At 32.9% G+C, this 72,089-nt stretch overlaps 2 protein-coding genes and 2 long non-coding RNA genes across 8 annotated transcripts; 3 read left to right on the top strand and 1 right to left on the bottom strand.

The window, feature by feature from the left end:
* Positions 1-17,643: 17,643 nt before the first annotated feature.
* LOC127709908 (uncharacterized) lies at positions 17,644-27,958 on the top strand. Its single transcript, XM_052215606.1, has 11 exons — positions 17,644-17,892; positions 20,986-21,203; positions 21,949-22,012; positions 22,496-22,578; positions 22,955-23,096; positions 23,464-23,580; positions 23,953-23,987; positions 24,747-25,272; positions 25,987-26,122; positions 26,413-26,697; positions 27,194-27,958. Exons 1-11 carry the CDS (start codon positions 17,748-17,750, stop codon positions 27,870-27,872), a joined length of 2,430 nt encoding a protein of 809 aa, XP_052071566.1. The 5' UTR covers positions 17,644-17,747; the 3' UTR covers positions 27,873-27,958.
* Positions 27,959-29,205: 1,247 nt separating this feature from the next.
* Positions 29,206-42,730, bottom strand: LOC127709909 (serine-rich adhesin for platelets-like). Of its 3 annotated transcripts, XM_052215608.1 has the most exons (13): positions 42,524-42,730; positions 38,959-39,025; positions 38,547-38,625; positions 38,058-38,153; positions 37,523-37,666; positions 36,718-36,813; positions 35,991-36,108; positions 34,387-35,200; positions 33,162-33,328; positions 32,151-32,331; positions 31,408-31,564; positions 30,637-30,805; positions 29,206-29,645 (listed from the first exon to the last, which is right to left on the bottom strand). In XM_052215608.1, the coding sequence occupies exons 2-12, from the start codon at positions 39,001-39,003 to the stop codon at positions 30,744-30,746; spliced, it is 1,959 nt and encodes a 652-aa protein (XP_052071568.1). In that variant the 5' UTR covers positions 39,004-39,025; positions 42,524-42,730; the 3' UTR covers positions 29,206-29,645; positions 30,637-30,743. The 3 variants fall into 3 exon arrangements, with proteins under 3 accessions (XP_052071568.1, XP_052071569.1, XP_052071567.1); XM_052215609.1 differs by lacking the exon at positions 42,524-42,730 and having other exon boundaries at positions 38,959-40,083; XM_052215607.1 differs by lacking the exon at positions 42,524-42,730 and having other exon boundaries at positions 38,547-40,083.
* A 608-nt stretch (positions 42,731-43,338) lies between these two features.
* On the top strand, positions 43,339-49,109 carry LOC127709941 (uncharacterized). Its single transcript, XR_007985860.1, has 3 exons — positions 43,339-43,463; positions 45,073-45,178; positions 48,583-49,109. It is a non-coding gene; the product is annotated as an uncharacterized LOC127709941 (long non-coding RNA).
* A 3,652-nt stretch (positions 49,110-52,761) lies between these two features.
* On the top strand, positions 52,762-63,710 carry LOC127709943 (uncharacterized). Of its 3 annotated transcripts, none has more exons than XR_007985863.1 (3): positions 52,762-53,503; positions 62,725-62,898; positions 63,335-63,710. It is a non-coding gene; the product is annotated as an uncharacterized LOC127709943 (long non-coding RNA). The 3 variants fall into 3 exon arrangements; XR_007985864.1 differs by lacking the exon at positions 52,762-53,503 and adding an exon at positions 62,363-62,536; XR_007985862.1 differs by lacking the exon at positions 52,762-53,503 and having other exon boundaries at positions 62,345-62,898.
* The last annotated feature ends 8,379 nt before the right edge of the window (positions 63,711-72,089 follow it).

Here is a 72,089-nt window from a genome sequence, read left to right as displayed (position 1 = left end):
ATTCTGACAGATTTGATGAGAGGTTAGAAGTGATCTTCTTTGTAGTTGAAGATTTCTTGCAATTAATTGCGCAGTACTGTGCTGTTGCACAATACTATGTTAATCTGTTATATATAATAATTTACACGTCCGGTTTGGTGTGTATTCCCTGCCATATCAGTATTTTTTGCTTTTATATATAAATCAGAAATAATCAATGTAAAAATGGAAAATATTATTAATAAGGTAAAAAAAAAAATTTGAAAAAACTTCTCCCCTCCACAATTTTTTTTAACACCCTTGGAGTAATTAACCTCAAACTCAATCCCAGCCATCCCTTTGTGGTATGATACCTTGCAGTACAATTTTAGATAGATCCATACACTTAAACACAAGTTATTGTCTGGAAACTAAAAAAGTGCTTGTTTTTTGCCCCTTTTTCCTGAACGTTTGGGGCAATTACCTCCAAACTCAATCCCAGCCTTCCCTTTGTGATATGGAACCTTGTGGTACCATTTCAGAGGGATCCATACACTTAAACACAAGTTATTGTCCGGAAACTAGAAAAATGCTTGTTTTTGGCCCCTTATTTATAAACCGAGTCTGTTGGTACCATAACCCCAAAATCCTAACCTTGCTTTTGTGGTATTGAACCTTCTGGTAAAACTTCATAGAGATCCATTCACTTAAACTTAAGTTATTGTCCGGAAACCAAATGTGTCTTTGGAAGACGTCTAAGCCGACGACGACGACATCATAGTATTATACGACACAAACAAAAATTTTGCCGTCGTATTAAAATGTTATTGGCAATGATCAAAATTAATTGTAATTGCAAACAATATGACTTTCGATCCTGCATAGAAGGTGCAACAATTTAAACCTCAAACAAGCGGGAAACCTCGGCAGAATTCGCTACCCTGCTACCTCGCTAGATTGTTAAGCCTGTGATCCTGAACCACTGCTCGACGATAGATCGACGGAGTATTAGCTAACGCTGACGAAATGTAAGACAAGGTTAGGGTGCCAGATGTGACGAAAGAAACCTCAATACAACATATTGTAATTGTTTAATGATTTTCACCTAAATGCAAGGATTTGTATGGTCGTGCTATACCTAAATTATTCTTGCTTAAAGATGACGTCAATTAATTTTTTTTTTAAACTGGATATTAAAATTGATGTTATTAAAAACATCAGAAGAGCATTAGTTCTGAAACAAAAGGAGATAAAAAAAAGTTCATAGGTTATTGAATTCTTTTTCGAAATATTTTATTGAAAAAGGGCGGGAAAAGGCTAACTCGGTATTTTGCCTTATATTTAGCATTGACATTATTTGGGTCTCAAAAGAAATTGAGACTCCTTTTATGAATAATCGTCTTGTATGAAAAGAAAAGGGGGTGATATGGGGCAAAACATTTCACTATGTATCGAAGGGAAAAAAACACGGAGATCGAGCATTGACAAAAATTCCTTAACCTGAAATTCTTACTAAAATTGTTAATTGATGTTTTGAATCTTTGTGTCCTGGAAAAAAGTGTTTTGAAAAATAAAATCTAAAAATAGCTTTTTCTTGGAAATTACAGGGGAGAAAAAAATCATGTTACTAAAGTCTAAACAAAATAGTATTTCTTATTCTAAAGCAAAAAAATACCCCCAAAACAGAACATAACATATAGGTAAGTAAGTAAACAAAACTTCCACAAACAAACAGTTGTCATTTTCTACACTTAATTCATTTCTTATGCATGAAACATTACGTAGTGGAATGAAATTACACGTAAACGTTTAGAATGTCTGAAGCTGTCTATCACTTTTAGATTTTTCTCATAACATGTAACAGTAAATTTAAAATACTGATAACCACAAGCAGCAATTTAATCGATCTTAAACAAGAAAACAGAAAACAATGAATCCAAAATGACTGAAAAGACAGTGAACAGGGGTATTTGTTTTTAAAGATAACAGTTTACAAGAATGTCAATGGAAAAAATCAAGATGACAGCTAATTAGTCAATAACAGTTTACAGCACATATTTATTCAAAATAACAGTTAACAAAAGTTTGAAAATACCTAATACAACTTAGCATAAAAGACACCCCTTTTTTTAATATAGAATTGTCCATATTTTTAGATATAGCTGGGCTAGATTTTTCTGTAATTTTGATATAATTTGTCCCCAGGGCCGAGGGGGGATCTAACCATTTTCAAAAGGGGTGTCCAACCTTATGTACCCATTCAGAGGTATTGACCGTCAAAAAAGGGGGTTCATCCCTCCCCTTACCCCTTGGATACGCCACTTGTTCCAACTGAATTAGTGTTTTACGCTGTAAAAACTTTATTTTGTGATAGAGCAGCACTGGTGTGATTTTTTTTTAATCTATTGTATGTTCTCGTGCCAATAGAGAGGAAAATTACCCAAAGTTCATAATATATTTATAAGTTTACTGACTTGGATTTTCCCGTACTATTTATAGGATATCTGATAAGGAGTTGTTTTTATTATACGACCGCAAAAATTAAAAATTTTTTGGTCGTATATTGGTATGACGTTGGCGTCGTCGTCGTCGTCTGGCGTCGTCCGGCGTCGTCCGAAGACACATTGGTTTTCGCACTCTAACTTTAGTTTAAGTGAATGGATCTCCATGAAATTTTACCATAAGGTTCAATACCACGACAGGAAGGTTGGGATTGATTTTGGGGGTTATGGTACCAACAGTTAAGGAATTAGGGGCCAAAAAGGGGCCAAAAATAAGCATTTTTGTAACTTCCAGACAATAACTTGTGTGTAAGTGTATGGATCTCTCTGACATTGTACCACAAGGTTCCATATCACAAAGGAAAGGCTGTAATTGATTTTGGGGGTAATTGCCTCAAAATTTTAGGAATTAGGGGCCAAAAAAGGGGCAAAAAAACAAGCATTTTTCTAGTTTCATGACAATAACTTGTGTGTAAGTGTTTGGATATTTCTGAAATTGTACTACAAGGTTCCATATCACAAAGGGAAAGCTGGAATTGAGTTTGGGGGTAATTGCCCGAAACGTTTAGGAATTGGGGGCCAAAAAGGGGCCAAAAATAAGCATTTTTCTAGTTTCCAGACAATAACTTGTGTTCAAGCGTATGGGACACTGATCCCTGTGTTGTTTGTTGAGATACATGTCTACCTCGCTTGCGATGATTTTTTGTTTTGTGCCGTTGGGTTTCTGACTAATTTTCTTTCACTCTCATATCATTTGATTCACACCTACCACTCTTCTGAAGATCTGCTTTAATTTCCTCAGGATTTTCGTTGAACCCATGTTCATGTTGCTCTTTTTTGTCATTTTCTGAAACAATTTCATTCAACGATTGTACTATATTTTGTCCATAGGACGTAAACATTTATCTTCAACATCTAGAAAACCTGTTTAAATTTCTATGTAAATTGTTATAAATTAACACATGAAGATTCAAAAAAAAAGAAATTTTTTGGTAAAGGTATAGTCTACATACCTGGTGTCTTTTTATTTTCTAGGTTGTACCACTGTCTCACTTTGTCGTCTGTATCCCAAAAATTCTTCTTGAAATCGATTGCAAATCTTTCAGTTTTCGCACGATCACCCGTGAATCCAAAAAAAATACGATTAGCAATCTATTTCTTTTTTTTTAATATTTTTTTTATATTGAGTATGTATGTAAAGATCAAGAATAGAAACTTGATGTTGAATAAACTGTTTGTCTCCATTGTTTAATTGCTAAAGGGGCTATTGAAAGAAAATAGTGCGTATACTAGCTTTAACGGGATGACTAAAGTTGCAATCGAAGGTAGGTTAAAGCTTAACACGGTACAATAACCGGCTACATTCTCGTTAGAATTGTTTTACATATGTGATTCCGGGGCTATTTATGGCTGACTATGCTCATTGTTGAAGTCCGCACAGTGGCCTATAGTTGTGAATTTCTGTGTCATTGGGTCTCTTTTGAAGAGTTGTCTCATTGTCAATCACACCACATCTTGACTTCTCTTTTATATACACATTCATAAAACGGTCACCAAACAAAAGTCATCCCAGCGACCTCTACAAAGATGTTATGGCCTGACGAGACAATTCATGGTGACCATATTTCTATACGCAAATCGGGTTCGATCACTATCGGAGTAATTTTACATAGGATGAAAAAACCATGATATTCATAATTATGATAGATTACATTTTTGCAGTCGTATAAAATGGTTAAGTGACAAAAATGAAGATTTCAGTCATTTATATAAATTGCAACTATTGATCTATTGATGTTAGAATAAAATTTTCTATTGTTTTCCCTCTCTTTCCTTCCTTCTATATTTATTTCTTTTCTCATTACATGTGTGTAAAGGTAATTATCAATAATAATGGAATTAAATCCGTACATTTAATTTCAGGTCCGTAGCCAGGAATTTCTATGGGGTTACATCGACTCTTTGATAGTCACAGTTCAAACAAAATCTCAACTTTAATAGTCAAAGTTCAATCAGAACGTCGACTTTAAATGAGCTTATTTGTTTTCAAAGAGGGGTTTGTACGAATCCCTGAACCCCCTTTTTGGCTACTGCATGGCTTGTTAAAATATGTATCTGTTGGTTCAAGTCTTAGATTTTGGAGTTAAGACAGGTCGTTATCGATATAGAAAAATAAATGATTAAATCATGATCACTTGAACAAGTAATTTTATTAGGATTATGTGATATCCAAGTTACAAATTTGCTATATATATAAGTTTTCATTGCTTTATGAGTTTGGGGAGGAGAGGGGTATTTTTTTACGGTATCTGGGTATATCATAAGAATACAAGGATATGGGAGATCGACGTCGTGAGAAAACAACCGAACGAAAAAAACAGCAATTACACGTAGAGGATATCCGAGATGTCCGACATGAATTAAGAAGAAAAAGAGCACAGTAAATAAAATACAGACAGCAATACCTGTCCTTATCTAGATTTTAATACTTCACGGAAAATCTTAGACTAAACTTAACGACAAAAGAGACGATTTTTCGTACCCAATTGTTAATTTTCCGTTTGATTTTCCTTTAGCCCCCTTCTACCTGTACATATTTCACAATGTGTTAACCATGCTCGTTACTGTAGTCCTGTTTTAGGTTCCAATGAACGTAATTTATGTCTTACTGTCCGATAAAGTTTTAAGTCAGGAATTTCATTACCACAAATGTTTTGTAACCTTTCCAAAATCTTTCAAAAATGCACTGATTTGGTTGGGAAGGTCGGCTGTATCTGTAGAGTTCTTAATTATTATAAACGGTATATCATACCTAATCTAAAACAGCAATATGGTTTATAAAGCCCGCACATTTAGATATATATATATACGATCCACGTAAACTAATTGGTCCTTTAAATAATGTTATCTTAAAACGTTATCAATTTAAATTGTTTTTATTGGCATTCACATTGTTGTTTTTTTTAAATCAAAACATAACTAAATATATAACTATATTTGATTCTACATCCTGTCGATACAGTTTACTTATATTTTGGCATTGCACAAGGTCGTGTATGCGTTTCTCAGAATGTTTTAACACTAAATCCGTTGGAAGTGTAATGAGTGATACTTCAGTTTTGGAGAACAAGATTTATTTATTAGTTGAAATTGTCTCAGTTGAACTACCTTTCAGTAACCTCGATTACTCTTATTTCGATGCTTTTGTCTATTGTTTTATATTAGTTGTTTTGTGTCTTGAAGCGATCTTTTGAGTTAGGTCGATTGCAACTGCTTTTACAGTTTGTTCTTATGTTGTGCTGTAACACAACTGTCCCAGGTCAAGAGCGGGTTGAGTATTCACAGACTTGTTTAATCCCGCACATTCTTTATGTGCCTTTCCTAAGTCAGGTTTTAATATGTCTGTTATGTTTGTTGTTCGTAAATAGTTTTGTTGCAAACTAGGCCGTTGATTTTCTCAATTGAATTGTTTTACATTTTTCATGTTGGGGCCTTTTATAACCGACCACACGGAATAAATGTTTCTCATTAGTGAAGGCCGTACGGTTACCTATAATTGCTTACTTTCACTTCATTTGAACTTCAGTCGATAGTTGTCTCATTGGCAATTATACCACATCTCCTTATTTTCTTGTACAATAATTTCCCATATAAATGCGTACTTCGTTGAAAAATGTCGATCAAACGTATACAAACAAAAAATGTCATTTCCGTTTTACAGTTGCAAACTCTTGTTTGAAGTAGAGTTTTTAACAAAGAATAATTTGTATCTGTATCATTCATTATAATGAAGCAAAAGAAAGTTATTATTTCATTTTGTCTAAGTTCTTAAATATATTTGAACATGTAGTTAAAGTTAATTGATATAGGAAGATGTGGTATGAGTGCCAATGAGACAACTCTCCATCCAAGTTACAATATATAAAAGTAAACCATTATAGGTCAAGGTACGGCCTTCAACACGTAGCATTGGCTCACACCGAACAGCAAGCTATGAAGGGCCCCAAAAAATTACTAGTGTAAAACCATGCAAACGGAAAAGCCAACGGTCCAATCTATATAAAAACGAGAAACGAGAAACGCATATGAACTACATAAACAGACGACAACTACTGTAATCAGATTCCTGACTTAGGACAGGTGCAAACATTTGCAGCGGGATTAAACGTTTTAATGGTACCAAACCTTCTCCCTTTTCTGAAACAATAGTATGACATCACAACATAGAAAAACACACTATAAAATATCAATTGGAAGGCTTAACTCAATCAAAAAAACGTAAATTAACACACAATGAACGAATAAATTTGACCTGTGACACTTGAATGCAAATACACAGTTAATAAAAAATTACAAGGGATAAATAATTAAAGTCAAAAGTAAATAAACAGGTTTAAACAAAGTTAAAGTATGATTGATTTTTGATTTTTGGTGTTTTAACGCCACTTTTAAGCACCGCTTTTGGGCTATTTCGTGGCGGCCAGTTTTTATTGGTGGAGGAAGCCGGAGTCCCCGGAGAAAACCACCGACCTTCGATAGGAAAACTGACAATCCTAGTCAATTAAGACTGGAGTCGAGTGCACCCGCACGAGCGGGGTTCGAACTCACAACCTCAGTGTTGACTGGCTAGTGATTACAGTAGTAATTACTTAGACCACTTAGCCACCGAGGCCCCAGTTAAAGTATGATATCACTGTGAAATGTCAAACAATTTTTAGAAAATCATCACTTTTGAAGAAACTTGCGTCATATATACACAGGTAAATGAAAATAATTTTGTTGTTAAGTATACGTCTTCTTCTGTGTGTAGAAAATCTTCCGTTTAGGAATACCAAGAAATTTCTTTAATATCAATAAAACTAATCTAACACTTGGTACATATGGGGTGAATATCAACAATAAAACTATACAATTAGTTAAGCATTAGTTAAGCATATTTAAGGTAGTCAATGTTTTGGACTATTGTCACTGTTACTTTAGAATACATGTGACTGTCCTTTTTCTTGCTTCAAAAAATAATCAGGCAGTGATATACGCCACTGTTTCACTTGAATTTATTATGTATATTTCGAGAATCCTTATGTCGGGATTAAAACGTTTTAATGCGACATTTGTGGAAAAAGGGGGTCATTTTTTCAAGTAATACATACAGTAAATTAATGATGGACTTTTGTTCAAACATACAAACGATTATTTAAAATTTATCCTACAATTAGCTCGACATTATACAAATGACTTGTTTTATCTAATAAAGTCTAATGGGGTTCTTCTTACATGTTAAGCAAACATTTATGCAATAATATGATTATTTAATCATCCAACAGTTACGTTTTGCAGTTCATTCACGATCCGCGCTTAAGCCATGTAGATTTCTTAAAGGACAAAAAAGAGTCGACGGATACCATAGGGATATTCAATTTCATAAGTCGAAAATAAACTGACAACGTCATGGCTAAAAAAGAAAACTAAAACAGCAGGACACAAAACACAACATAGAAACCCAAAGACTGAACAACACGAAGCCCACCAAATACTCAGTTGGGTTGATCTCAAGTGCTCCGGAAAGTTAAGCTGATCCTGCTCCACATGTGGGATCCCGTCGTGTTGCTCATGCTAGTACAAATATTCGGTAGGTCACATTCGGAGGAAAGGGGGCGGGATTGTTAAAACAGTTTGAACATATCCATTGACATCTGTGAAACGGATATTCCATAACGGCAAACAAACTTTTGATGGCGTCCATGAAATTTACGAAGGGACAATTTCAACGTCACCACTTGGAACTCTTGGTTTTAATAGCTGCCTTGTGAGCGACAACCCTCTATCAAGGAAATCATGATAGGAAATACACGCCCTGGAGATTTACAGATCTAACATTGTTGGGCTGATGTTTAGACGAGTTGTATATACAGAATGTACACAGCCATGTATCATCATCACTACTGGTGATCCGATGGATAAATCTGGTGTAGAGTTGTCACTGGTTCAGACGTACTTATAAATATAATTATTTCTGTGACTGTATCTTGCATTAATTTGTAGGATCCTTTACAATAGATATTTCAGCTGATCTGTAACAATTCCATCTTCATGCCTTATATATCATGTACTGTATTACGACACTAGATTAAAACTGACGAGGAAAGGTAACACCCGGCCACCGAAAGCTTTATTATGAAGCCTAGGTGGTCGAGTGGTCTAGCGCGTCGGATACAGTGCAGGCGATTTGGTGTCACGATATCTCAGTATCATGAGTTCGAATCTCGGCGAGGGAAGAACTAAAAATTTGCGAATGCAAATTTACAGATCTAACATTGTTGGGCTGATTTCTTGTTAAAATATACTTTTTCACTCATTTGGTCTTTTGGAAAATGTTGTTTGTGCTGTATGTAGACCCCTCTACCAAGAAATTTGTTTTGCATGCACACGTACAAAATTCAAGAGTCTATCCTAAATTGAGGTAAATTATATGGCCTTCCAAACACCATTTCGATTCCTAACATCACTGAAGAGACATTAATTGTCGAAATCCGGATATGGTGTACAAATCTTTGCACCTCATGTTTGCGGTATACCATCTTTTCCGCAAGTTTATTGTTTTCTGTTTGGTAATAAATTAATAATAAGATCTATTTTGATACATCTTGTGATCCGTTTATTTGGCAATCGCCAATGGCAGTCAGCAGGGTTTAAGAACATTAGTTGTTTGACCTGCTAGTCAAATGCGTTTTGTTAAAATATACTTTTTCACTCATTTGTTCTTTTGGAAAATGTTGTTTGTGCTATATATATATACAAGTCTAAATTGAAAACAACGTTCAAACCTATGATTACGTTGGACAAAAACGTACTCTCTATGCATAGTCACCTAACTTTTACTTTCTTATACAAGCGCATCATAAATGGAAAGCAACATGCTTGGCTTTAATTTTAACTGTCAGTCAGTAAGTTTGCTTTTTAACGGTGTGCCCATTTTCCTTTACGAAGATAGTCAGTTTCCTCAAATTATCTTCCCTTGCGTCCTTTGGATCTGCGGGATGTATAGATAAGCAGCCACGTCCATTCATGGTTTGGATGTTATATTGGATGCCTCGTGTAATCGTATAGAGAGACTCTGAGTACCACGCTATCTGCATGCACGTTAAGAACTCTTGCAACAAAAGTATGTGAGTGGTCTGTATACGCCTTGTGCAAGGCTTCCATTATAGTAGCAGTCCAAATTTCTCGCTCGCGCCCTTCATATACTGGTCAATACTGAGTTATTTTTATGCTGTTGGGTTGCTGCCTGAATGATATCTTTACTTCAATTAATATTGTTAAATGAGGAAAACCAGTATTATTAAAATAGGAGAATTATAAAATCAATGCGATCCGCAATATTTGCGTAGTACATTGAATTGTCATTTATATATTTCATCTGTATTAATTCTCCGCACCGAATTAGTTAAAATTGAAAAACATTGACAATATACTACTTTGCTGAGATAAATTGTAACAACAACAACAAAAATGGAATGACGAACAGAAATAAAAAAAGCACGTTTTTGAATAGGTTCACTTTTATTTACTTTATTTGTGGTTGTTCGTTATCCATTTTTATCTTTGGTATACCGAGGAGGTTTCAATTAAAAAGAAGCATCCTTGAACTCGAAGCTTTCAATTAAATAAGATTTTTTTGGTGAAATGATTGTATTTATTGAAAAAAATACACTGAAAAGATTAGCTGATAATCGTTTGGTCTTAATCAGATGAATGACACTCAAAACCCCTAGCCTCCCAATAAAAAAATAATAGATAGAAAAAAAAACAATTTTCTCACACTTATTAAATGCGGATTTATGTTTCGATTCAATAAGTATTGACCAAAATTTAAGTAATATAAAGTATTTATTATTACAAAAACTTTGAGTTTTAAGATTGAGTATACATAAAGTCGTGTAAAATTAAACCTGCAGGTTTTTGTGCATAGTAGCCGATAACGTTTCTTCTATTGGATTTTTCCCTAATATGTTTTACCATGTATATATATATGTCTTTCCTGGCCTTATCCCATCAATCAGTAAACCCCATACTCAGATGCTGATCGAGGATTTTGGGAAAAAAAAGGGGGGGGGGCAATGTTTGAAGTGATACTTGTAAAAAGTCTATGCATTTATTATATTCAAAGCTCCATAAGGGAGGACCCCGGCCCCCTGCTTCCTAAATCCGACTCTAATGCTTAAAAAGAAAGACTTGTGTGTACATTGAAGTTAAAATTCTAACGCTTCAAAATCAAATTAATAAAAAAGTAAATCAATTAACGCTGGGACTATTATACTAACTGATATATTATGTCCCAGATTAACGTTAATATTTTTTAATTGCATTTGCTCTTACGTTATAATATATATGTATAGATTATCGGGTTATCTACACATTGATATCGTAAAATATCAGCCGCGAGTCACAATGTGAACTTTTCTGGCGAGTGAGCGCAGCGAACGAGCTTAAAAGCATCACATTGTGTCGAGCGGCTGATATTTTACGATATCTATACGAAAAAAAAACCCCGATTATCTGTTTATCGTTCTATTACTGGTCTTTTTTCTCTCCCTTAGACAGTTTTGCGCTTGACGAAAGCAAGCTTGAGAACGTCTCCTCACACATTGTGACGTCACTGATAAATTCTCCTCAGACATTGTGACGACGCTGATAATGCCTGCTCTCGTCTCAAAGCCGTAATACAAGAATTACGGAGCGACTGAGCAGGGTGATATAGGCGTAGGGAAGGACGATAAGCAATTTTATTAAGAGCTGAGCAGAGTGATATAGACAGTGGGACGGCCGATAAATTATATATATGTGTGTGTGTGCAGTCTATGTGGCTCGATATCCCAATAGCATGAGTTCGAATCCCGGCGAGGGAAGAGAACAAAAATTTGCTTTTGCAAATTTGCAGATTGTTGTGCTGATATTGAGAGTTGTTGAGTAGTTGACATTTTTATACCTTACTACATGATTTGGGTTTTCTTCATTGTTGAAGGTTCTGCGTAATGAACTTCAATTGCTGACTTTCTCATTGGCAATCACACCACATCTTCTTCTTTTTATATTAATCACAGGAAAGGGAAAAAAAATCACACACACTTTAAATATAATTTTAAAATCTACAAATCATGACAAATACATATGGTATGGTACACTGTACAAAAATTGTTCATAATACAGATTTATAGGAAATGTTTAATCTATATTTCTTTCTAGAAAACGAGGAACCCCGGTAATATTTGGTTAGCGTAACATCTGATATTTGTTATGGATCATAAACTAGTTCAGATTAAAGTTGTACTTGTTTCATCGAAATTTGAGCCTTTGTTAATTAAACACAGCCTGTTTCACTTGATTAAAATCATAAATAATGAAAACAAAACGGGGTTGATTTTAAGCGGTGCTTTGCTTTTGCGCCAATTCGCATTTTATTTGCCCCAAAATAATCTCTGATTTGCGCCCCAACCCATATTTCATTTGCGCCAAAATAAAACATTTCATTTGCGCCAATAATATAGAGGCCATGTCAATGAAAGTATCCTAGGATATGTCTTAGGACATTATTTAGGATGTTTTTAGAGGACGAATTTGAGGCATGTCTTATAATTAAAACAAAGCTATCATAGGACAGTCCTAACATTTGATAACTAACTACAATTGTCTTAGGACCGTCCTAAAACATTTATTTAATAAATAAGAATATTTAGTGAAATAAATGGCATATAATGCATGTAATTTAATGTATAATTAAAAGTTTACAAAACCTTGTGACAGACTTTATTTCTGATGCGCATGCAATTTTAGCTATATAACATTGCATTGTCCATAGGTCCACTTCATTTCATTTATACATGCATTGAATCGGCCTGTTTTCCACAATTCAATTATTATTGTTCAAACAAATTGGTCAGGTGCAAACATTTTGCTAATAATGATAGAATTTTTGGCTTCAAAAAGGGCAGCACGAATTATTTTAGAAGAGCGTAATACTATGAAATTATTAAATATACTTCAGCTTATTTTTTTCTAAAACTCAAACAGAATACTTAGTACTATAAACCTCAATGTTGATTTATGGACCAAATTAGTCTACAAATTTAAAATAATGTCACACAATTGAATCTTATATGCTTTAAAATTCAAAAGTTCACAAATGTTTAATTAGCGATAAAATTTATCCCCTACTTTGAATATATAAATATAATTGACCCCCCCCCCCTTTTCCAGTTACAGAAGAAGAAAAAAACTCGAACTTACCTTCATCTTGACCAGCCCTCCCTTTTTTTCTCAGGTAAAAAATGATAGGTCCCTTAAAAAACTTGTTGAAGAATATTTTGTTTAATTAGTTTAAATAAATTATTATAACAGTATAATAGTTTTATATTGTATTAGTATTTTTATTATGGAGTTTATGTCATATATATTGTTTTCTGTTTGGTATTAGATTATTATTAAGATCCATTTTGTTACATCTGGTGATCAATTTATTTGGTAATCGCCAATGGCAGTCAGCAGAGTTTAAGAACATTCGTTGTTCGACCTGTTAGTCAAATACGTTTTCTTAAAATATACTTTTTCACTTTTTTGGTCTTTTCGAAAATTTTGTTTGTGATTTATTTAGACCCCTCTACCAAGAAATTTGTTTTTCATGCACACTTATAAAAATTGCGGTTTTTATCCAACGCAATCATAGGCTTGAACGTTGTTTTCAATTTAGACTTGTTTATATAATATATATAATATATATCTTTAATGTTTCTATTTCGACTTAGTACATCGTAACTGTTAAGACTATTATCGTACCATCCTAAGACACCCCTGGGGCCGTGTCATCGAAAGTGTCATAAGATTTGTCTTAAGATATATCTTAGGACAAATTATAGGACTGTCTTATGATATTCTCAGACTGTATATCGAAAGTATCATAAGATAATCTTAACGAAGATGTCATATCGTAGTCCTAAGTGCTGTTTAGATTTTTTAGTTCAAAGGGGAATCTCGTGTAATCTTGGTATAAAAACTCAGGACATAAATTATCTATTTTGTATTGCTGTACTGTAACCCTACAGAATGAGTAAGAAAAGAAGTCCGAATTTAACAGACACAGACACATCACAGTGCATGATGGCGACAGCCATGTTTGTTTATATGCTAGGACATCATAAAATTATCCTAAAAGTTAAAATTGTCATGGATCTACAATCTGTCGATACCTGTATCTTGGCATTGCTCATGGTCATGTTTTTCTCTGACTGTTTATGACGTCTTTACACTAAATCCATTGGATGTGTACTGATTGATAATTTAGTCTTAGATGCATGATTTTTTTATTAGTTGTTAGTAGCTGCGAGTACTCTCAGATCAGTCTTTACTGTCTTTTTGTTGTTGGGATATACAAGTACCCTGCCACGTCCACTCTGTGTTTTTAAAAGAAGTTGTGGTATGATTGCCAATGAGACAACTCTCCACAAGAGACCAAATGACACAGAAATTAACAACTATAGGTCACCGTACTGCCTTCAACAATGAGCAAAGCCCATACCACATAGTCAGCTATAAAAGGCCCCGAAATGACAAATGTAAAACATTTCAAACGAGAAAACTAACGGCCTAATTTATGTACAAAAAAATGAACGAAAAACACGTTATGTAACACATCAACAAACAACAACCACTGATCACAGGCTCCTGACTTTGGTCAGGCACATACATACAGAATGTGGCGGGGTAAAACATGTTAGCGGGATCCAAACCCTCCCCCTAACCTGGGACAGTGATGTAACAGTACAACATAAGAACGCACTATAAAAATAAGTTGAAAAAGGCTTAACTTATCAGATGGATACAAACAGAAATACTATCCTAAGACAGCTTGTTAATGTAGTAGTCCTTAAGTTGGGATCAAAATTAGAACATATCCTAAGATAAGATCTTTTCGAAACACGGCTAAGAGCAAAATTCTCCTAAGATTATCTTAGGACATACCTTAGTCCTAAGACACCTTCGATGACACGGTCCCTGTCTATATATCCTAACTTTAGGACCAAGTTTATGATCTTATTTACGGAGACTTCTGTTAATCTGACTTAGGACTAAGACGTGTCCTAAGACCATCCTAAGACACGGTCTACTCCACGGACAAATTCATTGACACGGTCCCAGGTAAATATATAGTATCAAAATAGTTTTATCTAAAAGAGACTTTAGATAGTAACTTTAACAGTTTTTTGATTGCATAATAAAACATATTCCTCCTAAATCAGTCATCGTAACATCAGTCAAAGCACTATACACAGATACTTTCTTAATAATAAGAGACTTTTCACTCTAACTTTAAAACTCAGTGATAGAGATCATAAAACCCAAAAGAAAGCACTGTAGTATATATACTAGAGTAAAACCAAAACTACCGTTGTTCTGAATTAAGGCTTGTAAGCAATGGATGACTTTGTACTCATGTACACTGGATGACTTATATGTGTGGTCATTAAAAATTACGGACTTATCTCATTTATATAAAAATAAGAGGATGTGGTATGATTGCAAATGAGACAACTATATATCCACCCGCAAAGTTCAAATGAAGTGGATATACATGTGAGCACTATGTAGTTTCAAACCTACGTACGTGACCTACAGTTTTATATGAGTATGAAATTAATTAGTTACCTAGGGAAATACTCTTACAACAAAAATCTTATTCACGATGAAGCAATGAAATATCTAAATTTTTTCATATATGTTACCTGTAAAATGGTGCAAATGTGGTTTTTATTTTTTGGCGCAAATGAAATATAAACTAGTGGCGCGAAAGAAAGTTTGAATTTTGTAAAAATTGGCGCAAAATGCAGTGCGCCCGATTCAATACGACTTTAATCTTGCTCGTGATAATATATTGAAATAAACTGCTTCGCTGAGCACAGCTGGATACGCCCGCAGAGGTCCAACCCTGAACAGTTTGGGCAAAAATGGACACAATATTCAAGCTTGATACAGGTCTGAATTTGGGTTGTAATTAAATATTTGATATATTATAGGTTTCTGAATAAATGTAGTCAGAGAACTTGAAATTGGTTACATGAAAGATTTCTTGCTGTTGTGCAATACACATTGCTGTAGCGTAATACGTAGTAAATCTGTTGTCAGACTATAAACAAATAAAATCTTATAACTCGGAAGCATAAAATAGAAAATTTATAAAAATCAAAAGGAAGCTTACAAAAATAGATATAAACAATTTACCAAAGTTTCAATATGCTGAAAGCATTTTTGAGTTATTGTCCGAAAACTGGAAAATCCCCCTTTTTGTAATGAATAAAACCCCATAAATTGGAAACGTATAGTCTGAAATTTATAAAAATCAAAAGGGAGCTCATGTCGATAGAAATAAACAATTCACAAAAGTTTCTTGCAAATTGGTGAAATTTTTTAGAGTTATTGTCCAAAAACTGGAAAATCCCCCCTTTTTAATGAATAAAACCCCAAAACTCGGAAACGATAAATTCGAAATTTATAAAAAAAACGAAAGGGAGCTCACGTCAATAGGTATGAACAATTCACAAAAGTTTCATGCAAATTAGTGAAATTGTTTTTGAGTTATTGTCCGAAAACTGGAAAATCCTCCCTTTTTTAATGAATAAACCCCAAAACTCGGAAACGATAAATGTGAAATTTATAGAAAACGAAAGGGAGCTCACGTCGATAGAAATAAACAATTTACCAAAGCTTCATGTATATTGGTTAAAGCGTTTTTGAATTAATGTCCGACATGTTAACGACGGACGGACGGACAGACGGACAGACGGTCAACGGTACACCATAATACGTCCCGTAAACGGGCGTATAAAAAGTGAACTATAAATTGTTTTACTGCCTGTTTATTATTTTACAGATTTGAGTAGTTTGACGTTAGGATATTCGCTATTCATTTTTAAAGTAACAGTCTTTTTCGAAGACTGTTATATATTGATAGTATAAAAATAAAGAAATTAAAAAAGCAGAAAATAATGAAGGGTCCGTGTGCTTGTTTTTGAGATATAAACCATTGAAAATTTGGCGGGAAATAATTTTCTGTAGATTTTTCTTAAATTTAACCTTTTTTCTTTCAAAAACAATGAAATATAGAAAGGAGTTTAAAAGATTTTCAAATATGACAATCTAAATTATATGTAATCAAAATTGTGGAAGGAAAGGTAGGGGTGAGTAGGTAATTTTATTAATAGCACTGCATGAATAAAACCTAAGGATTCCGAATGCTTGGCGCGACGTCAAGCGTTCGAATTTCATCAAAACGTCACTTTCTGCGGGACGTCATGCGTATTATTTTCCGTAATAAGAACGATATTTTCTATAATTCACAATTTGATTTTATGAATTAATGTGGCTTAAATTACGCAAAAGGAATGTATAATAGCACTATGAGAAAAATAACAATATAAGAACCTCTCGATTTCCACATAAAAGTAATATAAAAAAATATCCCACTTTGAGCAACTTATCCGTAATTTTAAGCATGGCTTGAAATATTAACTAGTCATTCTCGTGGGGATTTATTTTCCCCTTATTTGAACTAATCACAGCATCAGATTGAATCCAATCAATTAATGACGAAGAATATATCTACATACATGTCAAAAAATTGAAATTAATTAAAGTTGTATATGAGACAATATATTTTCGCTGGAAGATTTATTTCAACAGAATATTCGTTTTATGCGGTTTTGTCACGATTTCAGTTCTTACTATGTTCGATTGCTAATTTCAACCGAACACCCACGATAACAAGCAAGTCCGACTTGATTTATTTTCAATAGACTTTCTGCCAAGTAAAGTTTTAAAACTGCATTTCAGTCTGAAGATGAAATTAAATCTCTCCAAAAAAAAGTTGAGAATATTACGCTGCATAAAACTTTGCAGTTTAACAGTGAAAAGAAGTTATTTGATAATATGAATTTACGGTAACATTTGATTTAAATATAATATACTTTCAACAAATATGATATTTCGAGAATAATGACCACCATATGACAATAATGATAGAACCAAGAGGGTTATATCCAGTGGGCAATAAACATGTTTCTTATCATCTGATTATAAGTACTATCATGGGGATGCTAATCTTAATGAAACAGTGTGTGTTATATCCTTCTGACTGACGAGGTATTTATAAGTCGCTGTTTGGTCTTTAAGACCATGGTCTTACGTCATCAACATTCGGAAGCACTCGGAATTCGAGAATCCGATGCACCCTGAAAGGACAAAATGGCTGAAAATGTTGAGGAAATCTTGTCCAAAAGAATAAAACCACCCAAGAAGCAATCTTTAGCTCATCTAAGAAAAAAAATCATCAGTCCAGGAGAGTTCCCTTACGACCTAAGTGAAAGAACCAGATCTAAATGTGCTTACTGTACGTAACATCATGTAAAAGTATGATTTATAACTACGGTAATATGAATATTGCAGAGAATAATTATGTAATTATTATTATTTATATTGTCTATTGTCTACTGTAGAATTTAACACTGTTGAATAATCTAAGGTAATTCCATGCAAAGGTATAAAGCATTAAAATTCTTTTGAGTTATTTACATGACCATATATCATTCTAGCCTCTTTACACAATGTGAATATCTCTATAATCTATTTTTTTTTTAAACTTAATAATTAATCCTGTTTGTCTTCTATAATACACCATGGTCTTATATCAATAGTTTTGTATGAGAGCAATTGGACAATTAATATCATTCTACACCATGGAATATAAATTATAATATTTAAAAGACTGTGAATCATTCCTACCCCTATAATACACCATGGTCTTGTATCAATAATTATCTATAAGACCATGAGTCACTATTGCCTTCTATAATACACCATGAATCATTCTAGCCCTATATAATACACCATGGTCTTATCTTTCAATAGTTATCTTTAAGACCATGAATCATTCTAGCCCTCTATAATACACCATGGTCTTATCCCTATATAGTTATCTATAAGACCATGAAACATTCTATCCCTCTATGATACACCATTGTCTTATTTCTCTATAGTTATCTTTAAGATCATGAATCATTCTAGCCCTCTACATGTATGATACACCATGGTCTTATCTCTCAATAGTTATCTATAAGACCATGAATCATTCCAGCCCTCTATAATACACCATGGTCTTATCTCTCAATAGTTATCTATAAGACCATGAATCATTCTAGCCCTCTATAATACACCATGGTCTTATCCCTCTATAGTTATCTATAAGACAATGAATCATTCTATCCCTCTATGGAGGCCTCCTCTATGATACACCATTTTCTTATCTCTCTTTAGTTATCTTTAAGATCATGAATCATTCTAGCCCTCTACATGTATGATACACCATGGTCTTATCTCTCAATAGTTATCTATAAGACCATGAATCATTTTAGCCCTCTATAATACACCATGGTCTTATCTCTCAATAGGTATCTTTTAAGACCATGAATCATTCTAGCCCTATATAATACACCATGGTCTTATCTTTCAATAGTTATCTATAAGACCATGAATCATTCTAGCCCTCTATAATACACCATGGTCTTATCCCTCTATAGTTATCTATAAGACCATGAATCATTCTATCCCTCTATGATACACCATTGTCTTATCTCTCTATAGTTATCTTTAAGATCATGAATCATTCTAGCCCTCTACATGTATGATACACCATGGTCTTATCTCTCAATAGGTATCTTTAAGATGATGAATCATTCTAGCCCTCTATGATATGCCATGGTCTTATCTTTCAAAAGTTATCTTTAAGACCATGAATCATTCTATCCCTCTATGATATGCCATGGTCTTGTCCCTCTATAGTTATCTATAAGACCATGAATCATTCTATCCCTCTAAGGTACACCATGGTCTTAGCTTTCAATAGTTATCTATAAGACCATGAATCATTTTAGCCCTCTATGATACACCATGGCCTTACTGTATCTCTCAATATCTATTTTTAAGACCATGAACCATTCTAGCCCTCTATGATACACCATGGTCTTATCTCTCAATAGTTATTTTTAAGACCATGAATCATTCTAGCCCTATATTATACATTTGTACACCATGGTCTTATATCTCAATAGTTATCTTTAAGACAATGCATCATTCTAATTTCTAGCCCTATATAATAAACCATTGTTTTTATCTCTCAATAGTTATTTTTAAGACCATGAATCATTCTAGCCCTCTATGATACACCATGGTCTTATCCCTCTATAGTTATCTATAAGACCATGAATCATTCTATCCCTCTATGATACACCATGGTCTTATCTCTCAATAGTTATCTTTAAGACCATGAATCATTCTAGCCCTCTATGATACACCATGGTCTTATCTCTCAATAGTTATCTTTAAGACCATGAATCATTCTAGCCCTATATAATACACCATGGTCTTATCTTTGAATAGTTATCTTTAAGACCATGAATCATTCTAGCCCTACATAATACACCATGCCGACCATGGTCTTTCTCTCAATAGTTATCTTTAAGACCATGAATCATTCTAGCCCTACATAATACACCATGGTCTTATCTCTCAATAGTTATCTTTAAGACCATGAATCTTTCTAGCCCTACATAATACACCATGGTCTTATCTCTCAATAGTTATCTTTAAGACCATGAATCATTCTAGCCGTATATAATACACCATGGTTTTATCTCTCAATAGTTATCTATAAGACCATGAACCATTCTAGCCCTAAATAATACACCATGGTCTTATCTTTCTATTATATGTATAAGACCATGCATTCATTCTAGCCCTATACAATACACCATGGTCTTATCTTTCTATTATATGTATAAGACCATGCATTCATTCTAGCCCTATACAATACACCATGGTCTTATCTCTCAATAATTATCTATAAGACCATGAATCATTCTAGCCTTGTATAAACACCATTGTCTTATCTCTCTATAGTTATCTTTAAGACCATGAATCATTCTAGCCCTCTATGATATACCATTGTCTTATATCTCAAGTTATTTTTAAGACCATGAATCATTCTAGCCCTCTATGATACACCATGGTCTTATCCCTCAATAGTTATCTATAAGACCATGAATCATTCTAGCCCTCTATGATACACCATTGTTTTATCTCTCAATAGTTATTTTTAAGACCATGAATCATTCTAGTCTCTATAATACACCATGGTCTTATCCCTCAATAGTTATCTATAAGACCATGAATCATTCTAGCCCTCAATAATACACCATTGTCTTATCTCTCAATAGGTATCTATAAGACCATGAATCATTCTAGCCCTCTATAATACACCATGGTTTTATCACTCAATAGTTATCCATAAGACCATGAATCATTCTAGCCTTCAATAATACACCATGGTCTTATCACTGAATTAATTTCCATGAATACTGAATTCATTTCAGCCTCTCATATCATATTATTTTTAATCCATTATTTCCAATCAAATGTTTTATTACAGCTGTCAACAAGGCAACAGAGGAAACTGCATCTCCACCTGGAACGACAGTATTATCAGAACCATCAATATCACAGTCAATCATCATGCCTCCACTGATGCCTGAAAACTTGACAAACAATACCAATCCAGTCAATTTACATGTTCCTGATGAAGATTCCACCAGCACTTCCTGTCAACTTTCTGAAAGTATACCTAATGAAATAGTTGCACCTGAAAGGGTAATTATATTTGATAATTGAGGAACACACTTGAGTTTAAATGACCATTAATTCCTGCCAACATGAAGTATTTGGTTTTTGATACATTTAAAGCATGGAAAACAAAGTCCCATTACAGAATACAAAATTGTTGATGATGTTACAAAGAATTAGAACAAACTTGTGAAACTGCCTGTCGTATAGATATATCACTGTTTTACCAATGGACATTTAAGTGTTGTGTACACCCCATATTAGGATATATGAAGAAATGCAGGTGTAAGGGTATTTGTACATTTCAATTTGAATACAGGATATGTATATTTTCTTAATGAAGAATGAACACATTGGGTAAAAAATAGTTTATTATTTTTTTTTAATTCTTGTTGTTGAGGAAGTGCATTTTCAAGGCCTCTTTCTGGGAATTATTTAGCCAGTTATTATTAATGGCATGTAAAAAATATATTATACTTGTTAGACGATTTCCTTTTCCATTCTTGTCAAAATCATTAAATTGCAAAATATTTATATAAAAAAATCTGATAGTGTCTAAAATTGAAATACAAATATCAATATAAATATTTGCATCAATATAAGAAATTCTTTTTGGACAATAACATAAAATTTTACAAAAAAAAGTATGGTAAATAAGAATATCAGACTAGCTATGAATATGGCTCGATCACAACATTGATGATGCTTTGATTTTAAGTGATGTTTTTTTTCTACCTTTTGTGTATTTCATGTATGTGATTTTTTATTTCAGGATATCCAGAGTGAATTTTTTCTGAATGAAGACCAACTTTATCTAAATATGCTTTGCAAAGGAGGTAATGATACATTTTTCTTAATTTATCAAATTAATAATACTTGTATTATTTGTCTGCTCAACTGAGTGACATCTACCTTTTTGTAAGATCCAGAATATTGAAAAGGATACAAATACAGTTGTATACATACTTTAGCTGACAGTTGCCAAAAAAATTAAAGGAACTGCTACTAGTAGTTCTTAAGTGAGTGGTCAATATAATTTTGCATGATCAGATTTAATGATAATTAGTTATGAGAAGATTTTGAAGGAAATGGAAGGAACAATAGTCAGCATTTCATGTCATATTTTCTTGTATGTTCAATCATCATCCAATCGCTATCAGAGTGTCAGCAAAGTTGGTTATGATGGAGGTAAATCAAGCAAATCAGATAAGGCCTGAATCATCAGGATTAATGAATCCTTTAAAAAAAATTGCATTTTTATTTGGCAGCAGAAGTTAATGTTCTGAGAATTTTTCTTTAATTTATCTTTTTAATTTTAGGTACACAGACAGTGTCCATTTCTGATGGTTTAGGTTTGTTCATGGTCCTACCTGATTTGGATTTTACTAAAGCACAGTTGAAGGTTTGTATTAATGTATTTGGACCAAAATCTTGTCATAGGTATCCAAAATTTTTAGAAAATTATGGCAAACATCTGAAATACTGATCACTATTCTTATAGACCCCATTGACAATTATTTTAGATTTTTTTTTAAATTTTAATTTTCCTATACACGATTCCTTACGTTGTGCACTTGTGCATGTCAATTGGGAACTGACCCAATTATTTTTTATCATGACCAGTCCACTGATACTGACATTATCAGCAAGTATATGTGAAAGGAAAAATGCACAAGTTACCAATAAACATAATCTAAATGTCCTCGATACAAGAATGATTTTATTTTGGCATTTGTCAATGTTAGCTTCATCAAATTGATTGTTTGCATTTTTTTCAGAGAGATTGTTATGTTTTATTACAACGCAAGGCTGTGTATTTTCAAGAGGCAGGTGCAAAGTGGCTGTGTACCTGCAGTTGTCAACCAATTTGGTCAAAGGAAATAATGTCATCATCAAGCTGGATGTGTTCCTCTTTTGAAGGTATAATTGATATATTCACTTAAAACTTTACCAAAAACTTGTTAAGTTTGCACTTGAAAGCCATTATTTATTGAAGAAAAAAAGACTAAATTAAGCATTTTTTTGTTTGTTTTGACATCACATTGTTTACTTGCTGAAGACAATGCTACAGTTATGCTGACTTTTTCATTTATGTCATTTTACGTCAAAATATTTGTTAAAAGGTATTTATTTAAATATGCTGGGTGGGTCTTTGTCTTTTCTGTATCTCAAGCTTTCAAACCAGGAAATGTCTGTCAATACTTTTTATGATGTGAATACTAGCTTTTCAAAGAATAAATGTCCAAATTTTGGCTATTATTGAGATTGTATTCTCACTTTTTTTCAGACTTTATGACTCTGTACCCACCATGCTTACACAGACGTGTTTGTTCATTTATCTATGAACAGTATGATAATTTGCACCAGTGCAGCCCTGCAGATTACTTTGCTGACCAATTTGAAGGTGATTTAGACATTGTCAGAGCACCTCTTTACTTTTCTACAATATGAACAAATTATTATAAGTCGACACATATCCACATTTTCTTTATTTTACTGCTAAAGATCATGTCTTTATCACATACCTTTAATATGGTTATACCATTTGTGAAATACATTAATATATGACTAATAGAAGTAGATTTCTATTTGATTAATAAACCTGATGGAAGATCATTGAAGATTATGTTATGTAAGCATATTGTCTTTGAACTTTTTTGGTCAAGTATTTTGTCCCTATGTACTAATTTGTTTTCTTATTAAATTAAATAAATTTCAAATTGCAGTTAATGAAATACAGCACAGATAATGTGTATTATTTTTTATGTGCTTTTAGAAACAGAACATGGTTACACAGCTAGCAGTGTAGATGTGAGTATGGATTATTTCTTGTATTGATTACATTACACCCAAGAAAAAAACTTTTTTTTTATCAATTGGCAGGAAGACTTTCTGGAAACTAGACATTTTATTATTAGAATCAATTTGACAACTATGTATATGGGCTAGTGACTAACCAACAACTGTTTGAAAACATTCCAATGGACATACATAATTTTGATCATTTGTTACTATAATAGTACTTAAGGTTTGTTATTGATTTAGATTAAAGAGTTGTTTGAACATTAAACTGGTTCATCCATGTCTTAATCTTCAGGTGTCTGTCGCCTTGTTGTTGACTTTGAAGTGACCTCTTGGTATAATTTCATTGAATGTTGTAGTTGGTTTTGTTTTCAACACCATTTCTTCTATTTGTCTCTTTTTTTCATATAGAGGAAGAAGAAAAAAATCGTTGAGTATATTATCATTGCGTAATGGAAACTTATCATTTCTTCTGCACAGTGTTTCATTTAAAAAAGTATTAAGCTTACAGTAATTTACCTCAAGGCAGAAACGAATTGAAGATTACACATACAACAATTGACAGTGTTCAGCCTACAGTAATTTTGCTCAGATCAGATTACAGATATTCTCAAATTTTCAAATGTTCAACTATTGTCATATCCAAATGATGTCATAACCTGTGTCAAAAATGTATGTCAAACCTTACATTGGTTCCCATTAATCAATATAAACCATTTCATTTCAATGCCCCATAGAACCTTTTAAAATGTCAGTTAATTTTTGTAGGCAGAAGAGGCAACACGAATTGAATCTGTTCCAGTTGTAAGAATTTGGAGTTCTTCTTCAAAAACACATGGGCTAGTTACTGTGTTGAGGAGGAAATATTACTGCTTTTGCTGTAAAAAAAATTACTGTGACCATGTGAAAAAATTTAAACATTTATCTTCTAACAATATTGATGATGATAATTATCCACCAGTTCTACAAGAATTAACAGATATTTATAATTCTGAAAACGAGACACTTCCAAATTCTACCAGCACAAAGATCATTTGCCACTCTTACGAGAAAATACCATTTGGTCCCACTGAGGCACTTACCAGAGTATTTTCTCCTCCACCTACAAGAGTATTTTCCTCCGGAATAATGCAGAATGTTCAGAGACATGACGATACCTTAGTCTTCATTCCAAGCAATACAATATGCAAACATTGCTCTGGTAGATTGGACTCTGATGATCCCATTAAGAACAAATGGATAGCTGGTAGCAATGTGACTGTTGTTACTAAAGCTTTTCTTGGAAATGGAATAGGTATTTAAATTATTTGGTAATCAGCTTTAGTTTTTAGTATATTGTAATAACATTGTCACTAAATTTTGTCACTGTATTAGTAGATATTTATAACATTTTTTCAGTAACAAGCAGGTACAGTTGATCAATAAATGAAAATAAATTTTAAGTATCTGAATGATTATCTTGAATGACTTTGCAAAGAGTGTTCTTATGGTAGCGCTTCACTTTCAGATAAATCTTATTTGTTTAGGATTTATCAGATTGCTAAAGGTTTTGATATGTATAATAATAATAATAATAATACATGTAAATACTTTATTTAAAGAGCGTAAAATCAGTTAGTACAATACTAATCTCCTCTGATGCCCTCTGAATAACTCCAAATATAACAATAATATAATATATACATAAACATACATACATACAACTTTTTATGCAAAACAAATGGCTAAAAACATACAGATTCGTATCATGAACATATTTTATTAATGATATACAACACAAATATACAATATAGATATATTTCATCTGATAATTAGCTTTTTTAGTTTAGAAACAAAAGTTATAATACCTTTGTTTTAACTGTTCCATCTTTTTGATTTCTACAGGAATACTGTTCCTGATCATTGAAATGCCTTTTTAATAATTTTTGATTTTGATTAAAATCATAATTTGTCCTTTGCTGGCATCTTAAGTAACCTTGTAATGGTATTGACTTTTTATTTGTTGTAGTTTATTATCGACCCTGTTTGGATTGTGACTCTGTTACACTTTTTGATGGTCAAGACCATTGCTTTTTAAACATGGGAACCTACCTAGTTGGATATGACATCCTTCGTTCTTACATGCACGGCTTTCTCCATGGAAGGTATGATTAAACAGTTTGTTTGTGTTAGACTATGCAGTTCAATATTCAGGGATTGCTGTCAGCAAAATTCAGTATTTGTGGAAGCTAAAATTTTGTGATATTCTTAATTTTCAATTTTTGGGCAAGTTTGTTTCATAACTCTTTTATTGTTATCATGGTTACTGTATGGTTTTTGGACAGCTTTAGACAATAAGATAGCTTCGGGAAAAGGACATCAACAATCAAAAGCTAAGAGACAAACAATGTATTGAGTAACATATTAATTATTTTTAATATTTTATCTTTTGTAGACGCCCTCTGTATACCTTCTACTCTGTATTCGTGGATGACCACTATGACTATGGGAATGAAAAGATTCTGGAATTATTTTCATACCACAAACTTCGGAGTGCTTGGCTGTCTTTTTTGAAATTACTCGACATTGATTTTGAGAATGGTTTTTCATGTCCAGATTGCCCACAAGATGGTCCTGACATAATCATATGTGATGGAACATCCTTGTCATTCCAACGTCGCATGTGGTCTTGGAAGAATACAGAAGTGCCAAAAAAAACCTCATCAAAAAAGAAGTCAGGGTAGGTTTAGAAGGATAAAAAGTCAACATCAATCCGTTTATATCAGAACTTTAATAATGAATTTATTTACTTATGTAATATTTGAACAGAATAAACAAGTGCAGTTCATTGTCTATTTAAAAGTCTTTGTGGAACACAAATTTTATACTATTGCTTAAAACAATACTTCTCATATAGGATTAAGAACTGATCTCTTCTTTATTGGATGTAAGTGACATTTTATGTATTTTAATTAATGTCACAAAAAAACTTAGCATATATGGAATAACTATGTGATACTGACATATTCATGAATTTCATGTACCTGACTTCTTTCAAAATATGAATATAAAAAGTTTTATATCATTTGATATTTGAAATATTTTCTTTAGCTGATAATTTAATTTATCGTATCATTTAGATATGACGTAGTATGTTGATAATTGATAAAAATACAATGTTATGATTAAAGTGATTTTGGCTTGACTTGTACTTTTGAAAACAATATCGTTTATAGTTTCAGAGAAAGAGTATTCATTCAGGAGGAAAAGACACGAAAACTGTTGCATAGATATGTCACAGGAGGTGATATTCATAGAGGAAAACAAACTTCTGTCTTGACCATACAAGAAAAGAATGAACTTATGCGTTATTTGCAGTCCTATCCTGCATTATATCTTTTTATTAAGTCCATTGACAATGGAACAGTGAAGTTATCTAGCAAGTTTTCCAATTTCATCACATCACTCGCTTCTAAGTCTCCAGTATGTGGATATATTCATCCCTCTGAGGAGGTTGGAAAATTGATCCAAAGCCTTGTTAAAGGTGTAGATGTCAAATGTGATTATGTCTTATGGCAGAGTCTCCACAATCACATTCCTGTTCTTTTCAAATTGCTTGACAATTCATCTGGAAATTCAGCCCCAGCAGATTTACGACCTTTGTTACACGAGTTGTGGGATCTTTCTCTACAGCCATTTGACAATTGTGACATAATTGATGACTCTTCATATCCTGTTGAGGCGGAAGAAATGTCATTCTTTCCGGCCCTATCGACTTGTCGACCACGAGGTCATTATGGTATGGACGAAAAAAAGAGTGACAATTCTTGTCACAAGAAGTACAAAGGTCATCCGTCTTTGCTTCCAGGAGTGTTTACAGTTTACTGTCCACATGGAAAACTCCATTTTCTATGAAACAAATCATCCTTCTTGCAATAAAACACATAAATATATTGTTGCAAAGATGACTATCATCTTTTAAGCTAAAGTAAGTCAAAGTAAGGTGGAATTGTTACTATCTTTGCTCTTGAATTTAGAAACAGTTGAATAAAATATTTACATAAATTGAACATAACAATTATAAATATTTTATCATGTCAAAGGAAACCAAGAAATATTTTCTTCTGGTCTTATTACGCAAAGTTTTAAACAATAGTCTGCAATCATTTCACAATAACAAATCTACAAATTCAGAGTCTACCATGCAAGACTACTTTTAAGAGTTATCAAAGTTAGATTTCCTACTTTCAATTAATTAAATTAAGTTTTGCATTCTCCTACAGCTGTTCCATTGAAAATGTAAGATACTTGGGAAAGGGCCTTTTGAAATTATAAGACTCATATAGGACATACTTTGGAATTTTAGGTGAATTTGTCAAAGCAAGAATATTGCTTTGCAGCAATCAATAATATCAATTCTTATTTTCCAATCCCTGGTACCTCAAATACTTTAATGGAACAACCCTATCATTCATAAGACACATAATCACACATTTTCATTCTGTGGTAATCTTGCTTGTATAAAAAGTATAAACATGCTGTCAGGTAAGGCATAAATGCATTATTTAAAAAAAGAAATTAAATTAATTAATCAATTAAAAAAAAGTAACATGCAGCATAACAAGGCTGGAGAAGAATAAACAAAAACAGAACAAATTCAAATGCAATGAATTCAAAACTTTCAAACAGGTCACAATGCAATTTTTCACCTTAATATCAACCATAGACTTGCAATGCTCTACAGATAAATTTGTGTACCATTCCTTGCTGGATAGACAAATAGTAAAGGAAAAAAAAGATAAAAATAATAACATATTTCAGGAACAAAAGGGAAAACATGCAAATTTAAATATTTTAGTAAGAAGGAAAAATTCCTATAGAAAAACAATGTAAACAAACAGAAAATTTTCTGAAAAATGATATGACATTGTAAAGATTAAGAATTTAAATGCTTTTACAAAAGTTGATTTTCATAAGTATTTTTTTGCAGAAGAGGTAAGAGGAGATAATCTCTAATTTAAAATAAGATTTTTTTTACTTGTACCAGTAAGGCACTTGACTGTCAGAAGTTACATTTTTTTTCTGACTTAAGCATTCATTTTCTTATTTTTGGTTTGTGTTCAATGAAATTCAGTAAAGAGTAATATCCTACTAACAAAAAAAAAGAGTAAAATCACAAAAATACTGAACTCCGAGGACAATTCAAAATGGAAAGTCCCTAATCAAATGGCAAAATCAAAAGCTCAAACACATCAAAATAATGGACAACTATCATATTCCTGACTTGGCACAGGCATTTTCTTATGTAGAAAAATTGAACCTGGTTTTATAGCTAGCTAAACCACTCCCTTGTATGACAGTTGCATCAAAATCCATTCATTGTACTAAAAATTTAGCATGATATAGCAAAAATCATACCTCTTTATCACAAATTTCCCATTCTCAATCCTGTCACACCCACAAAGGAATGGGTCCTCTTCTTTGATTTTTTGTGCATCAATTCTGGCACAGACATCATGCACCCATTGGCCACAAAGTGTGCACTCTACCATCACTGCATGTTCGTCAGGATTAGCATTTAACATGAATGCACAACAGGACATTCCCTCCAAAGCACACTCATCAAAATGGGCTCCAAATGGACCAGGCAGGCAGACTGCTGGCACAACATGCCGTAATGTTGCATACCTGCAAAATGAACCAAGTCATATGTAATAGCGACAGTACCAAAAAAAAATAACTAAGTTCAACAAAATTTAAGCCTTATTATAGTTTCAGTTCTAATTGATTCAATAAATATATCTAGACACAGAGATGAGTCTTGCTTGGTCCAAATTTGAGTTAATATTTTTTTTAATTCACGTAAAACTAGAACTGTGACTGTACTAACTAACATCATGTGAAAGTTTCAACCAAAAACACCGTTGACATAGGACAGTAGAACTAATATACACAGCCATGCTGCGTGGAAAGCAACATTTTTAACGATGTAATAAAGTTTTCAATAATTCAAGTATTTAAAGTGAAACTTACTATAAAGGGGGCTTGCGGGTGTAAATTAATTTTTGTTTTAAATATAGGATTTTGCTTTTTTTTTTTCTATAAATGAACTTTATCATATACTTAATAGAAAAATAAAATAAACAATGGGGTCACTGTTCATTTAAGCTCACAATCTGCCTTCGAAAGAAGCATGCATTTTTATTAACTTAAGGTACTTTTTTTCTGTTGAACTAATAGGAGTAATAGACGCAATATCGAAATAAAAAAAAACTAAATTACAGAAATCGCTTAAATTTTACAATTTTTTAGTTAAATACAGGTAATTTGAAAAATATAATAAAAAATAAAGGTCACCGATGAGGTAAAGAAGATATTTCAATTTTAATGCCAAAAAATGGCATTTTTGCACCAAAGGGAGAAAATTTGTAGCTTTTTCAATAATATAAACATTTTGAACGTCATCTGTGGTCAAAACAAATCGATTTTTTCGGTTGATTTTTGTACCATATCATAATGTAACAACTAATAGTGTAATAAATAAAATTTGTAAAAAAAATTTATTTTTTTTAATTTTGCTAAAATTTTTGTACACTCGAGCCTCCTTAAGACAAACTCTTAGTTGTCATATATCTTATTACAAACATTTCTATTTTAAGATGTAAAAAAAATAACTAACACACTAGGCTTGGTAGGCACCCAGACAACATGTATGGCAGATGTGTTCAGTGTCTTTAGAAATGATGGGAAAATATGCTGCATAAACGGGACTCTGGAGTTCTTTTTTTAATAATGGCTCACGACAGCTCTTTGTAGTAGATTTGACAGGATGTGCATGTGGAACAATGCTGAAAACAAAACCTCAATCTCAACAAATCATATGCAAATTATTTAAATTTATTCACAATTCATTCATTTTCTACAAACTAAAGTAAAAAATATAAAAAAAATTATAAATTACAGACAGTTTTTGCTTTGCTTTGCTCTACATATATTTGGGTAAATTATGGACAGCTGCCTATCCTTAATATTCTATATATTCTTTTAAATATTATTCCTAAATATTCATTACTTTATCTACTACATCATTTATATTAGGAGTGATTAAGGGAAGTAGGTAACAGTAACCATCGCTTTATACTTGTACAATGACATTTATTTACAAGATATAACCATGCTAGTTTGGAGTTAACATCATTCTGAGTTAGAAATGGTGAGTCTTTCTTGTCGGTATGTTTGTTAATTCTAAATAACTTGTGATATCTGTTGGTTAGGATGATAGTAAATTAAGGACAAATATCCCCTAAAATGTTAATTTCTAGTGGATTTGAACAACAGTATATCTTCTATTACCAGAACAGAAAAAGATCCTTTTTTTGTGCATTAAAATTTAAATGGGTTTTTTGTTTGTCAAGTCTGAAAAAAGTCATTAGGAATATAATTATCTTACTACAATCTCTAAATGGCATCCTTGCTGTCAGAAGGAGCTCCTGCATGCAAAAATACTCTATCCTTTCCCCATCTGATAAGTTTTCTGGTACAGTGTATTCTGTACCAGACAACGAACTTATCAAATAGGTGACATCATTTCCAAATTCTTCTACCATCTGAAATAAGAGTTATATATACATAACATCCTTGAAAAATCCACAAAAAATCAAAAACAAATAAAAGATAATTATGTGCCGCTTTTTAATACAACCCAAACTCTTTATGTACCACTACTTTTATATTACTATTATTTGATTGCTGGGGTTCAACACAAACCTTTATGCAACTAAATGCTTATCGAAAACTCCAATCTTACGCAAGTAACTGGCAAACCTAATCACATAAAACTGTTTTAAGTTAACATACAAAGCTATGATTTGAATTAGTTAAGGTATAAAACTAACGACCATAACCACTTCACCACCGCAGCCCAAAAAGTATAAATATCACACTATACTTTAGTGGTAGGCATTGTGTTCATGTCAACACACTATATCTGTTCTTTTTCATATTTCATAAAATAAAGGAAAATGTGGTCATAATGTCAATGAGACAACCCAAATTTTTTTAATCACTATGTTGAAACTGGTCATAAACCTGTTAGTACTATGGACAATATACTAACAGCAGCTTCAATGTGTTAAAGCACAATTGATTCATACTACACAATAGTCTGCTAAAACATTTCAAAATTATACTCACATATTTAGAATACTGCAAAATGTTGTCAGCAACTGTGACAACAGAGGCCAAACGAAGAAAAAAAGCCTCATCTTCATTCCCATACAAGGCTATAGAAAAAGCATTATAAATGCAATTTCCATCTGATGATGCGGAAATAACCGTTCTTTTTCCGATTGAATCTGGAATGAAATCCTTATATCTGGAAGAAAAAAACAGAATTATGAAGATAAGAGACTTCAAAGAGAATTTTTTAAAAGAAATATAAAGAACTGGAGCAGTTGCTTTATCTCATCAATAGTCAGGTAGTTTTTTTCTATTAGCTCTATTTTTCAACCAAACATTAACCCAAATCTTTAATGCCTTATATGTAAGATATTAAATTTTTGAAATGGACCTTAATTAATACCCCAAATGCATACACTGAATAAGTATCATGTCTCTGTGATTGTGTTAACATTAGTACACCTTTTATATCACTAAGCTGCAGTACTAGACAATGTAGATATATACTGTAGATTCATTTATTTTCCTGGGTACCAATTTTCGTGGATTAAGGAAATCTTGCATACAAGCCTACAGAAATGTGTCATTGGTTGAACATTTAATTTCGTAGTTCACTAGTACCCATGAAATCCATTAAAATTTTTATCCAATAAATATTAATGAATCCACAGTATATCAAATTCAGTAATCTGATTTCATGTATTTAATAAACTCAATTTTTGGTATTAACATTTGTTATGTATTGGTAGAAATTCATTGACAGTTATAACACCTAAGAATATTTATGTACTAGTGGTTGAGTGAAGGCCCCCTTCCAGCACCCACATACATCCTTTGCTATTATGAATAAAAAAAACAAATTCAGGGATATAAAATACATTGAAGGTGCTAAAATACATTATAGAATTAACATTACAATTAAACCATCCATAGAGAAGATGCAGATTAGACAACAGACAGTAATCCTTATCCCTATTAGTTGATGATGATGTAATACCTTCCAGGTTCAATGCAACACAATAATACCTTTTATTGGTACTTATTAGAGTTGGCCTTTCCCATTTCTTGGCCAGAGAAATTGGAAAAGCTGGAATGAATGCCTTCAACTCTTCTGACAAAGCTACCAATTCATTCCAGTTTCCAGCACCTAAAATTTTCAGTAAGGCAATACTGTTTTCCTTTTTCATGGGTTCCTGGAAAGACAAGTATGATTTTATTTATCATTTACATTTTTTAAGTTTTGTAAACACTATTGTACAATTTAAAAAACATTTGAATTATGGACCTAAAAAGGGTAAATCAAACAACAGACAAACAACAGTAAATTGATATATGAACCTTTCACATTTCTATAGCTAGTCAGGCCATTAAAATATATCATCAAAATTGCAGGATAAATATACTTTATATATTTTATAGTATACCTATGAGGTAGTATTTTTCAGTAAATCTTATCAGTGAGACTTAATATCAAAATTTGTCCAAAAAAAAAGTAAAAAGAAAAAATAAAATATTATTTTTATTCCTACATTTTAATGTTGAGTTATAGTTATGATACTTCAAGATATCTATACAAATATCTCATTTACAGGATAAACTGGATATCATTGAGATGGGAGCTATCTCTGTGGGCCCCGCTGTGCATAATGTGTGGTAAAAAGTTTGTATCTTTATCATTGGACATGGGGTTGTCAACTGAAACCGAAGTTTATGACCTTGACCTTTGAACTAGGAAGTTGTACATAAATTATGACACACCCTCCGGTGTTGGTTTATATACATGTCAAGTATAAACTTTGAAATCATAACGGTTCTCAAGATATAGAGCGGACACGATCTTTACCCTTAAGGACGTGGGGTTGTCAACTAAAACCAAAGTTTTTGAGCTTGACCTTTGACCTAGGAAGTTGAACATACATTATGACACACCCTCTGGTGTTGGTTAATATACATGTCAAGTATAAACGTTGAAATCATAACTGTTCTCTAGATATAGAGCGGACACAATTTGTTAAGGACGGACGGACAGACTGATCACTATAAGGCATCCATCATTCAGCGGGGCCTTAATGATGTTTCAGCTCTGTGAATCTCTCTCTTGCACCTTGCAAATGTGATCTTCAATTTTTTGTAAAAATGTTGAGCAGAAAAAGACCCTAAATGCCACTTATCCTTCACATAGATATTTTGCTCATGTTTCATTATGCATAAATTAGAACAAAATGAGATATTATAAAACAGAATGCATTACCTTTGATAATGATATAAGCTGCTCTCTTCGCTGTCTAAGAGAATGAGCAGTGTTAGAAGTGGCAGGAGTAGGTGTTGCAGAGGTAGAAGTGACAGGGGTAGGAGTAGCAGTGTAAGAAGTTGCAAGGTTAGAAGTAGCAGAGGTAGAAGTGTTAGAGGTAGCTGTAGCAGAGTTACAGGTGGCAGGGCCAGGCATAGAAGAGGTAGGCAGAGAAGAGGTAGAAGTGGCAGGGATAGGAGAAGCAGTGTAAGAAGTAGCAGAGGTAGAAATGTTACAGGTAGGAGTAGCAGAGTTACAGGTGGCAGGGCCAGGCATAGCAGAGGTAGGCATAGAGGAGGTAGAAGTGGCAGGGATAGGAGTAGCAGTGTAATAGGTAGCATGGGTAGGGGTAGGAGAGTTAGAAGTATCAGGGTTAGGAGTAACAGGGTTAGGAGTAGCAGAGTTAGAAGTGTTAGAGGTAGCTGTGGCAGAGCCAGGCATAGCAGAAGTAGGCATAGAAGTGGTAGAAGTGGCAGGGATAGGAGTAGCAGTGTAATAGGTAGCATGGGTAGGGGTAGGAGAGTTAGAAGTATCAGGGTTAGGAGTAACAGGGGTAGAAGTAGCAGTGTTAGAAGTGGCATGAGCAGGCATAGCAGAGGTAGAAGTGTCAGTGGTAGGAGTAGAAGAGGTAATAGTGGAAGGGGTAGTAGTAGTAGAGGAAGCAGAGGTAGAGGTAGAAGATGTTGTTGAAGACACAGATGTCAAGGTAGCCGATACATTGACAGGAACAGAACAGTCAGAGCTTGAGCTTTGTGCCTCACAATAGAACCTTGATCTGAAAAAGACAAAACTATTGAATTTTTAAAATACTGAAAATAATATTGGCAGTATGATTAACTTTAAAAAAAACATATCTTGAACAGCAAAACATTTGGGATTAATCAACATTATTAATAACTTGATCAGTTGAACTTTCCTGAACAAGCCAAGAGTGTATGGACTGTAAATTTTCACCATATTTTCTTCAGGGGATTTGAGTTTGTCAGTAATAGCATCATTATTACAGTTAAATATTGCATACATGGAATAATATATGTGCATAGCATTTTCACACCATTTAGTATATACAGAAATAAATAATATGTGGTATGAGTGCCAATGAGACAACTCTCCATCAAAGACACATTGTGTAAAAACTAAACAGTAATAGGTCAAAGTACAGGCTTCAACATGGATTCTTGGCTCACATCAATCAGCAAGCTATAAAGGACCCAAAAATGACTAGTGTAAAACAATTAAAACTGGAAAACCAATGGTTTAATCTATATAAAAACAGGAAACGAGAAACACTAATTATCCACATAAATAAACGACAAACACTAAACAGACCCCTGACTGCGAAAAAATGCAGCAGGTTTAAATGCTTTAACAGACGCCAACCTTCACTCGAATCTGACACTCATTTTTCTCTTTATTTGTTTAATAGTGAAATGATGTCACTGCAGCACTTGTTCTGGATCTTTGATAATTTAAAATTAAAATTAACCACAAACCATCCATAACTTTAGCTCTTAGTAATGGTTCAAATATCACATGTATCATAAATAAAATTTGAAAATTCAAACCTAAATTGAATGCTACTATTTGGCATTTTGATGGGTCTTGGTGGATAGACCTGGCAAAATTCCTGAAGAGACTCAATCAACTTGTATCCATCCTCAATAGTTGCCCTCTTCTGACCAGCTGAAATACATGTGCAAGCATTTTAAAACTATTCATATAATAAGAAACCATGCAGATGATAAAATACCTCTTACATCAACAGTAAGAATTATTTAGTACAAATAGTAATAAAGACACTTTAAGCTACTGCAAACTACTTATTTCCTACTGGATGCCAAAATATGAATCAACTCACCATAAGCGTAACAATTTGAACATGTAAATATTTTCTTCATAATTTAATCATTTTGAATGCTTTTAATATACATGTATTGTTTATATTGTGATACATCTGGATCCACCACTGCATGTAAACTTGACCTAACATCGAAGACATGACATGTTGACAACCCTGTTAACCTGATAAACAAACTAGATTAATATCGACAGGTGACAAGTAAAAACCAATTAAAGATCAAAGAAACAATAATAAGTACCAGCGAAAAAAAGTACAAGTACAGTATATCAAAGTCCAATGACCTTTTCATTGGGTATCATGGTAGTTGTTGCCTTAATGCCATTTCTCCTTATCTCCATCTTTCTCATAATATGATAATTCTTTACAATGAGATATTTATATACAAGCAATAACTAGAAAATCAATTAACTTCATGTTTTAAGATATTGTACCTCTTGGGTTATTTAGGGAGGCAAAAGGTACTGACGTCTCCCTCCACCATGATGGACAGTTTGCTTCTTGGTAGAAACCTCTCATACGTCCAGTACCTTTAAATAAAATAATAATAGTATTAAGCTTTTTTTCAGTTGAAAGAGGTATCAATCATTGCATTAATTTACCGTAACTTTCTTTTTTATTACCAGTCATATTTGGGATAATCGATGGGAATTTTTAGTCAGCAATGCTCTTCAACTTTATACTTGATTCTGCTTTAAAAGTGTTTTAATTAGAGCTTCACTGCTGAGTCTTATAAGGTTGAAATGTTTGTCTGCTGTGCATAATTTTAAGCCTGATATATATAATAAGTTGTATTGATCATTTATCGTGAATGTGAATAATATTTTATCAGGGTTAATTTGACTTCCCTCTAACTTATGAGAATTTATGTTTTTGTTATTGTTTATACTATACAAAATAATTAACAGTAAAAGGGCAGTGTAACCTGCCTAATCTGACACCTGGGTATTTCAACATCCTGCTTGAACCGACACAGTTTCATGGTCCCAAAATATGCAGATCCTTGCAGAAAAAACCTGAGTATTGTGACATCCTGCTTTATCCAACATTTTTTTCTGGTCCACCAGTGTGTCGAATTACACAGGTTGCACTGTTATGTTAAAGCAGTTGTGTCATAATTTACTAGTCCAGATTCCATTTGTCTTTACTTTATATATAAATATATCTTTTATCTAAAATAATGCTGATTTTTTTTTTAATATGTGCTGATCTTATGTCAAACTATGTTAAACTATAAACCTAGGGGTTTGTCAGGAGGAGACAGCACTGTTGTGATGATAGCACGAATCTCATTCATGTCCATATCAAAGCAGTGCTGGGCCAGAGAGTCCTTGAGACTGTCATGAAGCTCTGCCTGTTCTGCTGCTACCTCTTCTCTGGGTTCTATGGGGGAAAAAAAATTTATAAACTACAAATTTCAATTTGTTTATGATTATTATGATTGCTATCAGTTTTCAGATTCATGAAACATAAAATTTGTTTATTCATTCATTCATTCATTCATTCATTCATTCATTCATTATATTTTAATTGTTTACCTAACGTAAAATTTTGAAAATAAATGGTTAGTTTCCTTAATAGTAACCGGTAGGTTGCAACAAATATTTATAATTAGACATTTTCCACAAACATGAACTATGACTTCAGATATCACATCAACCTTGAAATATCATGGCTGATTACATATCTATTAAGCATAATAAAGCGAAATTTATTTATATATCAAAATTGATAATTTATAAACACAACTTAATTTGCCATTAATATACACTACCATTTTGATTGATGACAGACTGTCCTTCAATAATTTCCCGGTACTTGGTTTTTACCACATCAGTTTCCACAAAGTGGACTTTCATTTGCTGGTTACCTAATCAAAAGTATGAAAAAATAAAATGCTGACAAAAAAAAACTATTATGAATTGGTGTTAACAAGTGTTCTATTATCAATGAGTATGATCAACTTTTTTCAGGATCATATACTAATATAGCAGAGAAACATTTAAAATATCAAAGTTTGAACATAAAAAAAGTTGTCAGTTACACAGGGGTATAGGAAGTTCATGAGGTTGGTACAGCTCAGAACATACAAAAAATGGTATGTAATGCCATCATTATTATAAAAATCCAACCATTTCACTCTATTGTGAAGAAAGATTTTTCATTCAGAATTTAAAATCTCAAGAGTTATCTGTGCCAATGTATATATAGTGCATACTGTATAATATATATAATGCCATTGTTTTATGAAAAGAATTCTTACCTGCTGATCTGTAAAAATTATCCACTACAGCAAAACATATTACATGTGCCTCTGGGAAGTTTTCATTGAACTTTATTACCTGTAACAAAAATATTCTATCTAAGTGAATAAATTTGAATATACTTGTATTCATCATTACATACTGAGCAAGTTGAGTTGCACAAGATTTCTCAGACAAGGATGAAAAAACATATACATGCATTTCTATTGTGACTTTTTGCTAGGTTCACCCTGAACATCTAAAGCAAGTAAACAAGAGAGAAAAAAAAATATAGTTTTTTTTTTAAATATGACTGAGGAAATAAGGTAGTTTCAAATCCAGAATTTATATAACTCAATATCAAAAGTGCACTTGGAAGAAAACATAAGCATTTGCACAACTATTTTAGAACTGTGTGAAATGTAAACATACTCTTTTCTCCAATCGTTCCCAACTCTTTTGTATTTGCTCTGGCATATTTCTGGTGGCCTAAAATTATCTAAAAAATAAAAAATAACATTACATGTACATGTATTATAAAATTTATTGTAAAAAGATATTTATGAGGATTGATTCATGGACATGGATACTTCTAAAGAGATAAGACCATCAGGTATTAAGGTTTGGTAGAGTGATTAATGGTCTTAAAGGCAATTCAAGAGAGGTAAGATCATGAGGTATTAGGGGTTGGTAGAGTGATTCATAGTCTTCGAGAGATAAGACCATGAGATATTATGGGTTGGTAAAGTAATTCATGATCTTAAGGATAATTCTATAGAGATAAGACCATGAGGTATTAGGGGTTGGTAGAGTGTTTCATGGTCTTTAAGAGATGGTACCATGAGGTGTAATTAGGGTTTGGTAGAGTGATTCATGGTCTTAAGGATAATTCTAGAGAGATAAGACCATTAGATGTTAGGGTTTGGTAGAGTGATTCATGGTCTTAAGGATAATTCTAGAGAGATAAGACCATTAGTTGCTAGGGGTGGGTAGAGTGATTCATTGTTTTAAGGATAATTCTAGAGAGATAAGACCATCAGGTATTAAGGATTGGTGGAGTGATTCATGGTCTTAAGGATAATTCTAGAGAGATTAGACCATCAGGTATTAAGGATTGGTGGAGTGATTCATGGTCTTAATGGATAGTTCTAGAGAGATAAGACCATTAGTTGTTAGGGGTGGGTAGAGTGATTCATGGTCTTAAGGATAATTCTAGAGAGATAAGACCATTAGATGTAAGGATTTGGTAGAGTGATTCATGGTCTTAAGGATAATTCTAGAGATAAGACAATTAGTTGTTATGGGTGGGAAGAGTGATTCATTGTCTTAATGATAATTCTAGAGAGATAAGACCATCAGGTATTAAGGATTGGTGGAGTGATTCATGGTCTTATGATAATTCTAGAGAGATAAGACCATTAGTTGTTAGGGGTGGGTAGAGTGATTCATGGTCTTAATGATAATTCTAGAGAGATAAGACCATCAGGTATTAATGATTGGTGGAGTGATTCATGGTCTTAGGATAATTCATGAAAGATAAGACCATTAGTTGTTAGGGGTGGGTAGAGTGATTCATGGTCTAAAGGATAATTCTAGAGAGATAAAACCATTAGTTGTTAGGGGTGGGTAGAGTGATTCATGGTCTTAAGGATAATTCTAGAGAGATAAGACCATTAGTTGTTAGGGGTGGGTAGAGTGATTCATGGTCTTAAGGATAATTCTAGAGAGATAAGACCATTAGTTGTTAGGGGTGGGTAGAGTGATTCATGGTCTTAAGGATAATTCTAGAGAGATAAGACCATTAGTTGTTAGGGGTGGGTAGAGTGATTCATGGTCTTAAGGATAATTCTAGAGAGATAAGACCATTAGTTGTTAGGGGTGGGTAGAGTGATTCATGGTCTTAAGGATAATTCTAGAGAGATAAGACCATTAGTTGTTAGGGGTGGGTAGAGTGATTCATGGTCTTAAGGATAATTCTAGAGAGATAAGACCATTAGTTGTTAGGGGTGGGTAGAGTGATTCATGGTCTTAAGGATAATTCTAGAGAGATAAGACCATGAGGTATTGAGGATTGGTGGAGTGATTCATGGTCTTAAGGATAATTCATGAAAGATAAGACCATTAGTTGTTAGGGGTGGGTAGAGTGATTAATGGTCTTAAGGATAATTCTAGAGAGACAAGACCATTATTTGTTAGGGGTGGGTAAAGTGATAAACGGTCTTAAGGGTGGGTAGAGTGATTCATGGTCTTAAGGATAATTCTAGAGAGATAAGACCATTAGTTGTTAGGGGTGGGTAGAGTGATTCATGGTCTTAAGGATAATTCTAGAGAGATAAGACCATTAGTTGCTAGGGGTGGGTAGAGTGATTCGTGGTCTTAAGGATAATTCTAGAGAGATAAGACCATGAGGTATTGAGGATTGGTGGAGTGATTCATGGTCTTAAGGATAATTCATGAAAGATAAGACCATTAGTTGTTAGGGGTAGGTAGAGTGATTAATGGTCTTAAGGATAATTCTAGAGAGACAAGACCATTATTTGTTAGGGGTGGGTAAAGTGATTCACGGTCTTAAGGGTGGGTAGAGTGATTTATGGTCTTAAGGATAATTCTAGAGAGATAAGACCATTAGTTGTTAGGGGTGGGTAGAGTGATTCATGGTCTTAAGGATAATTCTAGAGAGATAAGACCATTAGTTGTTAGGGGTGGGTAGAGTGATTCATGGTCTTAAGGATAATTCTAGAGAGATAAGACCATTAGTTGTTAGGGGTGGGGAGAGTGATTCATGGTTTTAAGGATAATTCTAGAGAGATAAGACCATTAGTTGTTAGGGGTGGGTAGAGTGATTCATGGTCTTAAGGATAATTCTAGAGAGATAAGACCATGAGGTATTGAGGATTGGTGGAGTGATTCATGGTCTTAAGGATAATTCATGAAAGATAAGACCATTAGTTGTTAGGGGTGGGTAGAGTGATTAATGGTCTTAAGGTTAATTCTAGAGAGATAAGACCATTATTTGTTAGGGGTGGGTAGAGTGATTCACGGTCTTAAGGGTGGGTAGAGTGATTTATGGTCTTAAGGATAATTCTAGAGAGATAAGACCATTAGTTGTTATGGGTGGGTAGAGTGATTCATGGTTTTAAGGATAATTCTACAGAGATAAGACCATTAGTTGTTAAGGGTGGATAGAGCGATTCATGGTCAAGGTTAATTCTAGCGATAAGACCATTAGTTGTTAAGGGTGGGTAGAGTGATTCATGGTCTTAAGGTTAAATGTAAAAAAATATGTATCAGAGATGGGTACAGTGATTTGTGGTCTTCAGGATAATTCTAAAAAGACAAGAAAGTGAAGTGTTATGGGTAAGTAAAGAGGTTTATGGTCAAAAGAATAATTCTAGATAGATCAGAGAATTAGGTGTGGTAAAGTGGTTCTTAAATTTACCCTCTTGCTGCAAGTTGTTTTCCAAGGTTGCATTTCCTGTGTCCGAAAATATGACAGCACAATGTCTGTGATGTTACATGTCCAACAATGATGTCATTCGATATGTTACGTCACCCCATAATGACCATTACTTTTAGGACCCATTGAAGAAAAATATAACACTGTTTAATCTTTGGTCTTAATATTATCGTGAAAAGACCATGATGTGTTAAGGGTGTTTCTCGTCTCTGAAGGTAGGTGTAGAGTCCTTTTTGGGATTTTAAAATGATGCCATAATTGTAAATTGGGTGGAGAAGAGAGCCGTTGATATAATTGCCTTAAATTGGTATTCCTGTAACCTAGTAGCGCAGTTATTATAGGCTCTTTTCCCGTAGCACGGCGGATAAATTGATTTCTTTTCTAAATCACAGGGCATATACAGTTTAATTAGAAGTACTAATTACATATATATAAATTATAATATAATATCAATAATATAATTCTACAGTATAATGTTTGACGAATTATTACTTTAATACGACATGTAGCTTCAAAATCAAGCTAACATCGACTTCTTACCCTCAACAATATACAAATATATCCGACTTATTACTGCCTAGAGGGGACTACTCGGAATATATAAGATGTACTGTAAAAATATAGATCTATACTAATATTTTGTATACTAATATTTCAAAATTTAAAATTCCGGAAGTGACAATTTTATTTTCTTCAAGGAGAGCGATTACAGAAGGTGCGTGCGCATCTCTTAAGACCGTGATCTTATCGGCCTTTTCGAAAGTTATAAATACCTCGACTGACCCAAGATACAGTAATAACATGGAAGTATTATATTGAATACTTCTATGGTTATTCTTACACTACCTATAACCGAGTACGGCAGAAAGTGATTTTCCCCCGATTATAGTACTGATTTTCCTCGATTTTGTACTGATTTTTCATGATAAATTTTACACTATAGTTCTGTTATTTAATTTAAGTAGCTTGATCTAATCAATTGGTTAAAGATCATTTATTCTGTCTGGTCAGCAGTCATTAGTAAGTGATATCCTGAGGTGGGATTGCTTTGACCTTCCTTGTTCTTTGTTTTGATGCTGTTGCAGCTGATTTGAGTCAAACAAAATATGTTTTAGTCTGCTTTTAGAAAACTGGGAGTATAAATTAGATTTTTTTTCATGAAATTTTTTTCAAATATAATAATCTGAAAAATGCAAGTAGAAATTTGGACAAAATATGCATTTAAATGTCTTACGTCTTTAAAGTTGTAGAACTTCCGCGATACACTAATAATCGAGAATTATGCTGTGGCCAGTGGGGGATTATGTCATATCCATATAGGCGCGTGTTTTGTTATCACAACCAGTAAACGAGGTCATTCTGTTGCGGACTTTGGTCAAAGAAAGAGAAAGATGGAGTCCCCTAGAAATGAAAATAAGCTGAATGGAATTTCGTTTTCAAGGAAGAAGAGTCCGAAGCTTACTTATGCCGGAGAGTTCTGGTAAGATATACTTTTTAATCCATAGAAAATATGAAGAGAAAAAAATTCATTAATATTTAAAATATGATTTCTGAATATGAATATGAAAAACCGAGGTTTGCCCAAGTTCATTTAGAATACAAAAATGTTTGTCATATTTTTATGTTATGGTATATGTTAATGAATAAGAAATGGAGGTATACAGTTAATTCGGGATTGTTTTGTCTTGAGTAGCCAAACATTCCCATTTTTTTTTAACATTTCTTTATTCATCTATGTGAACACTTCGGATTTTGAGATGTTGCAGAATTCTAAGTTGCACACATATCATAATACTCATCAAGTTGTCAATACTGGCAAATATTATTCGATTGAAATTTTCATAGTTCTATTGACGAGATTTACTTTTAGTAGAGACCAAGTGTCGAGTTAAAAAAGTGAATATCGAGTTGTCAAAAGTGAGTATCGAGTAAAACAGTGAGTATCGAGTAAAAAAAGTGAGTAATTATTATTATAACTCGATACTCACTTTTTGAAGGGGAAATTTATTTTAACTTTATTCCTTTGGCATGATTCATTTTATCAAGGATGTATATTAGTATTTTAGTTATATATCCTTGGTTATATTGACCATCAACATGAATAATGACTAACTTAGTTCTTAGGGATAGTAATATGATACTGATAGGACCACTTGAAAAGTAAACATCTCAAACAAAACAGTAGTCAGAATAGTTCGCAAGAAACACCCAATTTAATACTTGGGAACTATATTCCACGAACAAGGGGAATTAATTGTGGTCTGAAGCCTATTAGACACCAAAATGTTGGTATTTCTAATGAAACTTTACATTTACTTAGCATGATATCTTAGTAGCATATTAAGTGCCAAATTTTATTACTTTCTGACCGTTATTAAAACAGTTTGGAATGTTTTATATAATTGCATATGTCTGCGGAGAATGCTATTTGCAAAGTTTGAAGACCTCAGTCAATAGATATAAGAAGATTGGGTATGAGTGCCAATGAGACAACTCTCCATCCAAGTCACAATTTGTAAAAGTAAACCATTATCTAATTTAAACTAAATGAAAGTTATGGCTGCTGGATGTTATAAAGGAAATTGGGCAACATTTATATTTGTTAGGTTATTTATTTGCCTTGATCCAGTAGCCATAACTTTTATTTAGTTTAATTGTTAAAGCTTACTGCCACTTGTGTGCCAGTTTTGTGCAAACTTATATCCCTCTAGTGCTTAAATCAGAAGTGGTCAATATGATAAGTGTACAGATATAATAAGCATTATTGTGGGTAAATTAATACTGAAAAGTTTCTTTATTTCCACTGGCTATCCTTATTGGTTATGTATACATGTACTTCAAAACAACTTAAAAGTAAATTAAGACTTGACACTTTTCAATTTTAAGATATTTTGCTCTTTATATTTTTATACGTGGTTGTACGTTATAATCTCCCAGGGTCAACTCGTTTTTGGAAAACTTATTGAAAATGCACCATAAGGTACTCTCATTCACTCTGATAATGACCTATATACCTTTATTTTTGTATGCACTGTTCTAACTAATTTTTAAGCACTGTTTAAAACTGTGTATAATTTGTATTAAAACAGATGAATCACCAAAGAAAAGAAAAACTCAAAGTTCTAATAGTGGCCTGGGTGCAGTGTATTCGAATTATCAACAGTGCTCCTCAAATAAAGAAAATAAAAGAAAAAGGTGAGGTTATAAATTTGTCAAATTTCCTTTTTATAACATTATATATATCTTTATTCTCATCACCAAATACATAGGTACAGAGAAAACATGCATGTAATACAATACATTAAATACATAAACATAAATATACAATATATACAACAACAACAAAGACAAAAAGAAATTATTCAGGAGGACACACTCGCTTGTTTAAAATTCGTATAAACTTACATAAATTTATGAGATCTGTCCTATTTGTAGACGACATAATTTCAGTAAATAATATAATATTTGGCCTTATACTAAAATTTCGATTTATAAATTTATTTCTCTCTTCTCTAAAATGTGAACAATTAATAATGTAATGGAATTCATCTCCAATATCTAGCTTACATAAATTACACTTTCTTTTTTCCCTTTCTATATTGTACCATCTTCCAAGTTCGACTGGAAGTTTATGGTTACATATTCTAAATTTACATAATGTTAAAAAATCTTTTTCGTCTAAAATATTAAAATATTCTTCAAAACACAATAAATTCTTAAAAATACGATAATTCAAGGCTTTGGAATAGTTTTGAATAGTCTCGTTCCATGTTTGTTTGAATTGATCACACAATCTTACTTTGATATTATATTTCAACCATACATCATTTAAAAAGAGCTGTGTGTTCCAGATATAAGAAAATCCACATTCATCAAATATATTTTTAACACATATTAACCATCTAAAATCTATGTTTTTAGTACAATACAGGTGGTACAGTAATTTATCACCGTTAACTATTAGGGGAATTACTTAAATGAGTGATATCTTAAAACATTTGAATGTTATGTAACTTTAGATATATACTAATGATCCAGAGACTAATCACGTTTGCTAAAATTATCAGAACCAACATCTGTGTTTAAAGGATGACCGGTCATGTCAGGTGATGACCTTGTACTGAATCTGGGATAATGACATGAAAATCACTTGTATAAATATATATAATAATTCTATTTTATTTCAAAGAATCATTTTAAAGAGGTTTCTTTTTTTCAATTTTACTCATAATAAGATATAATATAAACCTGTATGTTTAAAATTTTAGTAAAACTACAAAATACAAAATTATTTTTTTATCAAGGCTTCAGACCCCAATTAAGTTGATATTTTTTGCTATTTATAAGTGATTATTTCAAAAATTCCCCTGACTGTTTAAACTTACTATTAAAAAAAAGCCCAGAAATACAGTTTGAATATAGATATGTAAGACAAGTATCCAACAGAGACCAACTGAGGTTGATGTTAGAATCTTTATGTGTGTGTGAAGAACTTTCATATTCTTTTTAATAGGTTTCTAATTTTTATATAACTATTTTGAAAAAAAAATCAAGCCTGTAGTTCAGTAGTTGTCGTTGGTTCACAGCTGTCATATTTGTTTTTCGTAAATTGTTTTGTTATAAATTAGGCCGTTAGTTATGTCAATTGAATAGCTTTATATTTTCATGTCGGTCCTTTAATAGCCGACTATTACGGTACTATATAGCCATACAGTATGGGTTTTTCTCATTTTTGAAGGCCGTACAGTTACCTATAATTGCCTACAACCACTTCATTTGAACTTTGGTAAATAGTTGTCATATTTGCAATCATACCACATCTCCTTATTTTTTAAACAATCATAGACACACAAAAAGTAAAGAAATGCATGTTATGTTCTTCTTGTATATTTTATGATGGTATGATACTAAATTCCTAATCTTGATTTTCATATAATTGAGGTCTGGAACAGGCATGTCAGTAACTGCTAGTAGTCCTTTGTTAATTGCTGTATCATTGTCCTTTTGTTTAGTTTCTTCTGTTACCTATTCTAACATCGGACCTAGACTTCTTAAAAACTGAGTTTTTCTAAACTTTATCATCAAATATGTATCAAGGGTTTCCAGCATTTAAATTAGATTTAAAAATACCTTTCCAGAGCTTCTGGTAAAGCGATCCTTATCGATATACCAGTTTGTGGTAAATCATTTCAAGTAGTACAGTTAGAAATTTATTGTGATCCAACAATTAATATACACTTACATTGACTATATTTCCCCCCGGTGCAACGCGTTGCGGGGGACATAGAAATATTGGCGTCCGTCCTTCCGTCCCATCTACTAAGCGCTGTCACGTGTACAATTCATGCCAGATTTTTATGAGACTTATTTCATAGTTTTAAATTAGCAATTTCTTGAACGAATTTAAAAAGCCGTGCCTTTCATTTATTTTTAAAGAGTTATGCCCCTTAGAAATATTAATTATGGTGAAAATTGCCAAATGAATGCTCTAATGTGAACAATTCTTGCCAGAGTTTTGAAAATTTATACTATAGGTAAATATTAGCAATGTTTTGGACGAGTTCGAAAATCAGTGCCAATCAATTGCCCTTGGAAATATTAATCATATGGAAAATTGCATTGTTAGCGCTCTCATTTGTTCAATTCTTGCCAGAATTTTATGAAACTTATATCAAAGGTTTATACCAGCAATATGTTTAAGATATCAAGTATGAATATTACATGTATTAGGTCAATATTCTTTAAAAATAAACGTCTTTTGAAATGGCACATATGACCTCTTGAAAGAAGTAGGATCAAGAAGTCCTATATTTGGTCCTTATGTCAAATTTTTCAATATTCAATCAAAGACTTATATTCATATCTTAAAAAGGTAAATTTGAAAAGACTACATATTTTTTTTCTCGAAATTTTAGTTTAAAAAAATGAATATTTAATACATGCATTGTAGCCAGATTGCTTGTATTTATGCATTTATAGGCCTTTTTATCTGAATAATATTGGTCACATACTAAGAGTAATAAAAACTTATCAAATTATATATATGGTTCAAATTCACACTATTACAAAACATATGGTTGTCCATTCATGCTGCCAATACCTTTGTAAACACCCTGTTGAAATTAGTCAAAAATTGTTTATTCAAAATTAAGGTTTTTCTTCATAAGAGTGTATAACTTTGATGGATTGTGATGACAGTGACCGAAAAATAGTAGTTTTTAATTTGGCATTTCCTCAATTTAAAAGGAAAATTAAGAATTTAAGTAAAATATTCTGCCAAAATATAAGTCCCTTATCTTGTACCATGTCCTTTGTCTGATGCTATTCAACAAATCCGGCTAACTAACATATAGCAATAGTTAAAATCATCAACTGTTTCTGGTATTTGATGTAATTAAACTAAACTTTAAAATTAAAAAAAATATATGCTTTTATGAAATAAGGTGTTTTTACAAGTAACGTAATTAAAAAAAAAATGAAGCAACATGTACCGTTACTCTGAATAGAAATGCATTTACAAAGAATGGTATTATCCTCACTATCTAAATCATCTTTTTTTTCGGAAATAGATCATTAGAATAATTTGTTTTCTTTTTTAGATTTTACTTTCTATGAGTACCCACAGCATCTTCAAGCAGAACAATGGATATTGATCAGACCAGACAGTCTGGAGAATTTACCATGAATAGAAGTAACAAAAGTGACAGCAACACATTCGATTGGTTTAATGGATATTTTGGACAGGAGTAGCAGACTGGTACATTGATTCCAAAATCTTGAACAAACAACAACTGAACACATTCTTGTCTCTTTTAAGTGGGATAATGTTAATCTTTACAAAATGCCAGCACAATTGAAATTAATATGGGATAGTTGAAAGAAGAAATTTCAAAATGATACATATTATCACAATGTTGAATTTAGACAATCTCTATTTTTGTGAAACAGTTTTTTTTAAACTTTAAATACTGTGATGATCTACAAAACATTATTAAAAGATGAACATGTAAGTCTCAAGTGTGATCCAGTTTTTAACCGCTTTTCGCTTGAAAAAAAATCAAGCTTTTTTAAATTTATGAAGTGACAACAATTGTTTTTACTGGATTTACATTGAATAAATAATATTATACAGACATTAAAATAAAAATGTTGAAATTGATTTCACTTCATTTTATTTTCATTTTTTCGCAATGTTTTTATCAATTTTTTTTTATCCTTTCTAAGTGAGAAAATCAGAAATTCGTGATGCTTCTAGTTGTTACACACTACATTTAAAACATTGTCACATTTCATATGGTATATTCTGGCTTTCATTGTATTTTGTGTTTTTTGTATATTGGTGAAATTGCAAATTGTGTTCTTACCAATGAAACTTAACAGTTAATTGTGCTTGATTTTTTTTTTCTTAAACAATGAAAAACCCTTTTAATTAAAAATTAATATGTTAAGGTAAAGTTCATCCCAAAGGTTGCTTTTATTCATTTTCATAAAATTATAAATAATTAAAAAAAAATTGGAAAGTTTGGAACTATTTGATTTGATTACCATTGAGACAGCTTTCCACGAAAGTTCAAATGATGTAACCGTAGGCATACGACCTTCAACGACATGAGAAAAATCCATACTGTATGGTCATCTATAAAAGACCCCGACATTAAACACCAATTCAATTGAGAAGAATAACGGCCTAATTTATTACAATTTACGAAAAACAATATGACAGACATGAACCAACAACAACCACTGAACAACGGGCTCCTGACTTGGGATAGTCACATAACGGAGGTGGCAGGGTGAAACATGTTTGTGATCGCTCAACCCTCTCCTAGCTGGGACAGTGTGTGTAACAGCACACCATAAGAATAAGCATTTATTTAGTACAGTATCATTTTAAAACAACAGCTTTCAAAAATTCACTTAATGTTGATGGCAAGTATTAGTAACCAATCAATATATACAGAGATATGAATCACCTGTGTGCAATTTTGATAGATATATATTATGCAAATGTTGAAATTTAAATTACAATACTTAAATGACTACTTACCCATTTTTCATCAGTATTCTGATATATTAAAGTATAGAAATTGACCCTATGTAAAAGTTTCAAAGTCAACGAATCATGACTGGGGGAGGGAAAATAATCATTATGGAGATGAGATGTGCAAAATCTAGTACAACTGCACATCTAATGTAATAACCGTTAATGTTCAGCCTCAAACTGACCAAATCACAAACATAAACCTGTAAACTAACTATGCATTTTCGAAATCAATAGACAGTGATTGGGGAGGGATAATCGCCATGGAAATAATTTCCAGTGTCTTTTTATAATTGGTTACTAGAGTGACATCCCTAAATTATTCCCCTTCTGACTGAACTAAACAGCAATACACATTGCTATGAGTTGATGCTCTAGTGAATATAAATGTGTAAACCTAATTTTGTGACTGAATTCAGTCATTATATTTTTTTTTACTGCTGCAGAATTGGTCTTTTCAACAAATATTTCCTGAATTTGTATTGACTGAATTCAGTCATCTGTATTATAGATGTGTATACTATGTAATCACACTTGGTGTAATTTAAGTCTTAGAAAACACTCTAATTTAGTACAATTTCTTGTAGCTTCTATCAAATGCTGTGTGACTGAATTCAGTCAACATTTTGTGAAAATAATGAACAGGATAAAGAGTTAATTTCATTTAGCTGTTATCCTGTTATATGTTGCTTGTATTAATCTATAATCCGAATTCTGTTTCATCTGAATTAACAGTAATAGGTATTAGTTAAGAAGCAACAAGTACAAATGTATTTGATGGATATTTTACGAATAAAATGGTAATGTTACTTTCTATTGTACTTATTGAATTATGTGATATAAAGATGCAATCAGGTGACTGAATTCAGTCACTCAAAAAATTATCACCGTACAATGCTATTTTATTTTTTGTAAGTGGATCATATTAATGGGGTCATTAATATGAATATATTCTGTGTTAACGTTTTCATCCATTTTAAATAAAATGCGCATTGCATACAATGTTGAATGTTAAATGGTATTCTATAATGAATAATATATCTACTCAGTTCAACCCTTGAATTTTGACAAATCAGAAAATTGACAAGTTGAACCAGACGGTGTTACTAGTAATTTTTTGGGGCCCTTTATAGCTTACTGTTCGGTGTGAGCCAAGGCTCCGTGTTGAAGACCGTACTGTGACCTATAATGGTTTACTTTTATAAATTTTGACTTGGATGGAGAGTTGTCTCATTGGCACTCATACCACATCTTCTTATATCTAATTAGCTGTGTAGGAAAAGTAATGGAGAGGGTAGTCTACAAACATATTTATAACCCTCTACGTAGGAAAAAACTTATTAATTTATATCAGTCAGGATTTTTACCTAAACATTCAGCTGTACATCAACTTATTGAACTTTATAACACTATATTAAATCTCTTGAAAAAAAAAAGAATTCAGTTGCTTCGTATTCTATGATTTTTCAAAAGCATTTGATAAAGTATGGCATAATGGACTTATACATAAAATGAATTATTATGGAATAAAGGGAAATTTACTTGCATGGACTAAAAATTATCTTTTTCAAAGAAAACAAAAAGTAGTTATCAGAGATTCATCTTCGTCATTGTCCATTGTTTCTGCGGGGGTACCCCAAGGCTCTGTTCTCGGTCACCTTTTATTTTTGCTGTATATAAATGATATTGGCGAAAATTTAATTTCACTGACTAGACTTTTTGCTGATGATACGTCGCAGGGATATTCCACCACAAGCATTACAGACGTACAGGTAGTAGTTAATCATGATTTAAACAAACTCAATGATTGGTCAAAAAATTGGTTAATGTTCTTTAACCCAGATAAAACGGAAATAATGATTTGCTCAAATACTAAGATTCCAAGTGATTTAAGTTTTTCTTTCAATGGAAGATCAATATCTAACACATCAAGTCATAAACACTTAGGTGTAACTCTCTCCCAGGACGCAAAGTGGAATGAGCACGTAGAAAATATTTCCAAAAATATTATTTAGAGACTGGCTGGGAACCCCTTCATAGTAGGAGGCACAGAAGAAAACTCAAATTATTTTATAAGATGTACAATGGTCTCGTTCCACAATATTTATATGATTTAATTTCCCCAACTGTACAGTGAAAGTACAACTGTTTATCCACTGCGTAATGGCAATGACTTAATAGCCCCCTTTTGTCGACTCTCCTTAACAAATTACGCATTTATTCTCTCGTCCATCAGAGAATGGAACAAACTTGATAATTCTATCCGTACAGTTGATACCCTATCTAAGTTCAAACGCTCTTTGTAGAATAATACATACGAAGCAAAAACTGTACCTAAGCATTTTATGTATGGTCCGCGGAAATTGAGTGTAATTTTAACACAGCTGCGATGTTCAGCCTCATTTCTAAATGACGACCTATTTGAATCAAATATTATACAAAGCCCATATTGTGCTTGTGGCGCTCCGCATGAAGATTCGTTTCATTTCTTTTTTAATTGCAATAAATACATCGATATAAGGAACGATCTTTTAACCAACATTCATCGTTTTAAAGTGACAATAAATCTACAGTTGCTCACTGAGGATAGCCAAACTTTAACATACGAGGAAAACTGTGAAATCTTTAAAGACCCAGTCAACAGACTAACAGTGGCCCAACGTTGGCAAATTGTCGGTCCGTTGGTCGACCATTGGTTGTTGGCTGTACAACATTGGCCCAACGTTGGCAAATTGTCGGTCCGTTAGTCGCACGTTGGTGTTGCCTGCACAACATTGGCCCAACGTTGGCCTGCTGTTGTAAATCCATATTATTATCTCATGTTGGTTATAAATAATCGGGCCAACGTTGGCATAACGTTAGTAGCAAAATAGGGCCGATATGAAATTTTGTTAATAAAAATTGATTATGAAATATTTTACGCTTTATTTCTCTTGGGAAGACGGATGATTTCGATTGCTGCATGCTTTATGAAAAGTTAATGTTATACCGAAAGGGTTCAACAACTGAAATTACATTTACAACTCTATGTTGGGCCAATGCTGGGCCAACGTTGATCCTATATTATACTCTATATATAAGTCAGGTAAAATTTATACTGGAATATCATAACTGTAATAAAAAAAAAATATATCGTTAACATAGATTGCCTGGTTAAAAGTTTAAATTTATTGCAATCATTATTTATTATAACTTTATTCATTAAACTTTATGAAACATAATGATTTAGCAATTATATACAGAGTGATATTTGATACAGCCAGTCTGTTAATCAAGCACATTCTGATAAGGTTGACCATATGTTAGACAAATTTCAAAGATAGTTGCTATGGTAATTAAGTTTATAGGCAATCTGAATGTAATGGGATGGTCACTTTTGTGGTTATTTCCTGTTGTGTATTTGTAAGAAAGCAGTGAAACGAAGAAAACAAAAAGAGAAAATCATATTATCTGAGGTTCAAAGAAAAAGAAAGTGACATGTAAGATGTATGTGAAGTTAGCAGCCGGTTCGTTATTCGATATTCGATATTCAATATCCAACCGGCTGCTAGCAGTCGGTTGGATATTCAAAATGTAGTTGAAAATCATAAAAAAATTAAATACTTGATAACATTAAAAGCACGATTTTCATAGTTAAGAGGACTGATAAGATACGTAGGAAATCGTTTAATGACCTCTTTAAGCTGTCGTAAATTCTCGTTGTCCAATATAAACCCGTTTCTAAGTTGCATATTTGTCTTTATGTAATATAGATTTTTATCAATAAAACAACTTCAAATATGTACTTTTATATATGATACTTCTTAACACAAAAGGAAAAACCTATAACTCTAGAAACATTTAGAAAAATAAATATAAATATTTATGGAAAGCCCAAAAAAGAAATATATAGTGAAAACCTACCTGAGACCGCTTAAATGAGGGTGAGACCCCCCTGGTCTTTCAATGTCCATAAAATTCAACTTAATCATAGACTCTGTATATGTAAAGGTTGTATTAGAAGGATTTCTCAGAATAATGTCATCTTCGATATCTACGGAGGGCTTAGAATGTCACTTTTCAGCTAAAAGTTGACAAAATTTTAGGACAAAGGGCACAGGGCAATGGTGAGAGCCCTCTGATCTCTCAATCTTTCTAATATTATGCAGACATTTAGTTAATAGGTAGATACAAACGTGACTAAAAGGAATTTGGGTACACTTCCTGTCTTCCATGTTTACGGAGCGCCCAAAGTGCCAGTTGGATATTCAAAATATATAGTGAAAACCTACCTGAGACCGCTTAAATGAGGGTGAGACCCCCCTGGTCTTTCAATGTCCATAAAATTCAACTTAATCATAGACTCTGTATATGTAAAGGTTGTATTAGAAGGATTTCTCAGAAAAATGTCATCTTCGATATCTACGGAGGGCTTAGAATGTCACTTTTCAGCTAAAAGTTGACAAAATTTTAGGACAAAGGGCACAGGGCAATGGTGAGAGCCCTCTGATCTCTCAATCTTTCTAATATTATGCAGACATTTAGTTAATAGGTAGATACAAACGTGACTAAAAGGAATTTGGGTACACTTTCTGTCTTCCATGTTTACGGAGCGCCCGAAGTGCCAGTTGGATATTCAAAATATATAGTGAAAACCTACCTGAGACCGCTTAAATGAGGGTGAGACCCCCCTGGTCTTTCAATGTCCATAAAATTCAACTTAATCATAGACTCTGTATATGTAAAGGTTGTATTAGAAGGATTTCTCAGAATAATGTCATCTTCGATATCTACGGAGGGCTTAGAATGTCACTTTTCAGCTAAAAGTTGACAAAATTTTAGGACAAAGGGCACAGGGCAATGGTGAGAGCCCTCTGATCTCTCAATCTTTCTAATATTATGCAGACATTTAGTTAATAGGTAGATACAAACGTGACTAAAAGGAATTTGGGTACACTTCCTGTCTTCCATGTTTACGGAGCGCCCAAAGTGCCAGTTGGATATTCAAAATATATAGTGAAAACCTACCTGAGACCGCTTAAATGAGGGTGAGACCCCCCTGGTCTTTCAATGTCCATAAAATTCAACTTAATCATAGACTCTGTATATGTAAAGGTTGTATTAGAAGGATTTCTCAGAATAATGTCATCTTCGATATCTACGGAGGGCTTAGAATGTCACTTTTCAGCTAAAAGTTGACAAAATTTTAGGACAAAGGGCACAGGGCAATGGTGAGAGCCCTCTGATCTCTCAATCTTTCTAATATTATGCAGACATTTAGTTAATAGGTAGATACAAACGTGACTAAAAGGAATTTGGGTACACTTCCTGTCTTTCATGTTTACGGAGCGCCCAAAGTGCCAGTTGGATATTCAAAATATATAGTGAAAACCTACCTGAGACCGCTTAAATGAGGGTGAGACCCCCCTGGTCTTTCAATGTCCATAAAATTCAACTTAATCATAGACTCTGTATATGTAAAGGTTGTATTAGAAGGATTTCTCAGAATAATGTCATCTTCGATATCTACGGAGGGCTTAGAATGTCACTTTTCAGCTAAAAGTTGACAAAATTTTAGGACAAAGGGCACAGGGCAATGGTGAGAGCCCTCTGATCTCTCAATCTTTCTAATATTATGCAGACATTTAGTTAATAGGTAGATACAAACGTGACTAAAAGGAATTTGGGTACACTTCCTGTCTTCCATGTTTACGGAGCGCCCAAAGTGCCAGTTGGATATTCAAAATATATAGTGAAAACCTACCTGAGACCGCTTAAATGAGGGTGAGACCCCCCTGGTCTTTCAATGTCCATAAAATTCAACTTAATCATAGACTCTGTATATGTAAAGGTTGTATTAGAAGGATTTCTCAGAATAATGTCATCTTCGATATCTACGGAGGGCTAAGAATGTCACTTTTCAGCTAAAAGTTGTCAAAATTTTAGGACAAAGGGCACAGGGCAATGGTGAGAGCCCCCTGATCACTCAATCAGCAGGGTCTCACCGTCATTTAAGCGGTCTAAGGTAGGGTTTCGCTATATATTTTAAATATCCAACTGGCACTTTGGGCCCTCCGTAAACATAGAAGATAAGAAGTGTACCCAAATTCCTTTTAATCACGTTTGTATCACTTCATGATAACGAACCTTTTGGTCATATTTTTCAGAAGCCCCAATGTGCACAAAAGGTGATCCATTTTGGAAGTTTACATTTTTTTACCTTTCGTAGAACAAAAGGTGGTCTTTCATCTTTTGTCATAGGAAAATTGTCTAAAAATGTCATCTTGCTACTTGTGATGCTACAAAAGGTAAAAGAAATGTCGCCTTTCACCTTTTGTTGTTGAAAAAAGATTTTCAAATATCACCTTCCACCTTTTTCTAAGTTTTAAAAATATGCAAAAGGTTGTCTTTCATCTTTTCACACATTTTGTAAAGTTGTTTATGTTACCCTTCACCTTTTTCACCTTTCCATATCTTTATTTAAATGTTTTAACTGGACTTTCAGAGATTATTTAAAAATTTCTTGTGTAGCAGCAGACAATTTAATTCCTGCAGCATTCAATTACCCTTCATTGATACATTCGACCAAAACATGTGATGCTAATCTAAAAACCTACTACAAATATTAAATAAGAAAATAATATGGGAAAGAACAAAATCATAGCATTAACCTATAAATGAGTTGTTTGATCTTATGTTTTGCTGTTACACCACTGTTCCAGGTTAGGGAGAGGGTTGACTGCTCACAAACATGTTTAACCCGCCACATGCTTTATATATGTGCCTGTCCCAAGTCAGGAGCCTGTTTTTCGTAATTGTTTTGTTATATATTGGACTTTTAGTTTTCTCAATTGAATTGATTCACATTTATCATATCAGAGCCTTTTAAAGCCGATTATCTGGTATGGGTTTTCTAACTGATGGAGGCTGTACCTTTGCCTATACTTGCTTACATCCACTTCATTTGAACTTTGTTTGATAGTTGTCTCATTGGCAAACATACCACATCTCCACATTTTTATATCCTTCTTCATTGAATGGTTGATTTATTGTTAAATGTTTAAAATCCAATACCTTGTTCATTGATCTCTGGTTGATATAATTGATATATTTCCATATATCTAAATGAACTGTGGTATATATATATATAATTAAATAAACTATTATTGATTTCTGAATTTACTGTCACTATTCATAATTGAATTGGTCTTCATATAATCTAAAACAATAATCATAAACAAACTAAAAAAAGACCCAGCTAAATTAATCGTTTATACAGTTCTTTTAATTAAATCATTAAATTGGTTTCTCCGTTGAATTATTTAAATCTGTCACGGCAGGGCCTTCTATAGCTAGCAATACTTGGTTGTGGGTTTTGCTCATTGTTGAAGGCCTTACATGATTTACATTTGTTAATATTTTTGTCATTTCGTCCCTATTGAAAAGAGGTCTCATTGGCATTCATACCACATCTTCCAAATTCATAACAAAATTGAAATAAAACTGAAAAACTGAAAACTAAAGTGCTTTAAGGAAAGGTTAGCAGTTCCTGATTAACAAGCCATGAGTCATGGAGGGTGTTTGTGCATAAAATAACACAGTTATAGTAAATTGGTTTACCTTTTTGTCAATATCATTGAATTCATTAATCTGGTTTGAATTGGTAGTCTTTCAATTGGAGCCAATGTGAAAACATGATTCAGACCATTTTTTAATTCTGTTTGTCATTTGTTTTTTAAGACCATTTGCCACACCATTCTTTAGCTACAATTATGGTTTATAAGGTTTTGTTTACTGTCACAAACTGCCTAACAAATGTGTGCAGAAGGTTATTTTTTCACAAAACACAAGTAATTTGATTAATATATGAGAGACAAAACATTTGCTGGTAGTTCATCATTGGTAATATTTTTTTACCTCAAACAACAACTGTGGTAACCAACTTTAAATTTGTGACAAGAATGTGAAGATTTTTAGCTTTCAATCATCTTGTAGTGTGACAGGAATGTACAGACAGTTCATATTTTGGTCATCTTTTTTACCATGGAAAGGTATATTTTGTTACCATTTGTGTGACAAGACTGTACAGAAAGTTCATATTTTGCTCACCTTTTTACCATGGAAAGGTATCTTTCGTTACCATTTGTGTGACAGGAATGTATAGAAAGTTCATATTTTGGTCACCTGTTGTTACCATGGAAAGGTAAATTTTGTTACCATTTGTGTGACAGGAATGTATAGAAAGTTCATATTTTGGTCACCTTTTTATCATGGAAAGGTATCTTTTGTAAACATTTTTGTGACAAAATGTGCAAAAAGTTCATATTTTTATCATCTTTTGATCACTAACAGGTTATCTTATATTACCTTTTGACTGTCAAAAGATCACCTTTGCACATCTTTCATAATTATACAAAAGGTCACAAATTGTTACCTTTTGTTGTAAACAAAAGGCAACATGTTGTTTACCTTTCGTGAAAACAAAAGTGGGCCATTTGTTTACCTTTTGTTGCATCAAAATGTGAATAAAAGATAATCTTTTATATCTTTTGCATTTTTTTAAAAGGTCTAGAAAAGACTAAAAAAGATATATAAAATGTGGTCTTTTAGCAATCTTTTGGTGAAAACAAAAGATAAGTTTTCATGCAGTGTATCTACCAATTAGCTAACTGTCTGCTTAATATTAGGCAGATTGAGAGATCAGGGGGCTGTCACCATTGCCCTGTGCCCTTTGTCCTGAAATTTTGACAATTTTTAGCTGAAAAGTGACAATCTAAGCCCTTCGTAGATATCGAAGATGACATTATTCTGGGAAATCATTCTGATACAATCTTTATTTATACAGAGTCTATGAATTCCTCGAATTTTATGGACATTGAAAGAACAGGTGGGTCTCACCGTCATTTAAGCGGTCTCAGGTAGGTTTCCGCTATATATTTTGAATATCCAACTGGCACTTTGGGCCCTCCGTAAACACAGAAGACAGAAAGTGTACCCAAATTCCTTTTAGTCACGTTTGTATCTACCTATTAACTAACTCTCTGTTTAATATTAGGCAGATTGAGAGATCAGGGAGCTCTCACCATTGCCCTGTGCCCTTTGTCTTTAAATTTTGACAATTTTTTGCTGAAAAGTGACAATCTAAGCCCTCCGTAGATATCGACGATGACATTTTTCTGAAAAATCCTTTTGATACAATCTTTATTTATACAGAGTCTATGAATTCGTCGAATTTTATGGACATTGAAAGAACAGGGGGGTCTCACCGTCATTTAAGCGGTCTCAGGTAGGTTTTCGCTATATATTTTGAATATCCAACTGGCACTTTGGGCCCTCCGTAAACACATCTACCTATTAATAAACTCTCTGCTTAATATTAGGCATATTGAGAGTTCAGGGGCTCTCACCATTGCCCTGTGCCTTTTGTCTTGAAATTTTGACAATTTTTAGCAGAAAAGTGACAATCTAAGCCCTCCGTAGATATCGAAGATGACATTTTTCTGAAAAATCCTTTTAAAACAATCTTTATTTATACAGAGTCTATAAATTCGTTGAATTTTATGGACATTGAAAGAACAGGGGGGTCTCACCGTCATTTAAGCGGTCTCAGGTAGGTTTTCGCTACATATTTTGAATATCCAACTGGCACTTTGGGCCCTCCGTAAACATAGAAGACAAAAAGTGTACCCAAATTGCTTTTAGTCACGTTTGTATCTACCTATTAACTAGCTCTCTGCTTAATATTAGGCATACTGGGAGATCAGGGGGCTCTCACCATTGCCCTGTGACCTTTGTCTTGAAATTTTGACAATTTTTAGCTGAAAAGTGACAATCTAAGACCTCCGTAGATATCGAAGATGACATTTTTCTGAGAAATCCTTTTGATACAATCTTTATTTATACAGAGTCTATGAATTCGTCGAATTTTATGGACATTGAAAGAACAGGGTGGTCTCACCGTCATTTAAGCGGTCTCAGGTAGGTTTTCGCTATATATTTTGAATATCCAACATGCACTTTGGGTCCTAGGTAAACACAGAACACAGGAAGTGTACCCAAATTGCTTTTAGTCACGTTTGTATCTACCTATTAACTAACTCTCTGTTTAAAATTAGGCAGATTGAGAGATCAGGGGGCTCTAACCATTGCCCTGTGTCCTACGTCTTGAAATTTTGACAATTTTTAGCTGAAAAGTGACATTCTAAGCCCTCCGTAGATATTGAAGATGACATTTTTCTGAAAAATCCTTTTGATATAATCTTTTTTTTTACAAAGTCTATTAATTCGTCGAATTTTATGGACATTGAAAGAACAGGGAGGTCTCACCGTCATTTACGCGGTCTCAGATAGGTTTTCGCTATACATTTTGAATATCCAACTGGCACTTTGGGCCCTCCGTTAAGACAGAAGACAGAAAGTGTACCCAAATTATTTTTAGTCACGTTTGTATCTACCTATTAACTAGCTCTCTGCTTAATATTAGGCAGAATGAGAGATCAGGGGGCTCTAACCATTGCCCTGTGCCTTTTGTCTTGAAATTTTGACAATTTTTAGCTGAAAAGTGACAATCTAAGCCCTCCGTAGATATCGAAGATGACATTTTTCTGAAAAATCCTTTTGATACAATCTTTATTTATTCAGAGTATATGAATTCGTCGAATTTTATGGACATTGAAAGAACAGGGGGGTCTCACCGTCATTTAAGCAGTCTCAGGTAGGTTTTCGCTATATATTTTGAATATCCAACTGGCACTTTGGGCCCTCCGTAAACACAGAAGACAGGAAGTGTACCCTAATTCCTTTAAGTCACGTTTGTATCTACCTATTAACTAACTCTCTGTTTAATATTAGGCAGATTGAGAGATCAGGGGGCTCTCACCATTGCCCTGTGTCCTTCGTCTTGAAATTTTGACAATTTTTAGCTGAAAAGTGACAATCTAAGCCCTCCGTAGATATCGAAGATGTCATTTTTCTGAGAAAACCTCTTGATACAATCTTTATTTATACAGAGTCTATGAATTCGTTGAATTTTATGGACATTGAAAGAACAGGGGGTCTCACCGTCATTTAAGCAGTCTCAGGTAGGTTTTCGCTTTATATTTTGAATATCCAACTGGCACTTTGGGCCCTCCGTAAAAACAGAAGACAGGAAGTGTACCCAAATTCCTTTTAGTCACGTTTGTATCTACCTATTAACTAACTCTCTGCTTAATATTAAGCAGATTGAGAGATCAGGAGGTTCTCACCATTGCCCTGTGCCCTTTGTCTTGAAATTTTGACAATTTTTAGCTGAAAAGTGACAATCTAAGCCCTCCGTAGATATCGAAGATGACATTTTTCTGAGAAATCCTTTTGATACAATCTTTATTAATACAGAGTCTATTAATTCGTCGAATTTTATGGACATTGAAAGAACAGGGAGGTCTCACCGTTATTTAAGCGGTCTCAGGTAGGTTTTCACTATGTATTTCTTTTTTGGGGGCTTTCCATATATATTTCTATTTATATTTCTAAATGTTTTCTAGAGTGATCGGTTTTTGTTTTTGTTTTAAGAAATATTAGATATAAAATTACAGTTTTGATGTCCTTTTATTGATAAAAATCTATATTACATAAAGACAAATATGCAAATTACATAAGCATTGATAAGGGTTTATATTTGAGGACAACGAGAGTTTAAGACAACTTGAAGGGGTCATAAAACGATTTCCTACGTATCTTTTCACTCCTTTCAACTATAAAAATCATGCATTTAATGTTATCAAATATTATATTTTTTTATGATTTTCAACTTAATTTGAATATCGAACCGACTGCTAGCAGCCGGTTGGATATTGAATATCGAATATCGAATAACGAACCGGCTGCTAACTTCACATCCATCATGTAAGTTATAACTTTAAAAATTCTGTTATATATACGATTGTGAATGACAAACATAATTATATGTTTTTTTTTAATCTGAGGGATGTTGTTCAAAATTAAAACATATAATTTCTATCATTTTATAATGTTGATCTTGAAGTTTATACGTTTCTGGCGAAATATTTTCTAGATTTTGTTTAAACCATTTTAATCCTAAATAATCATGAAATATTTGCCACTGAACATTAGTATCATCAAACAAATTGTATATTGCTAATATTTTAATGTTTTATTTGTGAAATCTATAACGATTGCATTTATCACTATTACTGAAGTTAATGGAAAAAATCTGTCTTAAGATGTACCTTGTTCCGTAATGTTTCAGAAATGTGGTATAATGATTTCTACTTCATAGAAATATAAATGAATTTGTTAGTTTTATTATTTCTAAATCGCATGCAAACATATACGATATATTTGTGAAACCTGAATATATACACACTTGCATGTGTAACAGTGTTTTAGATATCAAATAGAGTATTTATTTATCAAATTCATTGCAAGAATGTTGTAATTTATATATAATTATACGGACTCGACTGAATTTAGTTTTTTGTCCTCGGCAAAACTTTTGCAAAAGAAAACGGATATTTGAATAGTTTGTAGGAGTAAATATCAGTCACAAAAAGCTGACGCTTGAAATATAAAAAAAATAAATAGGGGGGATGTAAAAAAAAGACTATACCACACATAAGGATATTTATTAAAGAAAAAGACTATAAAGATTATTGTCTGAATTACTTGAAGTAGCTTTTCTTTTTAATATACAATTTTACATTTAAATATAAATTTATAGGTTAGATATTTGAGTACTACAGAAGACAAAATAATTCAGAGGGCAAAAGGAATAATACAGAGCTAGGAATAATAGAAATTATTGACAACATCCTGGCTAGAAAATGCATGGGAATGGAGATGGGAAAAAATGCATTCTACCATTTGATAGCCCAGAATGAATAAGTTTAAGAAAGTAAGTTAACATAATAGCCATCATTTATGCTACATCGGATTCGAATTTCACAGATATATATGCATAAAATGTTTAATACTACCGTTAATGCTAGTGTATTTAGATTTTACTTTGTGTTTTTTTTTCAACTAGTTTTATTTATTTACTTAGAACGTTTTTTGACAAAGTTTCCTGTATCCATTTCTTCACTCAATTGTCCTGCTTAACCTAGCTAGCGAGGTTAAGTCTAGCCATTATGGTAGAGCATGCAATATGCCTTTTGCCTTGGATTGTATAAGCTAGGGCAAATATCAAAAAAGAGTATTTTTTCTAACTATTGTAATGTACCAGGACACCAGAAACAATGCATTTTTTGTCTCTTTGTTTATTTTTTAGGATTTAATATATTCTAAATATACATACATTGAGTACTCATTTATTCATCACTTTATTACAGAGGTACATGTAGTGAAATAACTTTTATGAAGATATGCTAAACTGGATATTAAAAGGATGTAACATTAGACGGAGCCAGAAATAGTGACAAAACAAAGTGTAGCAGAAAATAAAAGTAACACTCTTGTGAATAAAAACCATGTTGGAATACAGAACTAGAAAAATAGCTGTATACAATGAATTATCAAACCGTCATACAGAGCTTGGATATTGCAACATAAACTGTAATGATATTATACAAATGGGATAAATGAATTATCATGAATAGACTTTAAAATTTTCATTCTATAGATCTGATTTAGCAACGTATAGATACAAAAAATACTTTTTTAAAATTTGCTGGTTGTCTAGCTAATAATAAATTATATTTAATCATACCTTTGTATTTATATTATTTAAGAAAAATAGGTAACATGGATACGTTGATTAAGTTCATACAAATATGGGTATAAAATTCAGAAGTACAATTCCTGGAGAAAGATTGATTGGTTGTTGGTAACTGAAACGTCCATTGACAAATATTTCATGCATGTTCAGGAAGATTGAGAGAAAGTGGCAAAATACAAAATTTTCGGGTAGTATGTAAGACACAACATGGTATAGTGGATCTGTAAAACGCAATAATTGCAACATTTAAAAAAAGTATTATTTTCGCCATTTTGAACTGATGTAAGAAATAGGAATTATTGCAGTTGTTGTCTGGAAGGGATTTTAGTATCCTTCATATGGATAGGAAAGTTTACAGATTGAACCAACGGAGTGCCAACGTTTGTTAACAGTTTGTTTTACTACGTTGGCCCAACGTTTGTTCAACATCGGCAAGTATTATTCCATCATTGGACCAACGTTGGGCCAATGTATTGTATAAAACCTTACAACGTTGTGCCAACGTTTAGCCATCACGTTGGGCCAACATAGGGCCACTTTGCACTTATACATTGGGCCAACGTTTAAAAACAACGTCGGGCCAATGCATGTAGGTACGTTGGGCCAATGTTGTGCCAACGTACCAATGTTGTCTGGGGAAGTCTTTAGATATTCAAAAATAAAATGCTTAGCTGAGCGCAGCTGGATACCCCCGGAGAGGTCCAACCCTGAACAGTTGGGGCGAAGATGGACACAATATTCGCGCTTGATACAGGTCTGAATTTGGATTGTAATATTGTAATTCAAATATTTGAAGAAATTTTCTTTTTAATTTCTGAAATCTGAAATGAAAAAAAAGTGCCCCCACAATTTCTTTTTTACACCCTCCCCCCCCCTTTTTTTTTTCTCTAAGATGAGTTTGTTTACTCTCATGATATTTCAACAGAATGTCTAAACACAGGTTGTAGGTCAGCGAGACATAATTATCTACCCTCGAGTATCCGTCTACATGAATGTTCTGAAAGCCAAACATATATAAATATTTTTCAGCATTCTCCTGTTTTCATCTGGTATTACGATCACGTGTTTGAAAGGTTATTTGATGTATCCGAAGCCTTGATTCTATTTTTAAGTATATTGACGCTATGTTTCTATTTATATGTATATTGACTGTTAAAATGAAAAATCTTGCTAAATTTTATATTAATTACGTCATGACGTCACACATAACAACCATGGAGGAAGCGCCGCAGCAGATGAAAAGAAAATTTGCAAGTTTATCACAAGAATTTTTATGTTAAACGCAGACGCTAAGAATACAAGAAAGCTAACACAACAACAAAGAATATTGATATTTTCAATTACATGTTAAAATTCTTGCAAAATACAATTTAAAAATACACAGAAAGAACATTGCACGCCATTTTCCTAATACCTTATTTACACATGTAAAATATGAATTAAGGACTTTCACTCAGTCAGTACGTTATATATGGACCTGTTAGATTATATTGACACTCGGACTTCGTCCTCGGTCAATATAATCTGAACAGGTCCATATATAACGTATTGACCTCCTCAAAAGTCCATAATTGATAAATATGTTGAATAATATTTTCAAAAGAGACGGCCTGAAGAGAGCAACCAAAATATTTTTGAATAATGAGAAGTTATCAAATGTCTGTAACACAAACATTTGGTAATTTCTACACTTGATGACTTGTATCATTGAGTTCAAGTATTGATGATAATAATTTAACTTTGGATGTAACACGCCTTTTGATTGGTTGAACATTTGTTGTCTCTCAGCTTATGTGACAGTGACATCATCAACGTTTTTTTTCATGATTTAATTCTTGAAAATGCAATTTAGAATTAAATTATAAGGAATCGCTCAAATATTTTTTGTTTCCGTCTATTCGAAATATCCTCAAAAATGTTATTCAGTGTGCACCACATTTTTGATGTTATTTCTTCATAGACAGAAAAAAATATTACAGTTATTCCTTAAATAACAAAATAATGTATTCTAATTAAGCTAACCCTTGTATTTATATTTTACTTAATTTGTACTTTATCGAGAATGTGTTTAATACCTTATTACCGTATCACCATGGTTACCGTATCACCATGGTGATACGGTCTGATTACTGAGTCAGAGACTGGACGTCTGGAATGTGGTAAATCTGTTAACGGTATCTCATTGGTTATAAATAACATTAAATGGCTGCATCTCGGCTGCTTCCGGGCTGCTTCTGGGGGAAGTGAAGGATATCTTAACGTCTGATTGGCTATTATTGAGTTGTATGCATTATATGTCAACGCGTCCGTAAGTGGGGTCGGATAAAAATCATGATAGTATGTCATCGGTAGAAACTATAATGAAGTGTTCAATTGCTATCATAATTTAAGCCAAATTAAGTTCACGAAGCCCTGTCAATTTGAGCAAATAATATCATTCTGTGACAATGAAATTTATGTTATCTTGAAATTTTGTTGCAATTTTGGTACAAAGGTGTGTATTTATGGATTATTAATGTTCTTTCAAAAACAAAACAATAATACATCTAATCTTCACTTTATAGTGCGTATTGAAACATATTTTTCTATATTTCTTCATAAACTATAATTTTAAATAGTAAATACACAAAACGTGTGCTCTATGATTAAAAATGTTATCCTCATATTTTTCATTGCTTGAACATATTGATTAGAAAATATTCAAATTACGGAATTTACCGTGTTGATACGAAGATGTCCTTTCGTTTCCCCGCGCATTCACCGCTTCACTGATTTCTGATGTAAACAAAACAGACAATTGCCGATAAACAGCTGATGTCTAGGTTAGTCTATGGAAAGGTATATACTATGAAATTTAGAGCGAGGGGCTTGCCCCGAGCTCTTAATTTCATAGTATATACCTTTCCATAGACTATCCAATTTAGCACATATTTACAACTCAAGTAATCTTTTAATTGGTCTATTGATAGTTTATTTTGGCTGACTACTTGTATCACAGGTGTTTGTAAAACGGAGCTCATTAACGAAGTTTTGTAAATCTACTCACTAGTATCATTGTAAAATATGTGATTTCAAAAGGCCCTTCACTCCAGAATGAAAAGATGGTAGCTGCCGGTGTAAGTATGTATACTGATATAAAGCGGTGTTTTACTATACATGTTCTTCTTACATGGTAAGATGACCAAATAAATTGACCAAAAGCAGGCAATAATTAAATTGCAGTGGAAGCTTTACATGTTTTGAAAACATTTTTTAATTTCACAGTAAAACTAAAGCTATAATAAATTTGAAACATATAGATAGTTTGTCCCCATAGATATAGTCTAGCAGATAGGCATTAAAAAGCAACTACCAATAGATCAGAGATTATAATAGGTTTTGTGTTTTGTGTTGTTTTTATTATTATTTCAAAGTAAAAACTAAAAGATTTATCAGAATATGTTAATATATATATATAGGTGGCACATTATCTTCAGACATAATCACAGTTTTTCAATTCATGACATCGTCCTAAACATGTATGAAATATTTGCCACTGGACATTAAGCAACCAATAATCAATAAATCAATCAATTCATGACGAAATAGATCACCTTCCTTAAGAAAGTTTAAAAAATTATCACCAAGTTGCTTTAATTTTCCTTCACAAGGTTTCATAGTACACACTTTTCTGTGTACAAAGTAATTGCATGGATGATACATTATCATAATTTTATGATATCGTTGTACTCTAATCAAGGTATAAAGAAGCATATGTATTACCCTTTATTTAAATGATAAAATTTGCAATTGTCAAAAACATTTTTTAAATCCAAAGATTTTAATAGCAGGATATTTAAAAATCAACGTCAAAACTAATTACAAACTATTTAATTTAATTTGGAACACAGCATTTTATTTCAAAATAGCCAGTGGCAATTTTTGTTTTAAATATCTTGATTACGATACAATGAAATCTTACCCTTGTGGTCATTCATGCGTAGTTACTTAGTACACAGGAAAAGTATGTACTATGAAAATTAGAAGGCAAATATAAGCAATTTGATTGGACGAGAAGTTGTAAGTATGTGTTAATAGAAGAATAGAAAACAAACAAGGTGAGTAATATGGTAGCGTGTGTGCAAGGAAGCCAACACCAAGCATCACGGTTTAGTTATGGGCAAGGGTTTCAGTGCACTATAGTTTGTTTAATGACCCCTCTAGCTGGACGTCTACGACTATACTATAGATAGATGAAATTAAAAAAGGCAGCAATGAGCAATTGAATTAATATGCCTGAAAACCCAACATACTTGCAACACAGCGAGGTCCCAAATGATGTTCGCATGTGGGGTAGACAGTTTAATGTACTCGTACACAGCTGCTCGTACATGATGATTTATTCTTTGGAGTCGTTGTACACCCCAGGCTGGGGGGCCGCCCCTCCCCTTGGTGATATCCTTGGTAATGGTTGATTATATAGGCCCCCCCTCTATGAAATTTCTGGATCTGCCACTGTACACAGTGGCGCTCAGCAGTCATTGTTAATTGATATATCAACAGCACTGAGAACTGCATTTGATATAGATAAATCCAAGTCTTATTTGTTCACATTACAATGTATCAGGTCTTACAATAAGTATATTTCGTCGTGATGATAATTACTATTTGCTTTGATTCAGATGCTCGAGATAATCAAGGTTTCCCATTTTCAGATGGTGCTGCTATTTTGCTAACCTTTTCAAATCTGAATGAGCTGATACTATATGTTTAATCATCAATGGTGCTGAGTTTAATCTATCGGCTGTATTTGTATAAGTATAAATATTTGTAATATGTGATATTGGCAGATCGAACTGACTATGTAAAAGCTCTAGTTTATGACTTGGATGCATTAACAATGATGGTGGTTGATAAGGAAATCCAGATCCAGGTATTTTACGTATATATATTAGAATTCATCCTCCTGAATATAGTACCCATATATAATAACCATACACCTAATCGCTTTACCGAATTCTGTCCCAGCTGACCTGAGAATATGTCCCGCTTCAACCATTGACATCATACTACAATCACTTTTCCATTGTGGCGTCAAATATTTTGTATTATGACTTCAAAATTTTACGTGAACCTTTGTGATGGCCAGTAATTGCAGACAAATAGCAATAAGTAGGATTCAAAGCAATCTTTAATAAATTAAATCAACTCTTATGAAATATTCTTATATATATAGATGATCACATGACATCATGAACATAGACGTCGCTTTACTAGTGCCGAAAATAAATTTTTCAAATGCATCTACTGAAAATAAATTATTGCATGCCTTTCATAAGTTCTGCTTTGGACATAACTGAATAACAATGCCGAATAAAATGGAAGCATACATTAAGGTCAATTTCTTTATTTTTCACATAGCATCTGACAGCATTGAATGATACGATATGAATCAGCAGATTTATCGTTGTTTTAGAAGTTCAACGAGAAGTTATATATTTTACTTAGTTGGGTGGGTAACATAACATTTATCTTATCATTATAATATAAAAAAAGAAGATGTGGTATGATTGCCAATGAGCTAACTCTCCAAAAAAGACCAAAATGACACAGAAATAAACAACTATAGGTCACCTTATGGCCTTCAACAATGAGCAAAGCCCATACTGCATAGTCAGCTATTAAAGGCCCTGAAATAACAACGTAAAAAAATTCAAACGAGAAAACCAACGGCATAATCTATGTTTGCTCAGCATTCATCATGAAAACAATCACATTACAAATCATTTTAGGAAAGCACTGTGTAAGCAGACATTTCAGGAAGCAACAAGTCTGTAGGCTGACTGTATATTATCTGAACAAGTTCATTTCTTGTCAACTTCATAATTATTACAAACATTTTAATAGATGTCATCCAAATTTGGTCTATTTCTTTTAGCTTAATATTCTTGCTTTTTCAAAGTCATGTTCATTTATTTTTCAACTGCGCCCAGAAATATGCGGTTACCTTTAATTTCAGAAAAGGATTTAGGGATTTCAAGGGGATCTGGGTCCCCCTTTTAAAACTTACATTTAATGTTAATGCAGACATATTACTTGTTCCAAACGAAACCTTGTCAAGTTTCGGGCCCCCGGGTACCCCTTCTTTCTATAATTCATCCTACATCTACTTTTGAATTTGTTGCTTATTTGTTATTTGTTATTTGGTCTATATCTGTCTATATATTGACAATGAAACCACATCTTGATGGTCCCACAAAAATGTTGATAATGTGTACATTTCATTTTTTTTTCTAGCTCCTCTCATATGATAGCAGTACCTTTTTGGTCACTATTCTGTGTTGCGTCTAAATATTAATTGTAACACTTTAAAATGACTGAACAGGTAAAACAAATACTTCTCAAGAAACAGAAAAGGAAGACTACTTGGAACAGCACCAGACTATGTATGAATAAAAACTCAGATCGGAATAGCATGGATGATATATTTATACATTTTGTACATCATTGTGAATAAGCAAGGAAAGCTATTAATAATAGTGCATTTTTTAAAAGTTTATTGGGGTTTTTATTGGAAAATGACGCTATCAGCGGCATGTTTCCGATACCATTGACCAGAACTAACGGAAGTTGATTATACCTCCGCCTACCGCACTCGGTTTCATATTTACTATTTTACATACTAACTGGAATCTGCTTGTATTACGCTACACTCGAACAAAGTGTTGTAGTCGGACGGGATCCAGCTTACATACGTTATTTTATTTACCAAAAAGATATCTTGACCTGTCCATATGTTTTTTGTTATTAAATGGTATTTGGAGCTATCCCTTTGTTATATTTTTCATATTTATTTGAGCTTTCACTTTTATGCACATGTCTTACAATCGTAAACAATCGGTATGTATACATGATAAATAGATCCGTTTTGTTATGGTGTTGGACTTTTTACCCTCCAATGATCAGCAATCGCTAGACAAAATAGTTCTCCGAAATAATGTCAGCCTTTCATGCCATTTCAACTTTACAATCATTAAAAAAGTAATAATCTATCCATTGGATAGAAACTGGTCTTTATCCAGATTTACGAAGATTTTAATAATCGGACATTAGTAATACGGTTATACCCACGCGGTGCGTATGAATCTTTGTTTACAAAGTTATAGCAGCAGAGTCTGTAACTGTATCATTATTAATTAACTACACTGTTATTGTACTTAATATGATGAAAACTGCATACGCAATATAAGATGTCAACTCGGCCAATGCAGATTTTTTTCCCGTATTGGCCGAGTTCTGATCTCGCCAAAACAGGATTTCGGAACGTCTCTAGTTTTTAGATCGTAAGTCACGATAAACTCAAACTGAAAGAAAAAAGTTGTTTGTACGATGCAGTTTTTATTTACTCACCATAAACAAGCTGAAACGTTCAGTATGGCATATATTTTAGGTTAAAGACGGTCCCATTCATTTGAAAAGCATTTTGAAAGTAGACGATGGAATTATTTCAGGTTTGGGGAACGAGTAAATTATCACAAAGTTCATTTCTTGACGACCTCATAATTTCATCATGTCGATGGTACAAATCGATTTTTACTATTTACTTTCGCTTCTCATGTTTTGTAAACGGTCTTTTATTTTTAAACCAGAACCAGGCATATGCATTCTGTAATTGCGCAAATCTTCGTTCTTTGGTCAATTGGCTTATGGATAGTTGTATCAATTTCAACTCTTACATTATTTTTTTTAAAATATATTTGCATTACACATGCAATGGCAGTACCTTTCCAATTACTATTTATGTGTTGTGTCTAAATTAAAGTTGTAACACTTTATAGTGACTGGAAAGGGTAGAAAAATTTATCAGATGAGAAAAGGCTGAAGATACATGGAAACGGCACCAAATCATTAGATATTGCATCTTATAAAAAGAAACTGAGATTTGGATACTTCCACTTCAAGGTAAAAATGTTTATCTCTTGTGAAATGAAATAAAAAAATATTGTAACACTAGTTAATTAATAAAGATACTATTACATGTATTTCTGTATTGGCCTTATTGTTGGTCCTCGGCCAGCAGTATTGGCCTTCGGCTTCGCCTCAGACCAATACACCAAGACATGGACCAATAACAAGGACAATACAGAAATACTTACGCAATAATATTATAGAATGACAGTATGGTTCAATAGCGGGAATCAGCCCCTCAACTACTTTTTACATAAATATTAACTTCTGGCTTCATATCCTTGTTCGTCTTGTCTGGAGATCTTGTTGTAGTTCCAATTAGGCAAGCATTTTAGAGACGTATCCCGTCCATCCTCTCTTGACTTGTAATTTCTGGTGATAGATTTTGCCGCTTGACGTTGTATCCTTTCAAGCTTGTTTTT

The sequence above is a fragment of the Mytilus californianus genome, unplaced genomic scaffold (assembly GCF_021869535.1).
Source record: "Mytilus californianus isolate M0D057914Y unplaced genomic scaffold, xbMytCali1.0.p SCAF_7, whole genome shotgun sequence".
NCBI classification, from domain to species: domain Eukaryota; kingdom Metazoa; phylum Mollusca; class Bivalvia; order Mytilida; family Mytilidae; genus Mytilus; species Mytilus californianus.
Note: the sequence above shows the minus strand (reverse complement) of the source record. Positions and strands in the feature narration are given on the sequence as shown.

What these genes read in the sequence shown, in the direction of transcription:
- LOC127709908 (XM_052215606.1), top strand. Translation starts at nt 17,748, where the DNA reads ATGGCTGAAAATGTTGAGGAAATCTTGTCCAAAAGAATAAAACCACCC. An exon ending in CAGATCTAAATGTGCTTACT is followed by an intron (nt 17,893 to 20,985) that starts GTACGTAACATC and finishes GTTTTATTACAG; the next exon opens with CTGTCAACAAGGCAACAGAG. An exon ending in ACACAGCTAGCAGTGTAGAT is followed by an intron (nt 23,988 to 24,746) that starts GTGAGTATGGAT and finishes TAATTTTTGTAG; the next exon opens with GCAGAAGAGGCAACACGAAT.
- LOC127709909 (XM_052215607.1), bottom strand. Translation starts at nt 38,748, where the DNA reads ATGCATGTATATGTTTTTTCATCCTTGTCTGAGAAATCTTGTGCAACT. An exon ending in CTAATAAGTACCAATAAAAG is followed by an intron (nt 32,332 to 33,161) that starts GTATTATTGTGT and finishes TTTTTCTTCCAG; the next exon opens with ATATAAGGATTTCATTCCAG. An exon ending in GATGCCATTTAGAGATTGTA is followed by an intron (nt 30,806 to 31,407) that starts GTAAGATAATTA and finishes TTTTGTTTTCAG; the next exon opens with CATTGTTCCACATGCACATC.